This window comes from Erinaceus europaeus, unplaced genomic scaffold, assembly GCF_950295315.1.
Source record: "Erinaceus europaeus unplaced genomic scaffold, mEriEur2.1 scaffold_265, whole genome shotgun sequence".
Taxonomy (NCBI): domain Eukaryota; kingdom Metazoa; phylum Chordata; class Mammalia; order Eulipotyphla; family Erinaceidae; genus Erinaceus; species Erinaceus europaeus.
In genome coordinates this window covers 1-50,832 of record NW_026647878.1, presented here as the reverse complement: position 1 = coordinate 50,832, position 50,832 = coordinate 1, and the positions used below count along the sequence as shown (strand labels likewise).

Genomic DNA, 50,832 nt, shown 5'->3' with positions numbered 1-50,832 from the left:
TTCATCATGCAGTCACACAAGACTTTTCCATACTGTAGAGGAGACCTGAATATCTAACACCCTAGGATATCTCACTGTCCTGTGTGGGGGACACGCCAGCCTCCCTGCATGTCTTGGCTCACTGCCCCGCCCTCTTCTCCTGAAGAGCTCTTCCCACCCCCCTTTCCTGACCCAGCCTGACTTCACCTACACATACTACATGACTTAGGAAGCAGAGAGTCTGAGAGACAACGGGAGCTTGGAAAATCATGGCCTCTCCTTCTGGGACATTCTTTTCTACCAGCTCATTGTTCCAAGTCAGCCACATCTGCCACAGCAGAAACTCTCCAGTTCCTCCCCACATATTAGTCAGTGCCACTTTGGGGGTATAACTTGACTCCCGTAGGCCCCCAACAATACCCTGATGTGTCCTTAAAGTCTGAAGGCCTTACCTAGCCTCTAAGGCCCCATGTGGCCCAGTCTCTCATTCTCTTGCCAGATTCATCTGTTCCAGTAAGCCCAGACCTAATGCGATGGGGAGCTAGCATAGTAGTTCTGCGAAAACTCTCTCATGCCTGAGGCTCTGAGGTCCCAGGTTCAATCTCCAGCACCACTATAAGCCGAAGCTGAGCAATGCTCTGTGACCTACCTCTCTCTCCCTCATTAAAAATAATTAAATAATAATATACAGAGAGAGAGAAGTTCCTCAGTATACCTCCACCACACACCTAACTGTATACTTATAAATGCCAAAGCTTTGTCTTGTCTAATGTCTCACGAGCAGCTCTAAGGTGCTTATTAAGTGGCCTGAGAGGTTGTGCAGTGGATCAAGCACTGGACTCTCAAGTATGAGGTCCTGAATTCAATTCCTGACATCACATGTGCCAGACTGTTAGTCTGGTTCCTTCCATCTCATAAATAAATAGATTTTTTTTTTTTGCCTCCAGGGTTATTGCTGGGGCTCAGTGCCTGCACCATGAATCTACTGCTCCTGGAGGCCATTTCCCCCCCTTTTGTTGCCCTGTTGCTGTAGCCTTGTTGTGGTTGTTATTATTATTGTTGATGTTGTTCATTGTTGGATAGGACAGAGAGAAATGGGGGGGAAGATAGAGAGGGGGAGAGAAAAATAGACACCTGCAGACCTGCTTCACCACTTATGAGGTGACTCCCTTGCAGGTGGGGAGCCGGGGGCTCGAACTGGGATCCTTACACAGGTCCTTATGCTTTGCGCCACGTGCGCTTAACCCGCTGCACTACCGCCTGACTCCCTGATTTTTATGAATTCTTTATGGATTAGAGAGAGTGTGTCCGAAGTCTTATCCTGTCTCCTCCAATGTTATCTGCCTTTTAATTCTGGCTAAGATTTTGGTGGAGAGAGGAAGAGGAAGAGGAGTTTTCAACCTTAATGTACACAGCCCTATTGATTTGCTCTTGAACTCTTCAAGCATTTCTAAGTTTAGAACATCTCTCCCTTTCCGGATACTTGGTAAGGATTCGCTTCCATTTTCCACACACACAGCCATCCGTTGAACCCTCTTGACCCTGGTGATGTCACAATCCTCAGAAACGTTCAGCGTCTCCTTGGAGCCTTCACAATGAAATTCAAACATCTTCCTTTGACCCTCAAGACTTTTCTTCTTTTTTTAATTTTTTTAATCTTTATTTGCTGGATAGAGACAGCCAGAAATTGAGAGGGGAGGAGGTGATAGAGAGGGAGAGAGACAGAGAGACGCTTGCAGCACTGCTTCACCACTTGTGAAGCTTTCCCCCTGCAGGTGGGGACCAGGGGCTCGAACCTGGGTCCTTGAACACTATAATATGTGCTCTCAACCAGGTGCGCCACCACCTGGCCCCTTAGCCTCAAGACTTTTCTTTTTTCTATATATATATTTATTTTTATTTATTTATTCCCTTTTGTTGCCCTTGTTGTTTCATTGTTGTAGTTATTGTTGTTGTCGTTGTTGGATAGGACAGAGAGAAATGGAGAGAGGAGGGGAAGACAGAGAGGAGGAGAGAAAGATAGACACCTGCAGACCTGCTTCACCGCCTGGGAAGCGACTCCCCTGCAGGTGGGGAGCCTCAAGACTTTTCATGATTCGACTTGAGATTGCTTGTTCTGTCTTATCTTTACTGTCCCCCAACTCAGCCTGAAGACCAGTCCAAACCAGGGACTTCTCTCTGTGAGCACCTCCACACCCCACCCCAGCCTCTGACCCCCCAGGCTCCCTACAGAATACAACCATCTCTGTATCTTTTAACTCCTGCTTCAAGATCCACTTTCTCAGGGCTGGGCAGTGATGCATCTGGTTAAGCACACACAGCACAAAGCACAAGGACCCATACAAGGATTTTGGGTTCAAGTCCTCTGCTCCCCACCTGCAGGAGGGCTGCTTCACAAATGATGAAGCAGGTCTGCAAATATCTAGCTTTCCCTCCCCCTCTCTATTTAACCCTCCTTTCTCACTCACCAGTGTGTTAAACTCCTCTCTCTTCACTGCATCCAGCTCTGGTCTTGTGTTTGGGTATACTTTCTGCAACACTCTCAATTTCTTTCTTTCTTTTTTTTTTTTTTTTGCCTCCAGGGTTATTGCCGGGGCTTGGTGCCTGCGCTATGAGTCCACTGCTCCTGGAGACCATTTTCCTCCTTTTGTTGCCCTTGTTGTTCCAGCATTGTTGTGGTTATTATTATTGTTGTTGTTGGATAGGACAGAGAGAAATGGAGAGAGGAGGGGAAGACAGAGAAATGGAGAGAAAGATAGACAACTGCAGACCTGCTTCACCGCCTGTGAAGCGACTCCCCTGCAGGGGGGAGCCTGGGGCTCAAATCAGGATCCTTACATTGGTCCTTAGTCCTTATGCTTTGTGCCATGTGCGCTTAATCCGCTGCACTACCGCCCAACTCCCCTACTCTCTCAATTTCTCTCTGCCCTATTCAATAAAATGGAAAAAATGGTTGCCAGGAGCAGTGGATTAGTAGTGCTGGCACTGAGCCCAGCGATAACCCTGGGAGGGGGGGAATCCACTTTTTCTACCTTCAGAGAGAGAGAATGGCAGACAGGGATTAGTAAGAACTCTAGTTTCTAGTGGCCCAGGAGGTGGCGTAATGACTGAACAGAAGAACGCTGAGAAGTGTGAGGTTCAGAGTTTGATCCCCAGCACCACGTGTGTCAGAGAGGTGCTCTGCTTCTCTCTCCTTAAGTTCATAAATCAACCTTAGAAAAGACAAATATATAAGAAACAGGCTTCTGGTATCAGACGGATCTGGAGTAAAATCCTAGTGCCTTCACTTCTTCATTTCTCACCAAATCCTTTGACCTTTCCAGGGTCCTCATCTGGGAAATAAGAACAGAAAGTTACAAAGACCCATAGCTGGAGGCTATGGGGTGAAGGAAGGCTTCCAACACAGCCCCTGCCCTGCTCCACTTCCTGCCACTTAAAAAATATATATTTTATTTACTTATTTTGATAGGACAGAGAAATTGAGAGGAGAATGGGAGAGAGTAGAGAGAGAAAAAGAGACACCTGCAGCACTGCTTCCCCACTCCTGAAGCTTCCCCTTTTGTAGGTGGGAACCAGGGGTTTGAACCCCAGTCCTTGCACATGGTAACAAGTACACTCAACCTGGTGTCCCACTGTCTGGCCCTTCTTTCTGCCATCCTGGGAGCTGCCTGGGGCAATCCCTCCCGCGCCATCACATCTGCCCCTTCTAGCTTGGCTGACTCCAGCATTCCTAGAGTGGTCCACCTTCCCTGCCGGAGACATAGGAGTGGCCCAACAGGTTCCAGCCCAAGCCCCCAGGCATCTCAGGGCTCAAAGGTGACCCTTCTCCTGTTTTATTTTTACTTTTTTATCATTTTATTTTATTTATTATTGGATAGAGACAGAAATTGAGAGGGGAGGGGGAGGGAGAGAAACAGAGACACCTGCAGCCCTGCTTCACCACTTGTGAAGCTTTCCTCCTGCAGGTGGGGACCAGGGGCTTGAACCTGGGTCTTTGCACACTATAATGTGTGTGCTTAACCAGGTGCCCCACCACCTGGCCCCTACTTTTTTTTTTTTTTTTTAAGATTTTATTTATTAATGAGAAAGATAGGAGGAGAGAAAGAACCAGACATCATTTTGGTACATGTGCTGCCGGGGACTGAACTTTGGGACCTCATGCTTGAGAGTCCAGTCAATGCTTTTCCACTGTGCCATCACCGGACCACTCTTTTAGACTTATTTATGTGTTTGTTTATTTGAGAGAGAATCATAGCGATGCTAGGCATCAAACTCAGGGCCTCATGCTTGCAAGTCCTGTGCCTTAGCCACTGCACCACTTCCTGGGCAGCTCCTACCTATGAGCTCCAGTGCTTTCCTTGTTGGGAAATGCTTACAGGTCCCAAAGGGGTCTCCCAGCATCCTCTGTCCTCTAACATCACCCTCCCTGACCCCCTTCAAAAAGATGATGAGTGAAGCTCATCAAGAAGAACCTCCCTGTTTTCAGGGAAATAAACCAAGGTTCAGAGTCTCTTCCCTCTGGTAGAATGGAGCCTGTGACTGTCTCCTAGGCCTCCCTCCAGGGGCTGCTGCGGCTGGGTCTAGGGGTGTTCTCTTTCACCCCAGGCTGTCTAGGTCTGCAGCCCTTATCCACATTCTCCAGAAGCTGGCTAGGACTCTGTGTGTGAACCTGAGGTCTTGCCTGTCCCTTGGGTACAAACCCTGCTTGAGCCCAGCAAGCCAAATCACCTACCTAGGGCCTGAGCTCACCCCCAACTGCCCCTCCTCTGATCTGTGAGTGATACAGGTGCAGGGGGAGACTGGGCCTCTATCTGGGTGCTGTGTGTTCTCACAGTGCTGTCCCCCAGAGTCTGATTTCACCCACCTTCATCCTAACCTACCCAAATCTCAAGCCCCATTCAGCTCTTCCATCCTCTGCCCCTTCTGGGCCAGAGGAACCAGGCTGCAGCCCCATCTCAGAGCCTCCTGGCTCCCTTTGAAATCTGAGCCCACGGAGCTGGGGAGGACCGCTGGCTGTGGAACATTCCATCCAGTTGTCCAAACACCCTGCACAGCTGGCGGAGGGCGGGGCGCCAGGGCCTGATTTGCTGGGAGCCCCGAGGTGTTCAGAGGGCAGGGTGCTCCCAACACTGCTCACTCCTAGGGTGCCCTGGGGCCAGCCCCTGATGAGGACGACCTGGGCCTCAAGACCTCCTCGTGACCTGCAGGCAGTGGCAGCCGGGCTGGGGAAGAGCCAGCAGGGGTGACAGGGAGGCAGCCGCTCTTCCCAGGACCAGGCCGCCTCTGCAAGCTTCCAGCTTCAGTTTCCACATTTGGACTAGGTGGGTTGGGGGAGGGTACTCTGGTCCTTTCCTGTCCTCCCACCCTCCTTTCTTTTCCTTTCTCTAAGAATAATGTATTAGGGGTTGGAGAGATAGCTTAATGGTAATGCAAAATGATTTTCATGCCTGAGATACCAAAGGTCTCAGGTTCAATTCCCAGAACCACCATAAGCCAGAGCTGAGCAGTGCTCTGGTTAAAAATAATAATAATAATAATTATATATATATATGAGTTGGGTGGTAGCACAGCGGGTTAAGCGCACATGGCATAAAGCACAAGAACCAGCATAAGGATTCTGGTTCGAGCCCCCGGCTCCCCACCTGCAGGGGAGTCGCTTCACAGGCGGTGAAGCAGGTCTGCAAGTGTCTCTTTCTCTCCCCCTCTCTGTTTTCCCCTCCTCTCTCCATTTCTCTCTGTCCTATCTAACAACAACAACAATAATAACTACAACAACAATAAAAAAAAACAAGGGCAACAAAAAGGAAAATAAATATATATATATATTACATACTATATATTATATTTATTATATTATATTATATTATATTATATTATATTATATTATATTATATTATATTATATTATATTAATTATATTATGGCCAGGCAGTGGCACACCTAGTTAAGCACACATATCACAGTGCACAAGGACCCAGGTTCAAGCCCCTGGTCCCCACCTGCAGGGGGAAAGCTTGAGTGGTGAAGCAGGGCTGCAGGTGTCTCTCTGTCTCTTTCCCTCTCTATCTCCCTCTCTCTTCTCAATTTGTTTATGTCTCTACCCAATAGTAAATAAATAAAACTAAAAGTAAATAAAAAGTGTATCAATATTTTAAACAATAATAATACATGTAATAATAATAATTATTATTATTTTACCAGAGCACTGCTCAGCTCTGGCTTGTAGTGATTCCAGGTATTGAACCTGTGACTTGGAGCCCCAGGCTTGGAAAATCTTTTTACATGATGATTATGCTATCTCCCCCACTATCTGGTTACTTTAAAATTTTTTTAAATATTTTACTTGATTTTTATTAGTGAATTCATAAAAATTATTTATTTGGTAGGTGAGGTGGGGGTGGAGGTAGGGGCTGAGTGGCGGCATACCTGGTTAAGCACATACATTACGGTGCACAAGGAACCAGGTTCAAGCCCCCGCTCCTCACCTGCGCAGGGGAAGCTTCATAAATGGTGAAGCAGGGCTGCAGGTATCTCTCTTTCTCCCTGTCTCCTCTTCCCTCTCAGTTTCTGACTATTCAATAAATAAATAATACATCTTAAAAAGAAAAAAATGGATTGATTTTATGAGAGGAAGGAACACCGGAGCTCAGCTCTGGCTTGTGCTGATACCAAGAATGGAACCCTCAGCCTCGGGGAACTCAAGCATGCAAGGCCTGTGCTCTGAGGCTATGCTGTCTCCCCAGACCTTCCATCCCTTCCATTTTTTTTCTTCCAAAAAGCTACAGCCAAGTTCAAGACCCTGCTCACAGAAGTCCCAACCTATCTCCGCTCAACTTCTAGAAAGTTGCAAGTATTTCTGCATAGCCTTCAGAGACCGCACTCCGCGCTCTCAGTCACGGGTTAAGCTGAGCCCTCCTCCCCCCTCCCTCTGTGTTGGGGTGATAGAGAAGATTCCCCACTTTTCACACATATCCTGTTTGGCAGGGACTGTTTCCAGAGGGAGCCCAGAGGCTGCCCAGAGAAGGAGCAGGATTTGGGTGAAGAGGAAAACAGGAAGGAGGTGGGAGCAGGCCGTGGAAAATCCGCAGCCAGGAAGGGGAGGGGGCGGCATCTGGTTCCTATTAGGCTGAGTGAGCAGAGGCCCGGGTGGGGGTGGGGGGGCACATTGTTGTTGTCCTCAGGCCTGGGCAGGCATGATTCTCAGAGCTGGCAGCCCCCAGCTGGGTGGGGGTCTGAGGGGGGCTGGAGCCCAGGGCAGACAGGGAAAGGAGGGAAAGCACAAGAGGGACCAGGAAACATCCCCGTTGGCAGCTGCTGCTGGCAGATACTTCTAGAAGAGTCTGCCCTTCTCTGAATTCACAGCTCCCCACAGAGGAGAAAGAGCAGAGCATGGAGCTGGAAACTGAGTCCCAGGGAACGCCATGGCTGTGATTAGCACACAGGTCACCAGGGCCCGAGGCTGCCCCCCCTCTGCCCAGAGAGTTACTCAGTTCACCCAGGGTATTAGACGTTCCACAGGGCCCACTTCTTGGAGGAAGGGCTATGAGCCACAGAAAGGAAGGTGTGAGCTTGGAGGGGAGAGAGGAGGGGTGGGCTGTTATCAGGGGGGCTGAGCCCAGAGGAGTTGAGCTGGTCTCAGAAAAAGAAAGGGAGGTTCACTTTTCTAGCTGAGAAACTGAGTCACAGAATTCCAATAGAACATAGAAGTAGGGTGGAATCCAGAGGAATTCCTGGCCTCTGTTTCTGTTTAAGAGTTTTTTTTTTTTTTTTTTTTTTTTAGAGCTGAGGAGATAGTTTATACAAAAGACCTTCATGCCTGAGGTTCTAAGGCCCCAGGTTCAAGTCCCCAGCACCACAATAAGCCAGAGCTGAGCAGTGTTCTGATCCCACTCTCTCTCCTACTAGGAATTAGTAAAGGTCATAAAAAAAGGTGGGGGGAGTCGGGTGGTAGCGCAGCAGATTAAGCCCACGTGGTGCAAATCACAAGGACCAGCGTAAGGATCCCGGTTTGAGCCACCGGCTCCCCACCTGCAGGGGAGTAGCTTCACAGGCGGTGAAGCACATCCACAGGTGTCTGTCTTTCTCTCCCCCTCTGCCTTCCCCTCTTCTCTCCATTGCTCTGTCTTCTCTAACAACAACAACAACATCAATAACAATAACTACAACAACAATGAAAAACAACAAGGGCAACAAAAGGGGAAATAAATAAATAAATAAATATTGAAAAAAGATTGTGTTTATGTGCAGGGGGTACAGCATAATCTGAAAAAAGACTCTCATGCTTGAGGATCTGAGGACCCAGGTTCAGTCCCTAGTACCACCATAAGCCAGAACTGAGCAGAGCTCTGGTCTCTTATCTCCCTCATTAAAATAAAAGCAAATAAAAAGATTTTAAATAATTTTATTTATATATAGGTGGAGAAGATGAGAGAGAGAGAGGAGGGGCTGGGTGGTGGCGCACCTGGTTGAGCGCACGTGTTACAGTGCACAGGGGCCCAGTTTCAAGCCCCGGGGCCCCACCTGCAGGAAGAAAGCTTTACAAGTGGTGAAGCAAAGCTGCAGGCATCTCTCTCTCTCTATCTCCCCCTTCCTCTCAATTTCTGGCTGTCTCTATCCAATAAACAAAGATTAAAAGAAAGCAGAGAAATGGGTGGGGGTATAGCATAATGGTTATGCAAAGAGACTCTCATTCCTGCCTCTCCAAAGTCTCAGGTTCAGGGGGCTGGGCAGTAGTGCACCGGGTTAAGCGCACATAGTGCAAAGTTTCTGGTTCAATCCCCGCACCACCAGAAGCCAGAGTTAAGCAATGCTCTGGTGAAAAGAAATAAAGTAAAATAAAATAATAATAATTTAAAAGAAAGAACCAAGCATCATTTTGGTACATGCAGTGCCATTGAGTTCAAGTGGATTGAACTCAGAGCCTCAGGTTTGTAAACCCAATAATTACTTTCGTCTGAATTGCCCAGTTTGTGGATGGCTAGGGCTTTAACAGGTGTGTGTAGTTTTTTTTTTTTTTGGGGGGGTGGGTTCTGGGAGCAGGGACTGGGAGGTAGCATCAGGTGGGGGCAGGCAGGGCCCTTGTCTCTTCCAAGGCCACAAAGCCAGCTAAGGACAGGGCTGGGCTGGCAGGTGCCTTCAATTCCTGGGGAGCTGGTGAGACAGCCCAGTGCTACACTGGGGGGGGGGGGGGGGTCTTGAGCACATGGAGCTTCCTTCTGCCTCCCCACAGGGCACCCTCCTCCCTGCCGCCGCCCCCCACCCCCGCATACTGGAAGGAGGGTCAGGCTCAGCCTGGGGAGTTAATCATTAGGGCTGGAAGGAGATAGCTGCCCCAGGGAGGCCCCTCCCTCTCAGCCCTGCTCCTCAGCGATAGCAAAGGTTAGGAGGCTCGCCTGGGGGGTGGAGAGCTGTCCGCACCCTCCCGTAGTCTCCTGGAGACCCCGGGTCAGGCGCTCCAGCATGGACTCCTCCAACGGGAGCCCCCAATGCCCCGCGCGAGGGGCCTGCCCAGTGTTCCTGGCCATGAGTGCAGGGACTGTCCGCTATACCCCGTCGTGCCTGGGTCCCAGACTGGAGAGGCTCGTGGGAGAGAAGGACTGGGCCACCGGCAGGTGAGCTGGGGCCGGGCAGGCAGGCAGGGAGGCCAGAAAGACAAGGAGCTCAAGGGAGCCCCGCCAGCCTCTGGTCGTCTTGTCCAATACCGGGCAGGGTGTGTAAACAGAATAGGGTCTGAGACACAGAGAGGGCAAGACACTTGTGCAGGATCACACAGTGGGCTGAGGACAGATTATGCCTGGGATCTGGGCCTGGGACCCCCAGAATGACAGTCTCCCCACTGTTTGTGGCCTCCAGCCATTGGTTTGTGACCAAGGCCATCAAGACAGAGATAGAACTTCATGGAGGGTGGGAGAGAGGTTAGAGGAAGACAGGGCATGGGGACAGAAGTGTACTTTTTTTTTCTTTCTATTTTATTGAATAGGACATAAATTGAGAGGGGAGGGAGAGATAGAAATGGAGAAAGATAGACATCTGCAGAACTGCTTCACTGCTTGTGAAGTGTTTCTCCTGGAATTGGGGACATGTGACTGGAACCTGGGGCCTTGAGCGTGGTAATATGTGTGCTTAATTGGGTTTGCCACCACCCAACCCCCAGAAATGCACCTTTTATTTCACCCTCTTTTTTTTTTTGCCTCCAGGGTTATTGTTGGGGCTCGGTGCCAGCACTACGAATCCACTGCTCCTGGAGACCATTTTTTCCTATTTTGTTGCCCTTGTTGTTGCCTCTGTTGTAGTTGTTATTGTTATTGTTGTTGCTGTTGTTGGATAGGACAGAGAGAAACCCAGAGAGAAGAGGAACACAGAGGGGGAGAGAAAGACAGACACCTGCAGACCTGCTTCACCGCTTGCGAAGCGACCCCCCTGCAGGTGGGGAGCTGGGGGCTTGAACCAGGATCTTTACACCGGTCCTTGTGTTTTGCACCATGTGTGCTTAACCTGATGTGCTACCATCCAGCCCTTATTTTGCCCTCTTGCCCACAGGCGCCAAGTAGCAAGCACCCCGGCTGCTCACAGCCCCTCAGGAAGCGGGTGGGAGCACCACAGCTTCTGGCTGTGTGACCCCAGGCAGGTGTCTTAACTTCTCTGAGCCCCTCCGCAGGGGTCGTGAGAGGAGTTAGGAAGTCTCAGGTAAACAGTGCTCAGGTGGTAAGGTATCTCTCCCTGGGGGGGAAAGCCGGTGTTTCCAGAGTGTCTGTCCTGAGCTGAGAACACCCCCTTAGACTAGCATCCCTGTACTCCACCCTGCTTATCTCACCAGTCTGGGTGCCAGGAGTGGCCCAGGGCCTATCTCCTGCCTGGTCTGTGAAGAAATTGATGGATAAGGAAGGGCTCTGTCTTGGGTGCAGTACACTCCCCCCCTCCACAACCCTTGCCCTAACATTTTGCAGAGTGAAGGTGTCTTGCTCAGGATTTATTTAGTGATGGATCCAGGTGTTCTGGGGCCAGATTCTGGGCTGGGCTGGTGGGAGGAATAGCCCAGAAGGAGCTAACCCTGCCCTTGAAAGCTGCTGCCATTCTGTGGAGTCAAGGGTGTGGGAGGTGTGTGTCCAGTGAAGGGGAAGGTCAGAAGGGGTGTCAGGGAGGGTTGCCCAAGCTGTATACTGCAAAAACATAAGTCTAGTGATCAAGGCAGGTAGGCAAACCAGCCCCTCAATGCCAAGTTCTGTCTGTGCCCACTAGGGCAGGAGCAGTTTTTTTTTTAAAAAAGATTTTATTTATTTATTGATGAGAAAGATAGGAGGAGAGAAAGAACCAGACATCACTCTGGTACATGTGCTGCCGGGGCTCGAACTCAGGACCTCACGCTTGAGAGTCCAGCACTTTATCCACTGCGCCACCTCCCAGACCACAGTTTTGTTTTGTTTTACCAGATCACTACTCAGCCCTGGCTTCTGGTGGTGCTGGGGACTGACCTGGGACACTGGAGCTTCAGGCAGGAAAGTCTTTTGCAGAATCGCTATGCAGTCTGTCTAGCCCTTGGCATACATTTTAGAAATATATATATTTGCCACCTGGGTTATCTTTGGGGCTCAGTGCCAGCATACAAACCCACTGCTCCTGCCTGCCATGTCATCCATTTTATTGGATAAGACAGAACTTGAGAGAGGAGTGAGGGAGACACCTGCAGACTTGCTTCATCATTTGTGAGATGACCCATCTGCTTATTTTACTGAGAGATACAGAAAGATAGAGATAGATATGAAAGATACCAATACCAGAGCCCTGCTCAACTCTGGCTTCTGGCGATGCTGGGGATTGAATCTGCGACCTCAGAGCTTCAGGTATGAGATTCTCTGCCTAACTATTATGCTATCTCTCCAGCCTTTGACATACATTTTAGTAAAAAAAAAAATTGTGGGAGTCAGGCTGTAGCACAGCGGGTTAAGCACAGGTGGTGCAAAGTGCAAGGACCGGCTTAAAGATCCCGGTTCTAGACCCCGGCTCCCCACCTGCAGGGGAGTAGCTTCACAGGTGGTGAAGCAGGTCTGCAGGTGTCTTTCTCTCCTCTTCTGTCTTCCCTTCCTCCCTCCATTTCTCTCTGTCCTATCCAACAACGACGACATCAATAACAACAACAATAAAACAACAAGGGCAACAAAAGGGAATAAATAAAATAAAAAATAAGTTTAAAAAATTTTGTTTATTTTAATGAGAGATACAGAGAAAGAGGGAGAGCAGGGCTGAGCCCTGTTCACCTCTGGCTTTTGGTGGTACTGGGGACTGAACCTGGAGCCCCAGGCATGAGAGTCTTTTACAGAACCACTGAGCTATTTCTCCCAGCTCAAAGCATTGTCTGTTTTAAACAGACATTTTCAAGGACATTCCCTTTAGCAAAATGTGCCCTGGGCCAAAGGCAGCACTGGAAGTGAAAATTCTGAAATGTTGTCCTCCAGCCCCCACCCATCACCCGCCCTCCAGGAGCAGGACAGAAGCGGTTGTTGGCCTGTTTATTCCTCTGGGTCCACAGCCCTGGTGTGGTCCTGAGATTGTGCTCAGAAGGAAGGGAGGGAGGAGGAAGGGGAGGAAGGAAGAAGGGAGGCACGAAAAACTCAAGTCCAAGGTCCTGACTGTGGTCAGGAGAGCAGTGTCCAAAGCTCTGGGAACATACAGATTGCGGGGGGGGGGGGGGGGGGGGGAGGGGGGAGGGCGAGAGGGGGAGGCGCCGCCCCCTTCTCTCCCGCAGGACCCGACACCGGGACCCGGCAGCCAGTGATGGCCTGTGGGGGGGAGGGGAGTGTCAACGTTGGTCTGCCATCCTGGGGGGTCACTCCCAGGAGCTGAGAAGCTGGGGGCCATGGTGTATCCTAGAGCAGGGGTCGTTCAGGCTGCGGAAAGGGGGGTGGTGCTGGCGGCCTCGTAGGGGTGGCTGAGCTGTCCCTCCTGCACACACCCTGGGATGCGGGGACCTGGGGGCGAGCTAGCCGGTCCGGCGTGGAGGGGCGGGGCGGGCACGTGTCCTCCGGCCACCCCTCCGCCACGTGACCCGCCCAGGGCAGGGGCGGGGCGGCCGGGCCCGGGTGCGAGCGGCGCCGGCGGGCTGCGGCGGGGACGCTGGGTGCAGGCATGTGGAGCGGGTAAGTCTCCTCTGGGACCCTAAGGCCGCCTCTTGGTGGGGGGCGGGGTTTCTGAGGGGGGGTCCCCACTGGGTCTGCAAGCCCATCGGGAGCGTTTTCCAGCACGGGGACCCTGGCAAACAGGGTTGTCCGGGATGGGCAGTACTGAAGTGTCCACTCCCACCCTCCTCCCAGCAAGTCCAGAGAGCAAGTGCGATGGGGCGAGGGGAGTGGGAACCTCGAGTCTGGGGGACACACTCAAAGCAGCCCCCCCCCCCCCCGAGACTGCTGACACCTTAGCAAATCATGCAGTTGGGAACTGGGGGTCGGGGGTTGGGTCTCTGCCAAGGTCACTGCGAGTTGACCAGCCTCGGGGGGGAGGGTAAGTGGGAGGGACCCCCGGGACCCCCCCCCCCCCCTTGCAGCTCGGAGTTGTTGGGAGGAGGGGTCAGTGTCGACTCTGGGTTCTGGACCAGTGACCTTAACATCCTGATCTGTTGGTGTAACCCCGACCCCCAGGTGGGGGGCTGGAGTTCTTGGGGGCGGGAGTCCCTGGCGGACGTGGTGAAGCCCCCCAGAGCGGATGGACCGAAGGTGTGGTCTCGCCTGGGAGTTGGATAAACACTTCCTCTTCCCGCTGAAAAGACCGGGTGGGGGACATGCTGCCAGAGGGGGTGGGGGCTGGGGGCTGTCTCAGTTAAGCACTGGCCCAAATGAGTTGGTCCCGCCCCGATGCCTCCCAAGCCAGCAAGCGCTGGGGGAGCCCCGAGATGGCTGGCGGTTTTCTGGTGGAAACTTTGCCAGATTCACCTGCTCGGCAGCACCTGGCAAGGCTGGGGGTGAGGGGAGTCATGGGGTGCCGGGGAAGGGGAAGGGGGACTTTGAAAGAGAGCATTTGAAGAGGATGGTGATGTCTTTGGAATTGCATGGAGGGAGGGAAAGAGACTAGGCTTGGAGAGAAATTTATCAGTTGTCAGCCTGGTTGGTAGCCAGGGAGGCAGGGAGACTGCGGCTGGTAGGGTGGGGTGGGAGGGAGTGTGTGCAGTCAGCTTGGTCTGGGTGAACTCTGTGACTCCCCCCACCCCCACTCCCAGAATTTGGGGCACCCAGGACCAACATGCCCCACTGAGTTGTTGGCTGTGTGACCTTGAGAGACTGGCCTTCCTTCTCTGGTCTTATGGAAGCTAAGCAATTTGTCGAATGAAGGGCCCAGGGGAGGGGTTCCCCGAGGGCATCCAGGTCAGAGCCAGAAGGGAGTCACCAGAAAGGGACAGACAGCAAACGGCCTGCCAGGTTTCTCCAGAGCTTTCCGAAAGACCATGGCTGCCAGCTGACCCTCAAATGCCCCCCCCCCGCCCCATAATGACTCACTCCTTGCCTGGCATGAGGATCCCAATGCCGCAGAGCACACAGTGGGCACTTTATACCCCCAGCTGCAGAGCGAGAGAGTCAAGAGGCAGCTCTGGGCACCTGCAGAGCAAGTTTGGGGCTGCCCCAAGTACCCCAGTATCTTTGGCAGCCTTCTCCTGCCACCCCACCCCCAACCCACAGATGAGAGGGACCCTGCTCCCTGGGTCCCTTGTCCAGGTCCCTGGCAGCTCATGAAGCCTGAGAGCGTGTGCAGACCGGGGACTCTGTGTCCTAGACGAGCAGGAGCTTGGAGTGACGTGACCTGAGAGTTGTCTCTGGTGACCGTCCCTGGGGAGGGGGGTCCCTGTGCCAGCCCAATCCCTGGACCCGGGGCTGCACCCCCAGGTGAGTGGCAGCTGGCAGGACTTGGTGACAGTCCTCCATGGGACTCCATAGCTCCCCCAAACCAGGCTGCTCCCCACCACTGTGGCTCCCCCTACTCCTGGTCTGGGGTTCCAGGCTTGCCTGTAGGTGATGGGGTGAAGGTAGCACTGAGGATACTTTTGCAGCTAACACAGTGCTGGACAGTGGAGACTCCGTCAGCACCTGGGTCCTGCACTTTAGCTCTGCCACTAAGTAGCCAAAGGAAGCCCTTGGTCTCAGTTCCCCCATCTGACACACAGGGCTGTGTTGTGCTGCCCAGGGATGAAATCCCCAGCCTCCTGGGTTTGAGTATGTGTGTGCCCAGGGATGGGGCTGTTGGAGGCTGTCTGCTCTTGAGCAGGTCACTTGCCTGCTCTGGGCACTGGCTGCCTGAGCGACTAAGGCGTCCTCTCTGTCACCTCCTCTGGGGAGTCCTCCATGATCTAACTGCTCATCTTGCCCACTTCAGCAGGTGTGCACAGCACAGATCACCTGCACAGGGCCTTAGGACCCCAAGGTGGAGGAAGGAAGCAAAGTGTCAGAGAAGGGGGCTCAGGACTGTCCTTGGAGAGGGCAGGTCCTTGATGGTGCAGTCTGTAAAGCTGAGAGGCACCCCCGCCCATGTCAAGTGCTCCCCAGAATTATGTTGGATGAAACTGGTCTTGAAGAGGCAGGTTTTCCTGGGGGTGCAGGGCTGTAGTCCCTGTCAGGCCTGGGGCAACGCTGGATGAAGCCTGGCCACCTGCTTCCATTCCTTCTGGTATCTTCTTCATTCCCCCACCACACCTGCTTCCACCCTTCTGGAATCTTCCAGGCCCACCTGCTCCCAGCCCAGTGTCATGTTTCTGTGCCCATGTATTAATATAACAATCCTGTCTAGTTCTTCTGGAATCTTCTCTAACCCGAAAGACCCCCCCCCACACACATACACACACACACACAACCAGTTCCTCCTTCCTGCCCTGATACCTCAGTTCTCCTTTCCTCTTCTCTGTGGGCTTAGTTCTTTTTTTTCTTTTTTAATTTTATTTATAAAATGGAAATATTGACAAGACCATAGAATAAGAGGGGTACAACTCCACACAGTTCCCACCACTAGAACTCCATATCCCATCCCATCCCTGGACAGCTTTCCTATTCTTTATCCCTCTGGGAGTGTGGACCCAGGGACATGATGGGGTGCAGAAGGTGGAAGGTCTGGCTTCTGTAATTGCTTCCCCGCTGAACATGGGTGTTGACAGGTCGATCCATATTCCCAGCCTATCTCTCTCTCTCTCTAGTGGGGCAGGGGTCTGGGGAAGTGGGGCTGCGGGACACACTGGTGGGGTCGTCTGCCCAGGGAAGTCTGGTTGGCATCATGGTAGCATCTGGAACCTGGTGTCTGAAAAACAGTTAAGATAGCCAAACAAATTGTTGACTAATGTGGGTTTAGTTCCATGAAGACAATACTGCACCTGATTTTCTCCCCCCTCAGCCTCAGCCCTCCTTCCACGATCCCCCCTTCACTCGGATCCCTTTATATCTGTGTCCCCTGCTGGCCCAGGGCCTGGCTGGCTTGTCCCTCAGCCTGGGGTGTCACCCTGACACTTGCACCTCTCAGACTTCCTCAAACCGCATGTGCATCCTGTTCCACTTCCCCGAAACCACCATTTACCCCTTTCTCTCCATCTTTGCCTCTGGGTGACAGGTCCCCTGACTGTCACTTGGGGTTCCTTCCCGCCATCCTGTCTGAGCCCCAGAACCTCATCGTTCCACCCAAGTGAGGGAGAGCAGCCCCTGCAGTGTAGTAGTGGTGGTGGGGGGGAGATATTCCTTGCTGACATCTGTGGCCATTAGAAGGGGGGGCGGCAGGGCTTGATGGGAGTGTGAGGACCCCCTTGGCTTCGGAGCTAAGGGTTTGCAGCCAGAAAAATAGCTAACCTGGATAGTGTGTTGCTTGTTCACACACCCGGCCCAGGAGGAAATCAGTGTTGGGGTCTCTTTCCTTCTCTACATCTCTGTCTAAAGAGAAAAGAAGGGAAATCAGGATGCAAAAAGTGCAAGGCCCGGCATAAGGATCCCGGTTCGAGCCCCCGGCTCCCCACATGCAGGGGAGTCGCTTCACCAGCAGTGAAGCAGGTCTGCAGGTGTCTATCTTTCTTTTTTTCTTTTTTTTTATTATCCCTTTTGTTGCCCTTGCTGTTTTTTATTGTTGTTGTAGTTGTTGTTATTGATGTTATCTTTGTTAGATAGGACAGAGAGAAATGGAGAGAGGAGGGGAAGACAGAGGGGGGAGAGAAAGATAAGATACTTGCAGATCTGCTTCACCGCTTGTGAAGTGACCCTCCTGCAGGTGGGGAGCCGGGGGCTCGAACCGGGATCCTTATGCTGGTCCCTGTGCTTCGCACAATGTGTGCTTAACCCGCTGTGCTACCACCCGACTCCTGTGTCTTTCCCCACTCTGTCTTCCCCATCTCCATTTCTCTCTGCCGTATCTAACAACAGCAGCAACAACAACAATGATGAACAAGGGCAACAAAAGGGAAAAATGGCCTCCAGGAGCAGTGGATTCATAGTGCAGGCATGGAGCCCCAGCAATAACCCCCGAGGCAAAATAAAAAGGGTAGTCAGTTCAGTGGAGCTAGAGCTTTGGCCTGTCTGCAGGCTGGCAGGAGGCTGGCACCTCTTCCTAGCATCCCAACTCTGCTCACACACTTCCAGACTGTTCCCAAGTGTATGGTGGGCTTTTCGGAGGGTCTCCTGTGTCCTGGCCCTGTTCCCCACAACCACCTTGGACAGGGCCTGCAGACTGGATGGCAGCCTCATGTGAGACCACACACACATACACCTTCAGCCCCTCTCCTGGGCACAGGCCTCTACCCTAGCTGGGTCCTCCTGGTCCTCCTGCAGGCGTGTGGCTGTCATTCCACATGGAAAGGGGACAGACACCCCACTGGCCATCTGGGACAGGGCTGGTGGGTCAGAGCTCTGAGTGACCCCACCCCTTGACTTTTCCTGGGGAAGTGACCCCTGGTGTGGCCTTTCCTGTGTGGCCTCCAGTGGGCTCCCGGCAGAGGCTGTGGGGACCCAAGCTTCTACTTGGCCAGCCACTTCCGGCCCCCTTATAGTGAGCTTTCACCTCTCTGGTTTTTGTCTGTTTGGGGGGTGTACCATTTCCCCTGTCTGGGTCTCTTTTTCATTCAGACAGACAGAGGGAGGAAGAGACACCACAGCCCCGGAGCTTCCTCTGTGGCACTGGGACTCAAACCTGGGTCACACACATGGCAAGGCATGCTCCCTACCTGGGTGAGCTGTCTCTTTTGGACCCTCACCTTCCCAGGTTTCCAGTGACTGGCCTGGGAGGCTGGGCCGTGTGGAAGTAAGGGACTGACCCTTGCGGCCTGGGACACTCCCTTTTTGCTGATATCCCCAGGCGTTTGGGGACAGAGGGTGATTTATATGTGTGTGTGTGTGGGGGGGGGGGTCCTCAGGTCTCATCTGCCCACCACAGGATCATCTACCCCACCACCTGTGAACTGAAGTGAGAGCCTGCCAGGGATGGGGTTGGGATTAAAGGGAGACAGCTGGCCACCCTCAACCCATGCCCAGGGGACGGGAAGAAGTAGCCCCCCCATCACACTGACAGCCTCCTCGTCTTAGTTATGGGCCCTCCAGTGAGGAGGGAGTGTCCATTGCAGAGGGAAAGCATGGGGGCTGGGAGGCTGGGACCTGGGATCCTACCATGAGCCCTCTGTCACCCCTCTGGAGACCCACCACCCCTGAGATGAGAGACCCTGCTCATCCGGTTGAAATGGGGAGCCTCTGAGATGAGGTGAACTTCCCTTGGAGTCTTGGGGGTTCAGCTGTGGGGGGCCCAGAGCCTGGGCAGGTCTGATTTTCTTTTTTTTTTTTTTTTTTTTTTTTGCGGGGGGATGTGTGTTGTCTATCTCCCCGTGCTGGATACTCCAGTGTCTTACTAGTAAATTCTATTTCAAATGTCTTATTTATTCACCTATTTTACCAGCTCCAGCACAAAGTGGTGCCAGGGATCGAACCGGCAGCCTCTGGGGCCACCAACCCACAAACCCGGTGTCTTACCAGGCCCAGGCCCAGCCAGTCTGCATACACACCACTTGATTTTTCCGCTTCTTAGCGCCCCCTGCAGGTGTGATGTGGGGTCACAGGCTGTCGTTTACACTCAAGGGGCTCCCTGCCTGGGACCCCTGCCAGTACCCACACTTCAGTTCCTCTCCTCTCCTCCTGGCTGGGTTCTTCCTCCTGGAGGAGGCTTCTTGACCAGAGATGCCAAGTCTGACTGGAATTGGGGCAGGTTACCCCAACACAGCCCGGGGCTGCCTCCTGCAGCCCTCCAGTCCTGAGTCAGCAACCTCGTCTGTCCCCCTTCCTCTCCCACCTCCTTGGCCCCCTGGCTGATGGCCTGTCATGCTGGCTACCCTGGGTGTGCCCTGCACCTGTCTGAGACTCGGTGTGGGCCAAGGTAATACTGTGGATGTCTGTTGGGCTAGCAGGGACAGAGCACTCCGCTAATGTCTGTCACTGCGTCTCCCCTGGGCCTCAGCTCCTCAGCTCAGCTTTTGCAGGGGCCCCTGGCAAAGGATGGTCAGCAGACAGGGCCGCTGGAAAGGTTAGGGGTGGACTCTCTGCCGGGTGCCCAGGGGATATTGAATCTGGAGGGAACGTGCCTCCTGACTCCCAACCCCAGTCCTCACTCTGGGCAGTGTGAGCTTTGCTGCTTCTCTGTCTGAGTCTGGGCACTGGGAGCCCCCTGCCCTCCTCTCCCCTGCTGTCATCAGTGGCCTGTTCCTGTCCACCCCCCACCCCCAGCCCTGCGGCTCAGAAGCTGCTGGCTCAGGAGCTGCTTTTGCTGACTGAGCGAGTCTAGAGGTGCTGTCTTGGCACAAACCCCACACCCCCTTCCCCAGGCAGTGACAGGGTGTGGGGTGGGGGGTGTGGGAGGGGACAGGGCTGTGGTCTCAGCAGCAGAGCCGGAGCGGGAAGTGGCTGCCTGGCCTGTGTTGGCTGAATCTCCTGGCTCAGCCCTGCCCACCCCATCTGGCCATTCCCTCCCACCTCCCTGCACGGAGTAGAATCTGTGTGGGCTTTGTGTGAATGGTTAAGGGGGGACAGCACACGTGAAAGGCTTCAGACACATGTGAACACTCGGGGACCCCAGAGGTAGGACCTTGGGGACTGTCCCCACTTTATAATTCTCAGCACTGAGGCATCTTCAGTCATCGGTTGGACAGCTTATTGTGTGTTGCTGGGGGGCACCTAGCATATGCTGCTCACCTACTGTGTGCTGGGCAGCTGACCTACTATGTGCATGCTGCTTATTGAGTGTAGGGCACCCCCTGTGTGCCTCTGGGTGCTGATCACCCACTGTGGGCTAGGCAGCTCCCTTCTGCTGACCACCTAAAGTGTGCAGGGTGGTTCCTTTTACTGGTCACCTACTGTGTGCTTCCTGGGTGCTGCACACATGCTGTGTATTGGGTACCCACTGTGTGCCGATCCTCTACTGTGTTCTAGGATTTCCTTTATGCTGCCCACCGACTATATGCTGGGCACCTACTATGTTCTGTAAGCTGGATATGTACAGTGTTGGTCACCCACTATGTGCATCTGGGTGCTGACCACCCACCGTGTTCTAGGCAACTCGCTTACGCTGACACCTATTGTGTGCCGGTGATTGCTTTATGCTGGCCACATACTGTGTGCTGATTCTGCTGGCTACTTACTGTGTGCTGGGCAGCTCTTTGTACCAGCCACAGACTGTGTGTTGGGAGCCCGTTGTGTGATGGACAGGCCGTTATGCTGACCACCTGCTTGCACACATGTGCTGGGTGCCTGCACACCTACTGTGTGCTCAACACAGCCCTAGATCCTGGAGACGGTGGCAGGGATAAGCGAGTCCTGTCCTTGCACATGAGGGCTGCTGCCTGGGCCCACTGTCCCCGAGAGGGCCCTGCCTGTCAAGAGCCTCGCAGGTGCTGTCCCTGCAATCCTACCAGGAGGCCCAGAGGCCCAGAGGGGCTGCTGTGTCAGGTCTCACACCCCACCTGTGTCTGCTGTTTGCCCCGCAGCCACCCCCAGCCGGAAGAGGCCCCACCGTCCCCTCTCACAGCCACCCCCTGGAAGAACACCGGGCCCTGCAGGAGCCAGCGGGAGGCGCCTGGAGGCCTGGCAGAGAGCCAAGCGGCGGAGGAAGCGGGAGACGAGCCCCTGGTGGCCCCCCAGCTGGACATGGCGCGCCTGCGCAGCTCCTCCATGGAGATCCGCGAGAAGGGCTCGGAGTTCCTGAAGGAGGAGCTGCGCAAAGCACAGACGGTGGGCAAGGGGCGCCCACCATGCACCTGCCAATCCACTGCGTAGGGCTCGACTCCCTCTGCGGGGTGTGCGCAGGCGCAGACAGACAGGCCTTCCAGAAGGTCCCGGGGCTGGCTCGGAGGGAGACGCATTTTAACAAGCATGAGCCGCTGGGCTGGAACCCCGGCTCCACATGAGAGGAACACACACAGGACAGGGACCAGAAGATGGCTCAGCTGGTTAGTGCACGCTTTATCATGCACGTGGACCTGGGTTTGAGCCCCGAGTACCGCAGGAAACTCCAGACATAGTGGAGCAGTGCTGCAATCAATCTCCTTCTCTCTCTCTCTCTCTCTCTCCTGATATGAGAAGGCAAGGAGAAAAAAACAGAAAAGTCTGCCAGGAGGGAGTCGGGCCGTAGCGCAGCGGGTTAAGCGCAGGTGGCGCAAAGCACAAGGACCGACGTAAGGATCCCGGTTCGAGTTCCCAGCTCCCCACCTACAGGGGAGTTGCTTTACAAGTGGTGAAGCAGGTCTGCAGGTGTCTATCTTTTTCTCCCCCCTGTCTTCCCCTCCTCTCTCCACTTCTCTCTGTCTTATCCAACAATGAAGACAGCAATAACAACAGTAATAACTACAACAATAAAAAAACAAGGGCAACAAAAAGGAATAAATAAAAAGTATTAAAAGAAAAAGTCTGCCAGGAGCAGTGGACTCATACTGCGATTTGGAGAGCCAAGCAATAATAAGTACCGAGAGGTGGCACAGTGGATAAAGCATTGGACTTTGTAGCACAAGGTCCTTAGTTTGATTCCCAATAGCCCATGTGCCACTGGCATTCTCTCTCTCTCTCATCAATAAATAAAACAAAGGGGGCCGGGTGGTGGCGCACCTGGTTGAGTGCACATGTTACAGTGCGCAAGGACCCAGGTTCGAGCCCCCAGTCCCCACCTGCAGGGGGAAAGCTTTGCAAGTGGTGAAGCAGTGCTGCAGGTGTCTCTTTGTCACTCTCTCTCTATCACCCCCTCCCTTTCTATTTCTGGCTGTCTCTATCCAATAAATAAAACTAATAAAAAATTTAAAATAAATAAGCAAAATCTTTAAACACACGCACACACTCACACAAGTCAGATCTTCAGGGATGGAGCACTGCTTTGTGCTCTAACTCGCACACTCTTGTTTCTCATTAAAATGATATTGGGGGCGCTGAGTGGTGTTTCACCTCCTTAAGTGTGCACATTACCATGTGTAAGCACCTGAGTTCAAACTGCCGTCCCCACCTGCAGAGGGGAAGCTTCACTAGCGGTAGAGCAGTGCCACAAGTGTCTTGTCTGTCTGTCTCCTGCTCTCTGCCTTCCCTTACCCTCTCCACTTCTCTCCGTCTCTATCTAAAACAAATAACTAAAATAAGGCTTGAAATGGCATTTAGAAGTCTAGGCTTCCCTACAAAGACCTGTCCTGAGCTCTGACGGGCTGGCAGCTGGAGTCAGACCCCTACTCAGAGCTTGATGGAAAAGGTGATGGAGGGGGCTGGGCAGCGGCTCACCTGGTTAAGTACACACATCACCCACGCTCAGGGACCCGGGGTTTGAGCCCCTGACCCCTACCTGCAAGGCGTAGGCTTAACGGGCAGTGAAGAAGTGCTGCAGGTGTCTCTCCCTCTCTATCTCCCCCTCCTCTTTCAGTTTCTTTCTGTCCTACCCAATAAAATGGAAGGAAGAAAATAAAAGAAAGGCTACCAGCACCACTGGATTTGTAGTGTTGGCACTGAGCCCCAGCAATAACCCTGGCGACAGTGAGAAAGACAGAGTGATGGGGGAAGTAAACTCAGGATCCACAGCCCTCCCCTCCGCCTTCCTCTCCTCCCCTTGTCAGATGCCCCAGGTCTGGTGCCACCCCTCCCCCAGGGGCTAACGGCCACCCTCACCCCCCACCCCCACCCCCACCCAGGAGCTGAAACTGAAGGATGAGGAGTGTGAGCGGCTATGCAGGGTGCGGGAGCAGCTGGAGCGTGAGCTGGAGGAGCTGACGGCCAGCCTTTTCGAGGTTCGCCTGCCACCAGGGGGTGGGGGCGGCTGCACAGTGTCCCCCCCAGTGTGGCCCCTCACTTATGCAACGTCTGTGCTCTCACAGGAAGCCCACAAGATGGTGCGAGAAGCCAACGTGAAACAGGCGGCCTCAGAAAAGCAGCTGAAGGAGGCGTGGGGCAAGGTGAGGGGGCCCCTGCCTGCCTGCACCCCAGAACCTGGTGGACTCTCACAGCGCCCGGTGGGGCAGCAGGGACGGGCACGGTGACAGCTTGCGAGGAGGGGACGGAGGTGTCTAAGACCATAGAACTGACACACCCGGGGACCCCAGTCTTGGTCTTGCTCCAGCTGTCATGAGCCCTTTCTGGAGGTGGGGAGGGGTGGGCGTATCCTCAAGCTATGCGGGAAACATGCAGGGAGCTTAAACAGGAGGGAGGGCTAGACTGTTCCAGGCTCCTGTGAGGTTCCCCCCCACACACAAATGGGGGTCCCTGTTTCCCTATCTGTAAGGGGGGGCATGTGCACCCACCATGAAGGGTGCCAGCCACTGCTGAGAGGGATTGGGTGCCAGGCGTCCTGAGCCCTGGGATGAAGTCTCCCCCCTCCCCACGCCCCCTCAGATCGACATGCTGCAGGCAGAGGTGACCGCCCTGAAGACGCTGGTCATCACGTCCACACCCGCCTCCCCCAACCGTGAGCTCCACCCACAGCTGCTGAGCCCCAGCAAGGCTGGGCCCCGCAAGGGCCACACGCGTCACAAGAGCAGCAGCAGCGCCCTCTGCCCTGCCTTGTGCCCGGCCGCCGGGCACCTCCTCCCCACAGACAAGGAGGGCCGAGAGGTGAGGGATGAACACAGCAGAAATGGGGGTGGGGAGACCCAGGGTATCCAGCTGAGATCCTCCCCTCTCCCCCGTGCCACCGTCTCTGGACCAGAGCCCTGGGCTGGTTTCTGGAGATAGAAACTTGTGTGTGTCGTCCCCCCGCCAGTTTTTGGGTGTATCTTCTGGGGGGACCCTACCCAGCCCCTCGTGTCATGGGAGGTGCTCTTAGCACTCAAAGGCCCAACTCTTGCCACATGTGCTCCCTTCACCTACAGAAACCACTGCTGGGTCTTGGGTGCCAGGGCTGGGAGGTCCCAGAGGACCTGGTGACAGCTCTGGGTGGGCGCATTCTCAGTGCCCCCTGGTGGGGATGCTGGAAGAGCAGGCTAGTCACTGGTGGTAGTGGTGTCCTGCTCACCCCTCCCCCCCCCGTGGGGGGGCTTTGGACAAATGAGGCCACCTGTCTGTTAGTCCCCCGGTTTCCTCAGGTGGTGCACAGGGCCTTCCGAGAAGGGTGTCGTGAGAGCTGTGGTGGAGTCCAACTTCCTGGGGGGGTGTCTCTGAGCCTGGGGGTCCCCACATTCCTGCCCACTACTTCCAGGCTGCTTGGCCTGACTCTCAGCCGCTCTGGATCACCCTATTTCTGACTGGACTCTGATCGTCCTTCCTCCCGTCTTTGTCTCTGCACCTCCCCCTTCTCCCCCCATCCCTGCCAGCCCGGGCCCCCCCTGCTCCTGTCCTTGCTCCTCTGTGTGGTCCCCAGCAGGGCCGCTCACCTCACCTACGAGCCAGCTTGGCAGCTCCCACTCGGGGAGCCACCCAGGGTCCCCACATCCTCCACCTCCCTCTCCTTATTCCAACAGGTAATGGTTCCCGTTGGGGCCCATCACCCCCACGCCTGCTCGCAGCCCCCCACATTCTGCATGCACCCCAGGGCAGTTGGTTAACTGCCTCTCTAGAGTGACCACCCACTCTGCTGTGGGAGCCATGTGCCCAGGACACGTGTGGCCAGGGGTGCCGGCACGGCTTGGGGTACCTGTGTGTGCCCGGGATACTCATTCGTGCATGGGACACCTGTACCTGCATGGATCGGGGTGCCTGTGTGCCTTGGTCACCTGCATGTAGCCCTGGTTCAGCTGTGTCTCCCGACTAGCTGTCTGCACCTGTGACTCATGTTTGTGACCGAGCTCTTGTGTGCCTGAGGTCCTTGTGTGGCCCTGGGACAGCTGTGTGTGCCTGCGTGTGTCAGGGCTACCATCATGACCTGGGGGTACCTGTGTGACCTAGCGACCCACGTGGCCTAGCCTACCTGTTTGTACCCAGAGTGCTTGAGCATTTCTGGGGGACTTGCATGCCTTGGGGTACTCTGTGTCCTTGGGGGTACCTGTGTGTGCTGGGGCACCTCTGTGTACTTGGGTCCCTGCTGTACCTGCAGCCCCTCAGGTGTCCCTAGGCCTCACCTCTACCTCTGGGTGAGATTCGGGGTGGGGGGGGTGTCTAGAGGCTTTGGGGTCACTGAAGGCCTAGCAGCTCTTGAGTGCTGAGCTCCTGCTGTGGAGGATGAAGGGGCTTCTAGGACCCCAGCTTCCCTGCAGGGCCAGAGGGCTGACGGGCTGACCTGACGGGCCGGGCCAGCCTCCCCCGACTGCTCCCCATCTCTGCAGGCCCTTGTGCTCTGACCCTCACTCCCTCCCCCCACCTCTCCCAGGTGGACACAATCCTGTTTGCTGAGTTCCAGGCCTGGCGGGAGTCACCCATGCTGGACAAGACGTCGCCCTTCTTGGACCGCGTGTACCGTGAGGATGTGGGGCCCTGCCTGGACTTCACCATGCATGAGGTGAGGGGAGCCGCCGTGGGACGAAGCCGTTGTGGATGATGGTCCCCCTTCACCCCACTCACTACCGCCTGCACTGCTGTAGCTCTCGGCGCTGGTGCGGGCGGCCGTGGAGGACAACACGCTCACCATCGAGCCTGTGGCCATGCAGACCCTGCCTACCATGAGGGTGACAGCGCTGGACCCAGCTAGCACCCAGTGAGCCAGCCCCCTGGTCCTGCTGTGTGGGTGCCCAGGGCAGAGGGGGCAGAGCTGAAGGGTGACTAGCAGGTGGCCAGGGACAGCCTTTGAGGGAAGGAGGGAGGCAGCAGAATCGGGGTGTTGGTAGGGCCACCCTCTGTAGACAGAGGCCTGGGACCTCCAGGGGGCAGTGGGGGTCAGGGGAGCCTGACTGCAGCTTGGAGAAGGAAGGGGACAGAGACAAGCCCAGAGGGTCAGAAGGAGAGGGGACCCAGGGACAGAACCTGAGAAGAGACTCCTGTTTACTTGGGGGACTAGGGCCTGGGTCTGAGACCCCCCTCCCCCCCACTAAAGCAATGGGGGTATTTTGAGGAACGGACACACCTAACATAAGGTAGACCAGGCTCTCCTGCCTCACACAGGTGAGGTGAGGTGATGGGTGAGAGCTGGGGTCCAGCTAAGGTTCAGGGTCAAGTTCAGGGACGGCTGTCCTTCCAGCCCCATGTCTCTACCTACCCCATCCCACACCCTCATGAACTGGGCGTGTGACTCCCCACTCCAGTCAGTCCCAAGGTCCCTCTGCTTCTCCCCAGCACTTGCGCCCTCAGCGGACTGGCCCGCACCTGCCGTCACCGCATCCGGCTGGGGGACTCTGAGAGCCACTACTACATCTCCCCGTCCTCCCGGGCCAGGGTAAGTCAGCTAGCACAAGTGTCCCCTGAGGCCAGTCTGGGGGGAGGTGGGGAGAGGGCACGGTTCCATCTACAGAGCAAGTGCACAGACCCAGAGAGGTGCAGACACAGCCAGGGGCCACACAGGCTGTACCACGTTACCATGAGCTCAGTGACCCACCTCTTCCTCCCAGGCTCCCCGGGCCTGGCTTAGCCACGTCCTCTCTGGGGTCCTCTCCTGGGCTCTGCCTTCTGTGACCCGGGTTCCCTAACATTCTTCTAGAGCTGTGGGTGGGATTTGCTTCTTTGTGGTTCATGGACTTCCTGTTCTTTGTTTGTTGAGATGTAATCACAGGTGTGACGCCCTGCTAGTGTGTCCTTGTGTATGACCAGTCTAGGGAGAGGCACGGGGTTCATGTTAAAACTCCAGGCTCTCTGGTGGTAGGAATCATATGGAGTTGTACCCCTCTTATCCTACGATTTTGGTCAGTGTTTCCTTTTTATAAATAAAATTTTTTTTAATTAAAAAAAAATAAAACGAAAAAACTCCAGGCTCTCAGCTCCAGCTCACACCATAGTCCTAGGCTGTTTAGAGCAATTATCTTTATTTATTTTACTTTTTGTTATTTGTTTATTTTATTTATCTTATCTCTTTATTGGGCAGGGAGATTAATGGTTTACAGTACAGTTCTGGATACATGGATAAAGTTTTCTTTTTTCTTTTTGTTTTACTTAATTGGATATATAAAGAGAAATCAAGAGGGAAAGGGAGGGAGAGGAGAGAGAGAGAGACACCTGCAGCATCTCTTGTGAAGCCCTCTCCCACGAAGGTGGGGATCAGGAGCTTGAACCCTGGTCCTTGCACATCGTAATGTTACACTTATTTAGTGGTATGTTCCACCGCGTGGCCCCATGGGTAAATCTTTCTCATCTCACCATGATAGGTGTCTGCAAAACCCTCTCACCCCAAACTCAGGTTCTTTTCTGTTGTCATGCACCAGGACCCTAAGCCCCCACCCCAGCCTGCTCCTTTCACTCCTTCCCCAGAGTCCTTTGCTTTGGTGCAATAGTTAATAATTTATTCCCACCTGCAGGGGAGTCACCTCACAAGTGGTGAAGCAGGTCTGCAGGTGTCTATCTTTCTCTCCCCCTCTCTGTCTTCCCCTCCTCTCTCCATTTCTCTCTGTCCTACCCAACAATGGTGACATCAACAACAACAATAATAACTACAACAAAAATGATAAAAAAAAAAAAAAGGGCAATATTATTACCACCAGGGTTATCACTGGGGCTCAGTGCCTGCAAAAGGAATGAATCCATCACTCCCAGTGGCCATTTTTCCCCTAGTTTTTTTTTCTTTCTTTCTTGTATTTTGATAAGACACAGAGAAACAGAGAGGAGGGGAGAGAAAGAGACACCTGCAGACCTGCTCCACCGCTCATGAAGCTTCCATTCCGCAAGCGGGGACCAAGGGCTTGAACCTGGGTAACGTGTGTGCTTAACTCAGTATGCCACCGCCTGACCCCAATTGTTTATTTCCTATGAAGCAGGTTTTGAGGAGGGGTAAGAGAGAGAGAAAGAGGGAGGGAAAGGCCGGCCGGCCAGAGCACCACTGTGGTATAGTCAGCTCCAGGGACTCAACCTAAGCCTCAAGCACGCCAGTCCTGCACTCTCCCAGCTGAGCTGTCTCCCCAGCCCAGCCCCGTTGTAAGGAACAAACAAAACTGTGTTTGGAAATCTCCCAAAGGAGCGACAACTGCACTGTAAACGATCAACCTCTCAATAAAAAAGGGGGGGCCAGGCAGTGGTGCACGTGGCTAAGTGCACACACTACCATGCATGAGAGACTCGGGTTTGAGCCCCTGCTCCCCACCTGTAGGTGGGAAGCTTTACAAGAGGCGAAGCAGGGCTTCAAGTGTCTCTCTGTCTCTCTCCTTTTCTGTCCTCTCCACTTTCAATTTCTCTTTGTTCTATCAAATAAAAAAATCGGGGGGGGGGGGGGAGGTGGGAGGGGTAGATAGCATAATGGTTATGCAAAGACACATTCATGCCTGAGGCTCCGAAGTTCCAGGTTCAATCTCCTCCACCACCATAAACCAGAGCTGATCAGTGCTCTGGTAAAAAGGAAAAGGAAGGAAGGAAGGAAGGAAGGAAGGAAGGAAGGAAGGAAGGGAGAAAGGGAAAGAAATTTCCAAAGCCTAGTTTACCAGAAACACAGTGTATGTGTGGACCCTCTCTGAAGAGCCACCCTCTCCCCATTAGAACTTACTAGAGGGAGTCGGGCTGTAGCGCAGCGGGTTAAGCGCAGGTGGCGCAAAGTACAAGGACCAGTATAAGGATCACGGTTCAAGCCCTGGCTCCCCACCTGCAGGGGAGTGGCTTCACAGGCGGTGAAGCAGGTCTGCAGGTGTCTATCTTTCTCTCCCCCTCTCTGTCTTCCCCTCCTCTCTCCGTTTCTCTCTGTCCTATCCAACAACGACGACAACAACAATAATAACTACAACAATAAAACAACAAGGGCAACAAAAGGGAATAAATAAATAAAATAAAATATTTTAAAAAATAAATAAATAAATAAAAAATAAAAAATAAAAAAAAAAAAAAGAACTTACTAGAGGGAGTCGAGCGGTTGCACAGCGTTAAGCACACATGGCGCAAAGCACAAGGATCAGCATAAGGATCCCGGTTGGAGCCTCCGGCTCCCCACCTGCAGGGGAGTCACTTCACAGGCAGTGAAACAGGTCTGCAGGTGTCTATCTTTCTCTCCCCCCTCTGTCTTCCCCTCCCCTCTCAATTTCTCTCTGTCCTATCAAACAACAACGACAACAATAGTAACAATAACACTGATAAACAACAAGGGCAACAAAAGGGAAAAAAATGGCCCCCATGAGCGGTAGATTCGTGGTGCAGGCACCGAGCCCCAGCGATAACCCTGGAGGCAAAACAAAGAAACAGACAAAAAACTTACTAGAGATTCCTGGGAGGTGGGGCCAAAGTGGACAGTCTCGGCTCCCCCACCCCCGCCCCCCATCACCTGGCAGCCAGTGATAGAGCCAGGACTATTTCCATGGAGCCTTTGACCATGGTGCACTGGCGACCCCCCAGGCCCCCCAACATGGTGCTCTGAGCTGCAGCACATAGGAACCTGCAGCTTAGGAAAGAGAAGGGTCCCCCAGAGTCCACACTGCCACCTGCACCTGCACCCAGAGCACCCGCCACCTGCAAGGTGTCCCCTGTGTGTTCGGGCCTCAGCAGTGGTGCCCCTCCCTGCAGCTTCCGCTGCCCCCCAGCCTTGCATACGCAGTCCCTGTCCCAGACTGCCCCCACCCCCGTCTTGGGCACGGTCCCCTGTAGCAGGGCCTAAGCCAGGGATTATATGCAGCTCACAGATGCCAGCCGAAAGAGGGGCAGGCACGAGACGAGCTGCCTCGGGGAAGATTCTGGGCAGCACTCTGGCCCAGGAGCTGACCTTTGCACCCCCACTCCATCCCGCCCTTGGCTGGGGACTACAGGGTTTGGGGGTGCTGAAGGACGCCTTTGAGCCTTTACCAGCAAGCATCCCCAGCAGCAGGGCGGCATGTCATGGGCAGACAGGTTTTGTGCCAGGGCCCAGATCTGAACCCCCGCAGGGCCCAGCCTACCCTGATGTTGTGGGGGAAAGTGCCCCCCACACACAGCGTGAGGGCTGGTGGGTCACCCCCTCTCTGCTTCTGTCCACAGATCACAGCTGTGTGCAACTTCTTCACCTATATTCGCTACATCCAGCAGGGCCTGGTGCGGCAGGATGGTGAGTGCACCCTGCTGCCGCTGGGGGGTGGATGCCCACGGTGTTGGGTGTTGGGTCAGCCTGGGACTTTGCTGCCCTCCACCACCACCCCAGGGCCAAGACAGGACTGTGGGGCCAAGGCAGCAGGGGAGCCAGGGTCCTGAGCCTCCCAGCGCAAAATTATGTGGAAAAGTCAAACTCGGCCTTTCAGGAAAGCAGTGCTAACATCCAAGTGGGGGTGCTTCCCCCCCAGGCTGTGGGGCCTCTGGGCTCAGGCCCTGTGGCCGCCCTGCCCTGGACATCCCTGTGTGATGGGGGCTTTCCCTGTGTGCCTCCCCCCATCCATCTGAGGCTCCTGTAGCAGGCTCTGTCCCCCAGGAGTCTTCCCTATCGGCTCTGCAGCTGGGCCTGCCCTTCCTGATCTGGGGGCCACATCCCCCCTAAGGCCATGCAGAGCTCCGAGGCCATGGCATCTGGAAGTATTTAAAGTGTGAGATCATGTGAACACGCTTGCCTGTGTCAGTCTGGGGTGGGGGTGTCTCCTCGACTAACCAGGCCTCTCAGTGAAGCAGCCACTTGCTGAAGTCGACCATCCTGGGGTGCTTGGGGTGCCTTGCCCCATGCTGGGAGGGGCTTCTGTGCGGGTGACCTTGAGCCGGCACCAAGTGCCCCCTCTCTGCCCGCAGTGGAGCCCATGTTCTGGGAGATCAGCCGGCTGCGGAGGGAGATGTCTCTGGCCAAGCTGGGCTTCTTCCCCCAGGAGGCCTAACTTGGGGCCGACACCTGCCCACCATGGACAGACAGACAGGAAGCCAGGATCCTAGGGCCAGCGGACACCCAGCCAGGCCACGGAGGCCGCTCGAGCCAGACACCCATCATGAGATCTCAGAAGGGAGGCTGCCGTGCTCGCCGGCTCAGTGACACTGCAGCACCAGGAGGCCATTGGGAACGCACCCCAGAGCATTCAGGCACTCAGCTGTCTGCACCCTTGGTGGGAGATCCTGGGCCTGTCAGCAGCATCCTCCGGTCCTGGGGTGGCTACCTGTAGGTGCCTTGTTGCTACAGAAAGGGATTGTACCTGGTGACCATTTCTCTAGGGTGTGTGTCCCTCCCACAATGCCCCCCCCAAGCCTTGGACTACCATCACCCCTCCCACAATGCCCCCCCAAGCCTTGGACTACCATCACCCCTCCCACAATGCCCCCCCAAGCCTTGGACTACTATCACCCCCTGGGGCACTAGGATGAACCCAGCGGGCAGTGAGGCTGGAGGGCCTGGCAGGGCAGCTGCCATTCTCGCCCGTGCCAGTCCAGGGAACTGTACTCTCATCACCTCTGGAAGGACAGGACTCTCGCCCCCCCCCCCCCCCCATCAGATAAAGCTCAGTCTGATCTGATGATGGAGGTGGACCTTTGCCAGGCCCTACACCCAGGACCGGGGTGAGGCAGGCCCCTCCTCACCACTCCCAGCCCACAGGGACGGGGGTCCGGCCTGGATACATCCCTCACCACGTCTGATCGCCTCCTCTGAGTGGAATGTAACGTGATCTCTCTCTAATAAAGGGCAGCTTTGTTGGTGGAGACTGGGCAGCCATGCGCCCTCACTCCTGCGTCCCGGGGCCCAGGGCCAAGGCTTGGGCATCCACCCGAAGGAATGAAACCAAATCCACCTCGTGCTGGAGATTAAGCCCAAATCCCACAGGAGTAGCGGTGGCTAGCATCCCTGGAGCCTGCCCTGGATTCTGTAGGGCTGTGGGTTGCAAGGGACGAGGCCAGTGGCTTCCTGACCACGGGAGTGGGGCCTGGGCATTGCCTCTGCCAGTCTCCTTGCCTGGGGCAAAGAAAGCCTGAGGCTCAGAATCACAAAGCACAGAGGCTATCAGGTGGATTAGTGAGGTCTGCCTGTGGCTGTGGCAGGGACTTTCTCAGCCCAGGTCTTGTATCTACATATTTTTTTTCTCATGCTTGTGCAATCCCATTGCTCCAGGGCCAACTTTTCCACTCTTCCTATTTCAGATGAAATAAAGGGAGGTGTGTGCTGGCGAGACAGAATAATGGTTATACAAAAACATTCCCATGCCTGAGGTTCTGAGGTCTCAGGTTCGATCCCCCCAGCACCACCATGAGCTAGAGTTGAGCAGTGCTCTGGTCAGCCTCTCTATATCTTTCTCTTTGTATCTCTTTTTCATTAAAAATAAATAATGTTTAAGTTTTTTGAAGATTTTATTTATTTACTAATGATAAAGATAGGAGGAGAGATGTCGTCCGGGAGGCGGCACAGTGGATAAAACACTGGATTCTCAACCATGAGGTCCTGAGTTCAATCCCCAGCAGCACATGTACAAGAGTGATGTCTGGTTCTTTCTCTCTTATCTTTCTCATGAGTAAATAAACTCTTTAAAAAAAAAAAAAAGATAGGAGGAGAGGAGAGAAAGAGAACCAGACATCACTCTGGTACATGTGCTGCCGGGGATTGAACTCTGGACCTCATGCTTGAGAGTCCCAATGCTTTATCCACTGTGCCATCTCCTGGACCACATAAATAATTTAAAAAGAGGGGCAGGGGTAGACAGCATGATGGTTCTGAAAGAAATTTTTATGCGTGAGGCGCCAAAGTCCCAGGTTCAGTCCTGGGTTCAGTCCCCCGCACCACCATAAGCCAGAGCTGAGCAGTGCTGTGGTTAAAAGAAGGGGGAGAGAGAGAGACAACACAGCACACCTTCACCATCCATGGAGCTACCCCTGTCTATGGTGCCCCCATGTAGTTTAGGGAAGCTCGAACCCCTGTCCTCACATTTGGGAAAGTGTAAATGTTCTCTCATTTCCTGCCCCTCCTGCCAGTGGTGACAGCTTGAGGGGACTTCCTTACTGGCTTGCTTCCTGGCCACTCAACTGGGGTGTCCAGTCCTCTGGGGGCTGGCCAGATCTGTCAACCTCACTCCTCCACCCCCTCTCCTGTCCTTTCCATCTTGGTCTCCTCTCTCAGATTCTCCTCTATACCACCACCCCAAAAATGTATCTGATATTTTTTATTTTCCTTTTATTTACTTTGCCACGAGGGTTCTTGCTGGGACTCTGTGCTGGCACTATGAATCCACTGCTTCTAGTGGCCATCCATCCCCCCTCCCTTTTTAAATTTTATTTGGTAGGATAGAGAGAAATTGAAAGGGGAGGGGAAGACAGGCAGAGAGAAAGAGCTGCAGACCTGCTTCACCACTCATAAAGCATCCCGCCTGCTGGTGGGGAGCCAGGGTTTGATCCCGGTCCCTGCACATGGTCACTGGGTGCGCCACTGCCAGGCCCCTGCGTCTGGGATTTGAAAGCCCTCCTCCATGTTCACAGGTTAGACCACCCAGCCCAGACCCCACTCAGATGCCCAGCCCAGCTCTCCACCTGCTCCATACCATCCCTGGGCAAGGGGGGAGCAAAGGGGGACAGGAGACCAGCTCCCATGAAAGGGGTAAAGCAAAAGCAGTGAGGGAGGATGTCACACAACCATGTTCGGGGGGGGGGGTGCTCAACATCTTCTCCTATGGTCTCTTTCAATCCTCCCCTGAACTGGTCCAGCCAGCCAGCCAGCCAACCCTCCCCCCCAACCCAGCCCAACCACCGCCAGAAGCAGGGAGATACGGGTGACATTTCAAGGGCCTGTTCTTTGGTCTCACAGCGCAGGCTCTGCCTGTCCCTGGGCTCATTTCCTGTTAGACCTGGGTGGCCCCCAGTGTGAAGAGAACAGGAATTGACATATATACACACACACACATGCACACACACACACACAAACATACACACATACACACGGTGACCAGCAATGGCTAATGTCTAAGCATTCAATGCAACAGCGATGGTTCTAAGCTCCTTCCTTCTTCCCTTCCTTCCTTCCTTCCTTCTTCCCTCCCTTCCTTCCTTCCTTCCTTCCTTCCTTCCTTCCTTCCTCTCCCTCTCTTTCTCTCCTCATTCACCACAGCTTACACATGCTTGATTCTACCGCTCCTAAGCCAACTTTTCCATTTGAAGCAGAGAGAGACAATTGACACTTCCACTGTCTACAGAGCTATTCCTGGTGCTTGTCAGGCCCCCTGTGCTGTAGGTTCTCAGACCCTTGAGCATCCTAAGGCCGGTGCTTCCCCAGGGGAGGGTGGGTCTCTCTCTCCCATCCTTCTGAAGCCATTCCAATGAGCTTGAGTCTGTAACCCCCTCAGCAGGCCTCTGAGATGCTCAGATGATTCTCTGAAGCACTGCAGGTGGGGAAGCATAGAGGAAATGGTGGCCCCAGAATGGGGGTTGAGTGAGCCCAACCAGAGCCTACAGACAACCAGCTTCTGGGACCCTTAGCTAAAGGTGCTGGATGTGGCTGTTCTCTGTACTTTGAGATGGAAACAGAGACTCAGCAGTGGTGCCCTGTGTTGTCCATCACATTCTGTGTGCTGCAAGGGTTCAAACTCCAGTTCTTGTGCATGGAGCCTAGCTGTCTCCCATCTTGTCTTGAAATGTTTTTCAAGGACTGGGCTATGGCACACCTGGTTAAATGTACATGTTCCCATGTGCAAGGACCTGGGTTCAAACCTCTGGCTTAAAAGAGAAAAAAAATTTTTTTCATTTGTTTATGAGAAGGAAGATGCATTATGGGGGATTGAACTTGGAACCCCAGAACTTCATACTTGAAAGTCCAATGCCTTATCCACTATACTACCTCCCAGGTCTCCCATCTCTCACCTTTTTACCCCTTTACTAACACACACACACACACACACACACACACACACACACACACACACACACACACACACACACACACACCTTGTTCTCCAGGCTTCTGAAAGGGTGTGGGCTCTCTGAAATGGCTTTTGGAGTCAGGAGGGGAGGGTGAGCTGATAGCCAGGCAGGGATTGCTCCTCTTAAGTGAATTTTCCAGATAACCCTCTCTAAGTGCCCCAGGTACATACACGGTCCACTTTAGCCCTTGCTATCTCCCCTTAAAGAGCTCTGACTCTAGCCACAGAGTCCACCCAGACTTCCCCACCCTCAGCCAGGGCTGGGCCTCAGTTACTATACACGAGACTCCATGAGACTTCGCAGCACTTGCCAGCCTTTATATTTATTTACTTTAGGAAGAAGAAAAATTACTTTCCCCATGAAGTACAGTTGGGTAGTGTTGTGTGTGCTCCCACCATTGCAAGCCTGATGCCCCTCTGCCTGTTAAACTCCCCTCCCCCAGCAGCCACTGGCCTGTGTTTTGCTCCTGAGTCTGGCAACTGTGGGTAGGAAAAGAATCTTCTGGGCTGGGTGGTGGTGCACCCGGTTAAGCGCACATAGTACTAAGCACAAGAACCGCACAAGGATCTGAGATCCAGCCCCCAGCTCCTCACCATCGGGGGTGGGGGGGACACTTTACAAATGGTGAAGCAGGTCTGCAGGTGTCTTATCTTTCTCTCTCCCTTCCTATCTCCCCCTCCTCTCTTAATTTCTCTCTTTCCTCTCCAGTCAAGTGAAAAAAATTGCCTCCAGGAACACTGAATTCACAGTGCAGGCACCGAGCCCCAGTGACAACCCTGGAGGCACAAAGAAAAAAGAAAAGCAAACAGAATCCTGCACTACTTGTTTTATTTGTGGTTAGCTGACATGTCCACCAAGTCCCATCCATGCTGTGGCCTCTGGTTGGATTACCTTCCTCTTTGAGGTTGCACAATAGTCCCCTGAAGGCAAAGACCCCATTTTACTTTTCCCTCACCTCTTACTATTTGGGATGCCTTCAATCCTGGGCTAGTGGGTGACTAGCCCTTCTGTGAATATAGGAGTAAAATATATCTTTAGGATATAATTTTGGGGGGTATAGAAACCTGCCCCAGTAGTGAAAGTGCTGGATCAAGTGACCGTTAAAAAGTAGAAATGAATACACCTCGATCCCCCAGACCATATAAACAGGACAGCTGTTCTTCACATCCTTCCAACACTTTATCACTGGGGGACAGGGGGGCTGTCAGAACATCTACGACTTCTGCCACCCCGCTCCCCAGAAATAAGTATACCACTTTGGGTGAAGGAGTAATAGTTATACTGCTGGTCCCTGTTCGGGCACCAATATGCCAGGCTAGCTTCGCGGGTGGGAGACAGATGACCAGGGACTCATGGCTGAGCTGGGAACGCAGTTCAATGTTTATTGATGAGAAATGCAGTGCAATCTATCTAATCTCTCTTCATTAGAAAATCCTGTCCTTTATATCTCCTGAGGCGGAAGTGTCAGGTTGAAAGAGGATGTACGTAGGATAGGGGGTGGGGAGAAAGAAAAAGCTGGTGCAGAAGTTTCTAGTTTGCATCTAACCAGTGGGGATTAAACCAATGCCCTGTAGGCAGGGAGGTTCTCAGGTAAAGCAGTGATTATGTAAATAGACCATAGCATTAAGCAATGCAACAGAAGGGGTCTTAGAAACAGACCAACATATACAAAATGACTCTCTTGCCTGAGGCTCTGAGATCCCAGGTTCAATCCCCAGCACCACCATAAGCCAGAGCTGAGCAGTGCTCTGATCTCTCTGTTATTTTTCCCTCTCACATTAAAATAAAATAAAATACGTATTTTTCAAAAGCATACCCTGTCGTCCTGTGTATCATCATGAAGACTCAGTAGGTTCAAGACAGACTTTTTCTTTTCTTTCTTTTTTTTTTTTTTTTTACCAGAGCACTGCTCAGCTATGGCTTATGGTGGTGCAGGGGATTGAACCTAGGACTTTGGAGCTTCAGGCATGAAAAATCTCTTTGCATAACCATTGTGCTATCTACTCCCTCCCTCAAGGTAGATTTTCATGTCTCCCTTAATTTATAGCAGAATTTAGACAGGAGAGAGATCTCTTGCCAGAGGATGACTGTTATCTGAACAACCTATCTCCCCACAGGTCGTGCAGCTAGTCAGCTTTGGTCTGTGACTGGAATCCCTCCTCTCTGAAGCCTGACACCCCACACACACACTCCTCAAACTCCTGGGGAGCTCAAAAGCCTCCACTCTCCCACCAGCCCTTGCATTGCCCTCGTGAAATGTTAGTCACATTTTCGGCTTACCTATAGTCTTTGTAGTTAAATTTCATTGTTTCCTATTAGTCCATCCAAAGGCCAGGGCTGGGGAGACAGCATAATGGTTACTATGCAAAACTCTTTTCATCCCTTGAGATTCTGAGGTTTCAGGTTCAATCCCCAGCACCACCACCAGCCAGAGCTGAGCTATGCTCTGGTCTCCCTGTCTCTCTCTATATCCTCTCTGCATGTCTCTATTAAAAATATTTTACGTAGCGCGAAGCACAAGGACCAGCTTAAGGATTCTGTTTCAAACCCCCGGCTCCCCACCTGTAGGAGAATTGCTTCACAAGCAGTGAAGCAGGTCTGCCGGTGTCTGTCTTTCTCTCCCCTGTCTCCCCCTCCTCTCTCTGTCCTATCCAACAACAATAATGACTACAACAATAAAAATAAAAGAGGGGGCAACAAAAGGGGATAAATAAATTTTAAAAAATCTTTAAAAATAAATAAAAATAAAATTTTTTATATCTTATTTATTCCCTTTTGTTGTCCTTATTTTTTTATTGTTGTTATTATTGTTGTTATTGATGTCATCATTGTTGGATAGGACAGAGAGAAATGGAGAGAGGAGGGGAAGACAGAGAGGGAGAGGGAATGATAGACACCTGCAGACCTGCTTTCACCGCCTGTGAAGTGACTCCCCAGCAGGTGGGGAGCTGGGGGCTTGAACCAGGATCCTTATGCCGGTCCTTGCACTTCACGCCACGTGCGCTTAACCTGCTGTGCTACCGCCCGACTCCCAATAGAAATATTTTTGAGGGGCCAGGTGGTGGCGCACCTGGTTGACTGCACATTTTACAATGTTCAAGGACCCGGGTTCAAACCCCCAGTCCCCACCTGCAGGGGGAAAGCTTCACAAATGTGAAGCAGGGCTGCAGGTGTTTCTCTGTCTCCCTCTCTTATCTCTCCCTCCCCTCTTGATGTCTGGTTGTCTCTATCCGATAAATAAATAAAGATAAATAAAGCAGGGAGCCAGGCAGTGGCGCAGTGGGATAAGTGCACATGGTGCTAAGCGCAAGGATTGACTAAGGATCTCGGTTCAAACCCTAGGCTCCCCACCTGCAGGGAGTTCGCTTCACAGGCTTCCTCTCCCTGTCTCTGTCTTCCCTTCCTCTCTCGATGATTTCTCTCTGTCCTATCTATCCAACAACTACTACAGCAATAACAACAACGACGATAAACAAGGACAACAAAAGGGGAAAAAATTTAAAAAGGAAATACAAAAAAAAAAGATAAATAAAGCAGACCCCTGCATCCCCCGTCACTGCTGCTTGCTTGCTTGTGTGGCCCTCTGAGAGTCGTGATGCTCATGGCTGTGAGGAACTGGCTCTGTGGCTAGGAGCTGCAGTTTTCCCATGATGGGTGAGGTCACAGCCTCCTTCCACCGACTCACTGGCCACTTGTAAACAGCTTCCTTTTGTGAAGGGCTCCAGGGCCACCACAGTGTTCAGGGTCAGCGGTGGTTGGCAAGGCCCAGGCTCTGGAAGAGTCCTGTGCCCTCCTGCCTCCCCAGATGCATTCCCCCCACCCCCACTCAGAAGAGCCCAAGCTCACGCCCTGGTGACTGTTCACCCACCGTCCAGTGGCGGAGCTCCAAGGAGCCGGCTGCAAGCTTCTGCTCTGCACATTGGCCTGGCTGGGCCTCTGCCACACCCACTGCTGGCCCCCACAAGCCTCCCTTGGCACCAGGACCAGAAGTTGGCAGCTCCGGTGGGGGGTGGGGATGGAGGCCAACAGGAGACTGTGTGGCAGCTCAGGGCAGCTTGGAGCCCATGGGAATGGACAGGGACAGGGTTCCCCTCACAAACGCTGTAGCTGCCCACCCCCACCCCCACTTTGGCTCCAGATGCCCCCTCTGGCTGCCTGAACGCAACAAACAGCCTGGCAGTGGCCCTGTGGCAGCTCAGGAATGTCAAGTGGTGCCTCTCCCTTTCCCAGGCAGTCTGGGAAGCCTTGCTGCCTGGCCAGGGGGTTGGGGACACTGGCATCCCGAGTCCCTCCTCCTCCTCCCAAGCCTCTGACCTCTGGAGCACTGTAGGGCCCATGGGGTAGAAGGGGGTGAAGTGGCTTGGCCTCGATCCCTGCCCCTCCTAGAGGAGGGTAGAACTCACCCCCATACCTGCCTTACACACCTAGCTAGGGACCTGGACAGGGTAGGACCCCCTGGTCTGTCAACTCTGACCCCTGGGGTCTGCTCAAAGGGGGGCCCAGGGCCCTGCTGACACCTTCCCCCCCAGAACCCAGAAGGACTGGATCCAGGTCCAGTTAGGAGGTTCATTTGCTCTAAAAGACTGTCCCCTCCACCCTGCACCCTTATGTGAACATGGTGGTGATAGTCACCTCTCACCCTAACCACACACTGTGCTCCTGTCCCCTCCCCACCCCCACACACAAGAGGTGGGCCTTCCAGGACATCTGGGGGCCCAGAGCTCAGGTGCTGTGGTGCCCATTATTCCAAAGACTGAAGGCAGCCCTCCTGGGACTGAGGAAAATCTGGGGGGGGGGGTGAGGGTCTCAGTCCCCTCCTTTTTGGGGGGTTGTGGATTTTTTTATTAATGAGATATAGACGCAGCTGGGCACTAGTGCACCCAGTTAAGCACACGTTACAAAGGACAAGATCCTGGGTTTAAGCCCCCAGTCCCCACCTGTAGGCGGAAAGCCTCGTGAGAGGTGAAGCACGGCTGCAGGTGTCTTGTCTCCCTCTCTCTCAGCGTTCCCTCGTGACTTCTCTATCTCTGTCGGATAAGTTCTAATACATTTAAAGATAAAGAAGGAAGAAGAACCAAAGCGTTACTCTGGTAGATGCAATACCAGGGGTTGAACTCAGGATCTCAGGCTTATAAGCTCAATGCACCAACCACTGTGGCACCTTGGCAGGAAGTGAGGAATCCACCTTACTTCAGACACTTAGCGGGACCCAGATAGAGCCTGAGCATAGCAAAGACATATACTGGGTCCGGCTCTCAGCAAGTCCTCCTCAAATGAGCACACCAGCACCCCATAGAAAAAGGGGCAGCAGCACACTGGGTTAAGTGCACACAGTACCAAGCACAAGAACCCACAAGGATCCTGGTTTCAGCCCTGGCTCCCCACCGGTAGGGGGTTCACTTCATAAGTTGTGAAGCAGGTCTGCAGGTGTCTGCAGGTGCCCCCCCCCTCTATCTTCCCCTGCTCTCTCAATTTCTCTCTGTCCTATCCCATTAAAAAAAAAAAAATGGGAAAAGTGGCCTACAGGAACAGTGGATTAGTAGTGCCAGCCCTGAGCTCCAGAGCCCCAGAGATAACCCTGGAGAAAAAAAAAAAAAAAAGAAAGAAAAAAGAAAGATAAAAAATTTGTGGCAGGGGCATTCTCTGTCCCAAAGCTAACATGCAGGACTCCCAAGGGGTTGGGAGGAGGGTGGGTGTCCCCTCCCCACACACCCAGTCTGTCTGCACAAGCCCTGGGGCGATTCTGAAGCTGCTGCAGGCCCAGCGGGTAACCTTGGCCTGGTTTCCTGCCCCGCAGGGTCTGAAGGTGTCTTTATCTCTAAGAAAAAAAATACAAAGTCATTGCAGGAGCAGCCCCCACTCTTAGAACGACTGGTTTATTCCAGGAAACTGGTTATGTGTGTCTGCTATCACAACCAAGGCCCCCCTCCCCCTCCCTCCCCTCCCCAGGCCTGGCACCCCGGGAATGCCAGTGCCTGCACCCCTCACTGTCAGCGGCACCCCCACCCTTGTCTCCCCAGTGGTAGACAGACAGCTCGCGTGGACGAGGACCCGTCCCCCGACGGCGTGGAGGGCCCCCTGGGGGTCCAGGACGCGCCCCAGGTGGAGGCCCAGCCAGGACCTGTCCCTCGCTGGCGCGCATCCCCGGTCGCCCCCGCAGCTGGAGGAGGGGGGCGTGGACCGAGCCGAGGGTCAGAACCTCTCCCGGGGCGTGGCGGGGGCGTGGCCATCACACCCCGCCCCGGGCGCGGCACAGCCAATGGGCGCGGGCGGCGCGGGGAGCCGGCAAGCAGGCGGGTATAAAGGGGCAAAGTTGCTGCGCGGAGCCCGCAGCGCAGGCTCGTACTGCGGCCGCGCGCGGGGCGGGGCCACGGGGAAGCCCCCGGGAAGCTCCAGGCCCCGGGCGGGCGCAGCGGGGCGCAGCCATGGGCGGTGTTAGGGCGCCGCTGCCCACCCTCCGCTGGGAGCAGATCCGCGCGCACGACCTGCCGGGCGACAAGTGGCTGGTCATCGAGCGCCGCGTCTACGATATCAGCCGCTGGGCGCAGCGCCACCCGGGGGGCAGCCGCCTTATCGGCCACCACGGCGCCGAGGACGCCACGGTGAGGCCCGGCCGCGGGCGGGGGGCTCCCGGGCGCCGGCGCCACCTGCCGGGGAGGGGGCGTCGCTCACCTTTGACCTCCCGGATACCCCGCACCCCCAAGGACCATCGATGTGGGGACCCATGCACGTTGGATCTTGCACCGGGCTGCGTGGAGGCTGGGGGGTGATTTGGGGAATGAGGCTCAGAAGTGGGGTGCCCTCTCCCTGCCCTTCGGAGGAGCCTCCCCTCAGTACTGGTCCCCCACCCCAATTCCTGGTTGCTGGAGCTGGATGCTTGGCCAGGGCGGGTCCCCTGGGCATGTGTCACCAGAAGCCGTGTGTGTGTGTGTGTGTGTGTGTGTGTGTGTGTGTGTGTGTGTGTGTAGGGGGTGCTGGGCAGCAAAGTTCGGGGGGCAGAGTGCTGTGGCTTTCCCACGAGCCATGGAGAACAGGGCTCTGTAAGAGGGGGCGGTGAGTCACCCCTGGGGTGGGCAGTTAGGCTGGGTGGGCCCCCCAAGGGAAGCTGTCACTCCAGGCACAGGCTGGCCCCCAGGGGACCCCAGCTTCCCCTTCCCAGCCCCATGTCTAGACATGTCTGCCCCAGAGGGAGGTGGCCAGGCCCTCTGGGACCGTCCAGCTGGCCTTGGCCTCCCCCGGGGACACTGAGATCAGGGCACCCGGCCCTGGCCTTGGCCATCCTCAGCTCTAGGCTGGCCACACTAGGTACTGGGAATCTTCTGGATTCCAGGCACTGGCCCTGGCTGGAGGGACTCTGGGTAGCAGGAGAGGCCATGCCCTGCCCTTGGCATGTCCAGCTGCCTGGGCTGCCCGCCCACTGCCTTTTCACATGGTTGGGCAGTCTTCCCAGGACTCTTACGGGGAAAGGTCCCTTCTTCTGCTCCCAGGAAGCTGAGCAGTTAGGGTCAGAAGTCTTCTGACATTTTAGAAACTCACAGAAAGCCTGGCCCACCCACCAGTGGCCAGGGGGCAGGTGGTGACCACTGGGTGTGTAACATCTTTAGGGCCTGGATGTGGGCATACGGGTGTGGCTGTGTGTGTATGGCTGCAGGCCCACCTTCAAGGGGCCCCTGGGTATCTGCTCTGGTCTCTTCCCACCTCTGGCCTGTGGGGACAGGTAACAAAGTGTCTAGAGACTCATCGCTCTTTCCTTTTTGTGCCCAGGCTGAGCAGGGGGAGCATCCACGTGGGAACCCATCTTTCATTTCTCTCCTTTTATTGCTACCAGGGTTATTGCTGGGGCTTGGTGCCAGCACTATGAATCTACCACTCCCGGCAGCCACCCCCCCCCACCTCTTTCTATTATACCTGGTAAGACAGAGAAAAATTAAGAGGAGGAGAGGGTAAGGTAGGGAGAAAGAAAGAGAGACACTTTCAGGCCTGCTTCACCGCTTATAAATCACCCCCCCGCAGGTGGAGAGTGGGGGCTCGAACCCAGGTCCTTGTGCATGATAGCTGGGTGTGCCACTACCCTCTCTGTGCCACCTCTCCACAAGGAGACCCCCATCTGAGTTTCCCTCACCCTGTCTCACTCACTCTGCCCTCCGGGGTCTGGATCCAGGCTGTGAGTGACCTTGAACCAGGCCAGGGGTGGCCACCATCCAACTGTTTAGGTCTATGACCCTGGGCCACTGGGTGGGGATTCCTGCTGTGAAAGTGCAAACTGTGGAGTGCTGGTGAGCTGGCCGGCTTCTGTGGCAAGAACTGCCCAGGGCCATCTCTCAGCAGTTGCCTGAAAGAGCCCTGAGAGTAAGGGGTGTCTGGGTGGGGTGCCCCAGGCTCTCTCATCAGTGGCCCCACTGGGCATGGGGGAATGGACAGGTGGGGACAGGGCAGTCCCATGCCCTGGCTGTGTTCCCAGTACCACCTCTCACAGCCCTGGCCACCCAGCAGCTGTCCTCATGTCCAGGCAGCAGAAGCCTTCCTGCCAGGAAATTCCCAGAGTTCCTGTTCCGTGAAGTCAGCTCCCGGGCTCCTGGACCACAGGAGCTGGGTACCTTGGGGACTTATGCTTGGGCCTGGGGCCAGGTCTGTCTGGGAGTCACAGGCAGCCTGAGCTGAGTGGAGCCAGCCAGGGAGGGGCAGCACCCAGCCACTGCTGGGCAGCAGGGCACTCTGGGGGTGGTGGGTGGGGCTGAAAGCCTGTTCTGTGCTGGGCTGGGACTTGTGCTGGGCTGGGACTTGCGCTGGGTCTGCAGACATTCTCCGTGATCTGCTGTCCCCCCTCTTCAGAGTGGGAAAAGTGGGGAAGTTTCAGAGAGGTTCGCGGCTGACTTAGAGTCAAGAGATAGGCCTGAGATTCAAATCCACAGCCCCGTGAGGCTCTGTTACTTAGCTCCTTATTCGTTCACTCACTCATTCATTCTTTAAGGATTCCCTCACCTAATTCAAAGACTGTTCCCTCCCTGATCTAGAACATTCTCCATCTTTGGGGAATAGTCCTTTTCTCTGTGCCAGCCTCTGCTGTCACCTCCAAAGACAGGGCTGGACAAAGGCAGGGGTCAGCTCAACCAAAGGCTTGGAGCTAAGTCCCTGCTGGGAGCCACCTAATAGTCAGATGGACTGGGAACTGGGCAGGGCAGCTCTGGGGGGGGGGTGTTGTTGTTGTTTTGTTTTATTCTTTTCTTTCTTACCAGAGCATTGCTCTTAAGGCTTCAAGTCATTTGCATAATCATTGTGCTATCTCCTGAGCCCTAGACAGTCTTATTTTTTCCCCTTCTTTTTCTCCTCTTTCCTTTCCTCTCTCCCTCTCTCTCTCTCTTTCTCAGTAGGAGAGAGAACCAGAGCACCACTCTGTAGTACATATGTTGCTGGGGATCAAACTTGGAACCTCGTGTTTGAGACTGGACAGACACCGTAACAAAAGACTTATCATGCCTGAGTCTCTGAGGTCCCAGGTTCAGTCCCCAGCACCATGAGCCAGAGCTGAGCAGTACTCTGGTATCAATCTCTCTCTCTTCCTCTCTCCCTCTCTCTGTGTCTCTCTCATTGAAATAAAATATTTAAAAATTGTCTGCACCCTCGGAGGCCTTGGGACTGGATGGAAGGGGTCCTGGAGAGACCCAGGTGATGTTGTTATGTGTGTAGTGCAAACACCGCCGAGACTCTAACTCAGTTTCCCCATCTGCTAAATGGAGACATTGCTGTTGCTCACTAGACAGAAAGGGTGTCTGAGAGCCGGGCCTGAGTCTCTCCAGTCCCACCTGGGAAAGAAAGGGAAGAGAACCCCTGGGGTTCCCTGAGACATCTCTCCCTGACTCTCACTGAAGGCTATAAGGATGGCCTCAGTAGTCCTACCCCCTCCTTGGTCTAGAACATTCCAGTCTTTGGAGGAATTGGCTTGAAAACAAGCTTGCCCCAACCCAGTCCTCCCTGGGGTTCTGTGAGGCCCTAGGAACAGCCCTGCTGCTCCTTACTGACCAGGGAGAAAGGGGAAGGGGGTGTGGTCCTGCCTGCAGTTCAGGCTCCATACTGGCAGGCTGACCTCAGACCACCCCAATCCCCCACCAACTAGCTTGTAGAAGGGGGGGCAGGCACAGAGTGGAAGCCACTCTGGAGTTTCCAGGGCTGAGAGGCAGCTGCCCTGCTCTGCAGGCTCATCTGGGTAGGAGACCTTAGGGTCTGAAGTGTTGGAGTGGAGAGCTGAGAGCTCTCATGCACACTCTCACTGTTCCTGGTCTGCTTTTCATTCAGGGAGGGAGAAAAGGAGGGAGGGAGGGAGGAGAAGAGACAGACAGAGAGAGAGAGAGAGAGACACCAAAGCATCAGGGCTTCCTCTGATACCATAGGACCTCCCCTTTGGTGCTTGGGCTTGAACTTGAACCCTATCCACACATGGCAAGGTGGATGCCCCACTGGGTGAACTCTCCAAAATAAATTTTTTCAGATTTTTTTTTCTGACCTTTCAGCTTAGCTGGAACCCCTCCCATATCAGTCCTGTGCACTGCTATTGTTGCTGCCTTCCTGTCTTACCCAGTTGTACATCCCTGCCCTGAGCCCCAGCTCCGTGCCAGGCTTGAAGGCACTGTGAGCAGGACCTGCTGGCACTTAGGGCTTCACCCAATGAGCCAGGGAGGGGCCTCCAGTGCCACCTTTCTGGAGTGGCAAGGGTTTGCACAGATACTGCCCTACCCACCCAGCTGGAGCTCCTGATAGAACCCAAGCGCTTACTCCGGGCCCAGCTCTGCCTCCTCCCAAGGAACTGGACTCCTGCCTAGCCCCCAGCTGTCAGCTCAAGGTCATGGCCCCCAGCCACAGGACAGAGGAAGGGCCAGAGCACACTGTATGCATGCACCCTCACCCTGGAGTGCGTGCTATGCACCTGGGGTGTGTGTGTGTGTGTGTGTGTGTGTGTGTGTACGTGCACACATTCTCACTTTTCCTGCCGAGATGGAGGCATGTGTGTCCATGTATGTAAATGAGTGTGTCCAGTGCTCTAGGAGCTGGTGCAGGAGTTCAAAGGGAGCCAGAGGGAATCTAAGTCATTTCCTACTCATCTTGGGAATGGAAGTAGCTCTGACACACTGTCCTGGCAGGGTCCAGAATGGAGTCATCACAGGTTACATGCTAGTGACTCTAGCCCCTAGACTAGAGTGACCTAGAGTGGGCATGGGAGCTGGGGAGCTGGGGTTTGGCAGGTGAGTTTTAACTGGTGATGAGATGTCCTGGAGGTGGGCACCATGATAGGGGCACCAGAGAAAGCTCCACAGGTGGGGCAGTGCTGCTTTGGCATCAGGCCTTAGCTCTGCTTTTCCCTAAATATGATTTATTTCCATAAATATGATTTATTGGCTTATGGTGGTGCGGGGGATTGAACCTGCAACTTTGGAGACTCAGGCATGAGAATCTATTTGTATAACCATTATGCTGTCTACCCCCCCCCCCCCGCCCCTCTTTCTCTCTCTCTCTTTTTTTTTTTTTTGCCTCTGGGGTTATTGCCGGGGCTCGGTGCCTGCACCAAGAATTCACTACTCCTGGAGGCCATTTTTTCCGCTTTTGTTGTCCTTGTTGTTTTATCATTGTTGTGGTTATTGTTGTTGCTGTCATTGGATAGGACAGAGAGAAATGGAGAGAGGAGGGGAAGACAGAGAGGGGGAGAGAAAGACAGACACCTGCAGACCTGCTTCACCGCCTGTGAAGCGACTCCCCTGCAGGTGGGGAGCTGGGGCTTGAACTGGGATCCTTAAGCCAGTTCCTGCACTTTGCGCCATGTGCACTTAACCCGCTGCACTACCGCCCAACTCCCCTTTTTTGTTTTTAACAGACTAAGGTTAGTGGATGTTCAACAGTTGGACGCCACACATGCATACCCAAGACCCCACAGCTCCTGGGCTTCGTCCCCAGTACCATTTCGTGTCAAGGATGAGAAGTGGTTTGATCTTTCTTTCTCAATCTCTCAAAAATTTGTTGTTTGTTTGTTGGACTGGGGAAGCTGCTCTGGTGATGTACACAAGGTCCTCCATCCTTTCTCCAGCACCATGTTAAAAAAAATAATTGGGGGAGTTGGGCGGTAGCACAGCGGGTTAAGCGCAGGTGGCGCAAAGCACAAGGATCCCAGTTCAAGCCCCCAGCTCCCCACCTGCAGGGGAGTCACTTCACAAGTGGTGAAGCAGGTCTGCAGGTGTCTTATCTTTCTCTCCCCTTGTCTTCCCCTCCTCTCTCCTTTTCTCTCTGTCCTATCCAACAACAACGACATCAACAATAATAATAACTACAACAACAAGGGCAACAAAAGGGAATAAATATTAAAAATAATAATAATAATAATTGGGGCTGGGGAGACAGCATAATGGTGGTGCAAATGGCTTTCATGCCTGAGGCTTTGAGGTCCCAGGTTCAATCCCCAATACCACCACAAGCCAGAGTTGAACAGTGCTTTGGTATAAGTAAGTAAATAAATAAATAAAGTAAAATAAACAGGGATCTTGGTAACATGTGTGCCACCACCCTGGAGAGCATTTCCACAGCCCCCTCCCTGGTCTGAAGGCCAGGGAGAAGCCCTGAGTCAGCCCTCCTCAGGGCTTAGAATATTCTAGAAGCAACCCAGTTACAGCGCCCAGGGCTCCAGGCCCTACAAGGGGTCAGGCGACAGAAAAGTAGTTCCCTGGGATGGACCCTGAAGGTGGCTATCTAAATGGGAGGCAGAGGGGGATACGGGACACCATTCCCCCCCCAAAAGAAAGTGGGGTGTCTGAACCTGAGCCTGACATTGGAAGTACTTCAGAAGCCGGGAGGCTCACCAGGAAGAGGGACAGGAAGTCCCTGATGGGCATCAGATTTCTTCAAAGGTGTTTCTGCCAAGCACCCCTACTTCCTCAGTGCTTCTAGTTCCCAGGACAGGAAGAGCCTCTGAAAACACAGGGTGAGAACCAGCCCTGGAGGCAGTGCAGGGAATGAGGCTTTGGACTCTCAAGCGAGAGACAGCATGCACTGGAGTGGTGCTCTGCTTCTCTCGCTCCCTTTCTCTTATTTATATTGGGGAGAGATGGAGAGAAAAACAGAATGAAAGAGAGAGAGATCTGCAGCACTGTTTATCACTTGTGATGCTTCCCCCTGCAGGTGGGAACTGGGGTGCTTAAGCCTGGGTCTTTGCTCACTGTGATGTGTGTACTCAAACAGCTGTGCCACCACTGGACCGGGGCCCCGCAATCTTTCTCAGTAACTAACAATAATAATAATTTTTAAAACTCAGTTGAAAACTGTAAACACTCATCAGAAACACCAGGACTAGATTAGGTGGGGCCAGGTGGTGGAGCACCTAGTTGAAAGCACACGTTACCGTGTATGAAGACCCAGGTTCAAGTCCCCTCTCCTCCCATCTGCAGGGGAGAAGCTTCAGAAGTGGTGAAGCAGTGCTACACGTGTCTCCCTCTCTCCTTTCTATTTCTGTCTTCCCTCTTGATCTCTCTCTGTCTCTATCAAATCAATTAAATTAAATAATTCAAATTTTTTTAAATGTAGGAAGAGGGGCCAGGCTGGTGTGCTTAACCAGGTGGTGTATCTGGTTAAGTGCAGGTACTTCAGTGCACAAGGACCCGAGTTCAAACCTTTATTCCCCCCCAAACCCCCACCCCCATAGGGGGAAAGCTTCATGAATGGGTGAAGCAGGGTTGCCAAGTGTCTCTCTGTATCTTTCCCTCGCCCTTCTCAATTTCTTTCTGTCTCTATCCAATAATAAATAAATAAATAAGTTTAAAAAGTAAAACAAAGAAAATTTATTTTTTAAACTTATTTATTAATGAGAGAGGTGTGAGGAGAGAGAGACAGAGAGAACCAGAGCATCATCTTGGCACATCAGGACCTCACACTTGAGGATCTTAACACTTTATCCACTGCACCACCTCCCAGGCCACAGGAATGAGAGTGTAAGGCAGCTGTTTCTGGAAACTCAGACTGCTGGACACCCACATGGGTTTGGAGAAAGGTCCCCTGTGCTGGATAAAGGGGCTGGGGATGGGGGTGTCATCTGGGGAGGACAAGGATGGCTCAGAGACAAGACTGACCCAGTGTGTCTTGTTGCTGTGACAGCTGATTCTCCATCTGTCTGTCCACTCTCCTATCCACAGTCTGCCCGTTTTGATTTTGTGTGCTGTTCCACTGTCTGTCTGTCCCCCTGACTGTCTGCTCCCCCGCAGGATGCCTTCCACGCCTTCCACCAGGACCTCAGTTATGTTCGCAAGTTCCTGTACCCCTTGCTGATTGGGGAGCTGGCCCCCGAGGAGCCCAGTCAAGATGCGGCCCAGAACGTGAGTCTCTTCCAGCTGGCTTGTGTGTGTGTGTGGGGGGGGCGGGGGGGGGGGAGCTGCAGGGACGAAGCTTTTTCCCAAAGGTGCCCCAGGCTACCACCCTTCCCACCTGTGCGAGCAGCCATGGCTGGAACCCAGGACCCCGGCTCCACCTGCCCCAGCTCTTTCACAGCCGCCCCAGAAAACCCCTTTCCTTGCTCTGGGCTGGTGGCCCCACAAGCAGAGAGGGTGGTTATTACTCTTTTATCTTTAAATATTTTCTTTATTCATTATTATGTATTGAATAGAAACCGAAATTAAGAGGGAGGTGGGGGAAAGAGACACATGCAGCTCTGCGTCTCCACTTGCAAAACTTCCCCTCTGCGGGTGTAGACGGGGCTTCAGCCCATGTCTTAGTAACATGTGAACTCAACTATTTTGTTGTTTATTATTGCCACCGGTTTATTGCTGAGGATTGGTGCCAGTACAACTAAACCACTGCTCCCGAGGGCCATTTTTTTTGTTCTTTTTCTTTGTATTAGATAAGCTAGAAATTGAGAGGGGAGGGGGGAGACAGAGAGGGAGAAAGAAAGAGAGACACCTGTAGACCTGCTTCACCGTTCGGGAAGCTTTGCTCCTGCAGGTGGTGGTGGGGGCTTCAACCCAAGTCTGGATGTGACCTCAATTGGCCCCAGTAGTGGAGGGTTTGAGGAGCAGAGATCTGAGGGGTTTCCAGCTCTGTCATGTGCGGGGGGGGGGGGGGGGGGGGGACGGGTAGGCAGGCTTTGCCACCTGCCAGTGCCCAGCTCACCAAAACATCAAAATTGGTTACTCTTGTCCCTCTGCCCTCTTTAGCCACATTCCTTGAACCTGGGCCCCTCCGGGGGTTGGCTACCAGAGCTGATACCCCCACACACACCTCCCACAGGTCCAGCTGATGGAGGACTTCCGAGCCCTGCGCCGGGCGGCTGAGGACATGAAGCTGTTTGAGGCCAGGCCCACCTTCTTCGTGCTCCTGCTGGGCCACATCCTGGTCATGGAGGCGCTCGCCTGGCTCCTCATCTACCTCTTCGGCCCCGGCTGGGTGCCCAGCACCCTTGCTGCCCTCATCCTGGCCATCTCCCAGGTGACCCAGCACTGTCCCTCAGCCCCCTAGACAGCACCACTCATAGAGCCTGGGATGCTCTGGCAGATTTGCTGAATGAGTGACTGACTGACTGACTGACTGACTGACTGACTGAAGACTATTCAGAGGTCTCATAAAGAAAG

At 54.0% G+C, this 50,832-nt stretch overlaps 2 protein-coding genes across 4 annotated transcripts; both read left to right on the top strand.

The window, feature by feature from the left end:
• Window positions 1-9,422: 9,422 nt before the first annotated feature.
• On the top strand, window positions 9,423-32,676 carry RAB3IL1 (RAB3A interacting protein like 1). 3 transcript variants are annotated; one of them, XM_060184482.1, is made up of 11 exons: window positions 12,911-13,111; window positions 20,944-21,187; window positions 23,116-23,211; window positions 23,299-23,376; window positions 23,813-24,031; window positions 24,730-24,876; window positions 25,722-25,850; window positions 25,933-26,045; window positions 26,621-26,720; window positions 30,419-30,485; window positions 31,151-32,676. In XM_060184482.1, the coding sequence occupies exons 1-11, from the start codon at window positions 13,101-13,103 to the stop codon at window positions 31,231-31,233; spliced, it is 1,287 nt and encodes a 428-aa protein (XP_060040465.1). In that variant the 5' UTR covers window positions 12,911-13,100; the 3' UTR covers window positions 31,234-32,676. The 3 variants fall into 3 exon arrangements, with proteins under 3 accessions (XP_007526396.1, XP_060040465.1, XP_007526395.1); XM_007526333.3 differs by lacking the exon at window positions 24,730-24,876 and having other exon boundaries at window positions 12,958-13,111; XM_007526334.3 differs by lacking the exons at window positions 12,911-13,111; window positions 23,813-24,031; window positions 24,730-24,876 and adding an exon at window positions 9,423-9,589.
• Window positions 32,677-41,560: 8,884 nt separating this feature from the next.
• Window positions 41,561-50,734, top strand: LOC132536506 (fatty acid desaturase 3-like). Its single transcript, XM_060184484.1, has 3 exons — window positions 41,561-41,841; window positions 49,474-49,584; window positions 50,492-50,734. Exons 1-3 carry the CDS (start codon window positions 41,665-41,667, stop codon window positions 50,717-50,719), a joined length of 516 nt encoding a protein of 171 aa, XP_060040467.1. The 5' UTR covers window positions 41,561-41,664; the 3' UTR covers window positions 50,720-50,734.
• The last annotated feature ends 98 nt before the right edge of the window (window positions 50,735-50,832 follow it).

Coding starts and splice junctions, on each gene's coding strand:
- RAB3IL1 (XM_060184482.1), top strand. Junction 21,188..23,115: donor AGCTGCGCAAAGCACAGACG/GTGGGCAAGGGG, acceptor ACCCCCACCCAG/GAGCTGAAACTGAAGGATGA. Junction 25,851..25,932: donor TGGACTTCACCATGCATGAG/GTGAGGGGAGCC, acceptor GCACTGCTGTAG/CTCTCGGCGCTGGTGCGGGC.
- LOC132536506 (XM_060184484.1), top strand. CDS start 41,665: ATGGGCGGTGTTAGGGCGCCGCTGCCCACCCTCCGCTGGGAGCAGATC. Junction 41,842..49,473: donor ACGGCGCCGAGGACGCCACG/GTGAGGCCCGGC, acceptor GCTCCCCCGCAG/GATGCCTTCCACGCCTTCCA. Junction 49,585..50,491: donor GTCAAGATGCGGCCCAGAAC/GTGAGTCTCTTC, acceptor CACCTCCCACAG/GTCCAGCTGATGGAGGACTT.